The following is a 72089-nucleotide window of genomic DNA, read 5'->3' on the forward strand; positions in this document are numbered from 1 at the left end:
TTTAATTAAATTCTTAAAGAACACCCTAAGTTTGTTTCTGAAGCTTATCTCAGTAATCTGTCTTTGGATGAAGATCAGATGCCTCATGACCTGCAACCAGGACTGGAAAAAAACATAATTGAAGGGATTTTTTAAAATCAGGTACTCTTAACTAGCTCATGCACAATGAAACTGAAGGGAAATTAACTCTTAGATTAATCCCCACTTCCAAAGGCCCCTACACTGGACTGGTCTATAGAGAAGACCAGCTCTACAGAAGATCTCTATAGAGATCTCAGCTGACCTGATCTCACCTTAAAATGATGCTCAAACAGAGGAGAAACTACACTACACCAGGATGAGAAGATGATGACATTGGAGGTAGACAGCTTGCCCAAGATGCTGGACCTGATTCATATGATCATTTATAATGTTTTCTTGACTTCTTAGACCTTTGTATATAAATCAAATGCTTTTCTATCATAGGCCTGATCCTATGCTAGTTTTAGAAATCAATCCAGTTGTTGGGTTTGTGGCCAATTGCCTGTGTCTAGTTCTGGTTTCCCTTGGTGAATTTCTCTACTGCAAGGTTCTAACTGGTTGGCCTTGGGAAAATTTATTTAAAAAAATTAAAGTCATATTCAGGTCACTATTGATATTACTAAATGGGATCCCCTCACTGGGCCAATTAATAATGCCTCCTCTGACTCTGGCCATAAAATTGAGCTTTCTTCTATTACTCAATCTCAATCAGAGCAACAAGCAAAGTTTCAGCCAAGGAGGAAAAACCTCCCACAATTATGGGATGGATTTATATAGATAACACCAGGCTATGGTAATTTAGGTTTAAAGTCTCCTCTATGTTGGAAACAATTTAAATCATACTAAGAATAATCAGTCTAGTAACACTAGAAACTGGGCTATGTGCCTTATAGACAGCGCCAATATATAATTTCCCTGGAAGATAAAGATTCGTACAGAGTAGACTAAGTCAGATGACCTAGGATATACTGGGCTACATCTAGTGGCAGCTCTTAACTTAAGTCTTACTTGTCACTTTACTAATACTGCTGGCTGAGGCGCGGTCCTCAGATGGTGGAGGAATCTGACGGGGAGACCACTTTCTCCCCCACAAATTCATCGAAAGAACATTTGAACACTGAGGAAATTCCACAGAACAATCTCTGAACGCTGGCAGAGGACATCAGGCACCCAGAAAGGCAGCCCATTGTCTTCGAAAGGAGGTAGAAAAAAAATACAAAAGATAAAAAGAGAGACAAAAGAGTTAGGGATGGAGACCCGTCCTGGGAAGGGAGTCTTAAAAGAGGAGAGGTTTCCAAACACCAGGAAACTCTCTCACCAGCGGGTCTGTGGGGAGTTTTGGAATCTCAGAGGGAGATTCTGGGATTCGTAACTGGGAGGAAAAACAAACAAACAAATAAATAAATCCCACAGATTACGAGCCTAATGGCAACTCCCAGCAGAGAAGTAGCCCAGACGCTTGCGTCTGCCACCAGCAAGCGGGGGCTGAACAGGGAGGCGCAGGCTGCATTGCATGGGGTAAGAACCGAGCCTGAATGCCCTGAGGGAGCTAACGTGAGATAGCAACCCAAACTGTAGGATAGCCAGAGAGAGAGAGGAAAAAGAGAGAGAACTACTCCGCCAAAGGCCCTAACCTAAGGCACTGCCAGGCCCGCTCACGGAACAAACGACTGAGCCAATACCAGAGGAGAGCTAGCTGGCTGCGGACTGGCCCATCCCCCGCCGGAGGCAGGGAGGCAGGCGGGGGTCAGCCAGAGCTAGAAAGGGGCAATCTCGGCCCCAGAGAGGGCATCCCCTACCAAACTGCGAGCAGGCGCCCAGTTGCTAACCAAGACTTCCTGGGATTCTGGGCGGTTGACATCAGCTGGGAGGGTCGCAGCCAGAGATCAGCTTCCCAGAAGAGACACACGGCACACCTGAGATGGTGCACCTGCGCCCGCTGCACACCCAGGAAACTGAGCGGCTGGGACCGGGGAGATGATAAGATGCACCCCCTACCTGGGGAGACTGTGCTCACCAAGCACCTGGTCACCTGAGCTGCTCGGACCTGGGAAGGGCACAAAACGCAGGCGCAACCGAGTCTGCGCCTTTGTGGAGTACCCAAGAACCTGAACCTGAGAAGCTTAGACCTGGGAAGTGCACGTAACCCAGGGCCCGCTTTAGACAGTTCCCCTGCAGAGCAATCTGGAGCCTGAGCAGTGTAGACGGGGAAAGCGCATGCACCATGAGCGGGGACAAACCCAGTGTGGCCCAGACACTGTGAGCACTCCCCACACACACCAGTGATATTTGCTTGCAGTGTTCCTCCCTCCCCGCAGCACAACTGAACAAGTGAGCCTAAATAAGTGACCACCTTTGCCCCCTTGTGTCAGGGCAGAAATTAGACACTGAAGAGACTTGCAAACAGAGGAAGCCAAAATAAACAGAGGGAACCGCTTTGGAAGTGACAGGTGCAACAGATTAAAACCTGTAGTTAGCACCAACTACATTGGAAGGGGCCTATAGGCCTTGAGAAGTATAAGCTGGAACAAGGAACTATCTGAACCTGAACTGACCCCACACTGCCCACAACAGCTCCAGAGAAATTCCTAGATATATTTTTACTATTATCATTTTTTAAATTAAAAAAAAAATTTTAATTTTAAGTCCTCTATTACTCCTTTAATTTTCATTTTTATAACCTACCTTGCAAAAAGACCCTATATTTAAAGAAAACTTCATATATATATTTTTTATAATTTTTGTGATTTTGTTTTGTTTTTTTAATATTGTATTTTTGAGAGTCTAACCTCTACTCTAGATTTTTAATCTTTGGTTTTTGGTATTCCTTATCAATTTTGTGCCTTTAAGAATCCAAACTTCAGTACCCATTTTTACTTAGGAGTATGACTACTGGCTTGATTACTCTCTCCCCCTTTTGACTCTCCTTTTTCTCCCCCAGGTCATTTCTATCTTCTCCCTCCCACTTCTCTTCTCTATCCAACTCTATGAATCTCTTTGGGTGTTCCAGACTGTGGAGAGCACATAGGGAAGTGATTACTGGCTAGCTTGCTCTCTCCCCTTTTGATTCCCCCTCTTCTCCTCCTGGTCACCTCTATCTCCCTCCTCCCTCTTCTCTTCTCCATGTAACTCTGTGAATGTCTCTGGGTGTCCCTCACTGTGGAGAATCTTTTCACCATTAACCCAGATGTTTTATCATCAGTGCTGTATGGATGGAGAAGTCTTGAGGCTACTGTAAGAATAAGACTGAAAACCAGAGGCAGGAGGGTTAAGCCCAAAACCTGAGAACACCAGAGAACTCCTGACTCCAGGGAACATTAATCGATAAGAGCTCATCCAAAGGCCTCCATACCTACACTGAAACCAAGCAACCCCCCCTCCCCCCAAGAGCCAACAAGTTCCAGAGCAAGACATACCATGCAAAAATTCTCCAGCAACTCAGGATCATAGCCCTGAGCTTCAAAGTACAGGCTGCCCAAAGTCACACCACACCCACAGACATTTCAAAACTCACTACTGGACACTTCATTGCACTCCAGAGAAGAAATTCAGCTCCACCCACCAGAACACCGACACAAGCTTCCCTGTGTATACTGTGTACATATACACCATGGAATATTACTCAGCCACTAAAAAGAATATATTTGAATCAGTTCTAATGAGGTGGATGAAACTGGAGCCTGTTATACAGAGTGAAGCAAGTCAGAAAGAAAAACACCAATACAGTATACTAACGCACATATATGGAATTTAGAAAGATGGTAATGATAACCCTATATGCGAGACAGCAGAAGAGACACAGATGTATAGAACATTCTTTTGGACTCTGTGGGAGAAGGCGAAGGTGGGATGATCTGAGAGAATATTATTGAAACATGTATATTATCATATGTGAAACAGATTGCCAGTCCAGGTTTGATGCATGAGACAGGGTGCTCATGACTGGTGCACTGGGATGACCCTGAGGGATGGGAGGTGGGAGGGAGGGTCAGAATGGGGAACACATGTACACCCATGGCTGATTCATGTCAGTGTATGGCAAAGCCACTACAATATTGTAAAGTAATTAGCCTCCAACTAAAATAAATAAATTAAGAAAAAATACTGCTATCTATGTTTTTTGTATTTCACCTGTTTTACAAAATTGCTGTTTCTTACACTGCCAAATATGTGACTGAGGCCTCTGATAAAATAATATATAGTTCCATGTGAGATCAGTGATGGTAACAGTGTAACTAGATATGGGAAGAAGCAACAAGAGGGAATGTTTTCCTGGACCAAGAGCTAGTAAGACAGGTGGTTCAGAGAATTTTGGATACTGTTTTATGGCCTAGTTCAGTAACAGCACATTGAGAGACCTGTCAACAAAATCTTTGCCAAACCTGAGAATGGACATTCTCAGCACCATGGGATAAAATGGTCATGAAATGCTCCCCTCAAAATCACAGTCAAGTTTATGAACAAAAAGGGGCTCTGCCAACTGAAAACTGACGCTTGCCATCTATATCTACAGAGATTAAATCATGGCCTGTGCAACTGCTGACCTTCAACTCCCCTGAAAGGAATTCAGGGTGAAAATCAGGAATGAGGCATTCTGTGCTCTGAGAACAGGTCTTCAGATAATTAGATCTTTTCAGGAGAAGATTTAATGAGTCCCAATTCTTGCATCTTCTCATACCTAGAGAAACACTGACATCATTAATGGTGACATCTGTTTTGACTATTAAGGAAAATTTTACATTAAAAGTCAAAATAGAGTAGCTATGGTTCAGACACCCTGGGAAATAACCAGATGTCACTATGGGTGTAATTTCAGATTAGACGTTGTATTACTAAACACTTGAGTTTTCTGAGTCGTGTCAGGCTTAGATGCCACCATTCTCAAAACAATGTCTGCTAGAAGCTAGTAACTGCAACCTTCTTTTATAAAACTAGGCAACTGACTACCTGGCTACAAGTCTCCCTGAAGTGACAGGTCCAGACTGGGTCTCAGGCCTATTCTTCTAAAAAGAAATGAAATTTATTTTGCCTATTAAAATTCCAGTTATCCCTCCTCCAGCTACTTCTAACTGGGTCTGTTACAACAAAATGGCAGACCAAGGGATTGAGATTTTAATCATACAAAGCTCAGATCTAGGACTTGGAACTTAGGAATACTTCCAATCCAGTGTCTATTCTCCAAGCTGAGGCAGTTCTATGCCCCATTTTGACAGGAAGTTATCACAGTCATAGTTGCCCTGTTCCCTAAATTAAAACTGAGCAGGACTCTGTGGGGCTCTGGAGTACAGATCTGCTGTGTGTTCTCCATTTCTTATCTGTAGGATATAGGCTTCATTCAGCCTCCTTGACCTTCCCTGAGTTCCAAAGGGTGGATTCAAACAATTGGGAATCAGGGAAGGGAGGGGATACATAAACAGGAGAAACAATCAGATGGTGGCACAGCCTCCTGACAGGGGCCTGGTTCCTACTCAGAGAAACATGCATAGCAATGTCTGTGAGTTCTTCTACAGAACCGGAGCCCCCACCCAGGTGGAGGACGGTAACTTCAGACTAAACACAAGAGTCCTGGAGCACAGCTCTGTTGCTTCACCACCAACCAATCAAAAAAAAAAAAAAAAAAAGTCACAAACCCTGCAGCCCTCACCCCAAATACTGCCTCCTCTTTTTGGGGACAAGTGATGAACATCCTGTTAGGTCTCCTGTTTGGCTGCTTTCTATTTCATCTCTGAGAGGAGCCAACAGTTTCAAACTCAAGTTCTGTTATTACAAGGGTGAAAGCTGGTTTCAGATGTGGAACAGTCCAACTTAGATCAGGTAGAGAGAGACTTCTGCTCTGCTAGGCAGGTCTACGGCCAGGCACAGCAGGAAGAAGTTACAGAAGAGACCTCTGCCCCAATTCCCAAGAAGTATCTTGAGTATGAAGTCTCTCAGGGGGGATTTGTTAGAGGAAGCTGATTGAAACCTCCCACCCTGACCAGGCACCAAAGCAACCATTTGCATGAGTTGTTTTACAACAGGGGGTCCTGGTAAGACACACAGAACTAATAAGCCTCCACCAACCAGAAGAGTTCGGAAAAGGTCAAAAGGAGACACCACGTGTCCGACCACCTCCCAGAATCCTTCTCTCTGCATCTATCTTGGCTGAACAAGGCCTGCACCACCAGGAAGGACTCTGATTCAGAATGATTGGCTAAGGACAACCCGGAAACTAATCCCATCACCATAAAACCCAAGACTGCAAGCCACTGTGGCAGAGCAGTTCTCCTGGGTTCCCTCACCCTCCTGCTCTCCACCTGGGAGCCCTTCCCAATAAAATCTCTTGCTTTGTCAGCACATGCGTCTCCTTGGACAACTCATTTCTGAGTGTTAGACAAGAGCCCAGTTTTAGGCCCTGGAAGGGGTCCCCCTTCCTGCAACAATGCCACAATTGAAAAAAAGATCCTGCAGGCTGCAGTGAAGATTGAAAATCCCACAACTAAGACCATAACTTGGACCACATGCCACAACTAAGACAAATAAATAACTGCAGCCAAATAAATAAAATATTAAAAAAAAAATTCCAAAGCCAGAGAAAATGCTAAAGGCTTCAAGAAGCAAAAAGAAAAACAATAATAAAAAAGGAAATTTAAAAAGACATTGTGAAAACAAGAATCGTGCATTAAACTTTTCAACAGTAATATTGGTTAGAAGATAACACTGGAGTTATACTTTCAAAATTTGGAAGAAGGAAAAAACATTTAAACCTAGAATCTTATCCAGCTAAACTGTAAATGCAAGGACAAAATAAATATTACAGAAAGTTTACCACATATCCTCTTTGAAATAACTATCATAGGCCTTACTCCAGGTGAAAGATCTAAGAGCCCAGGAGCAGGCAGTGAGAAATGTGTGAAAGACTAAAGCACTGAGTACTTTATTATTGTTTAAATCAGCAATTAGCACAAACAAACCCATTTGATCAGTATGAATCTGGAATTTAAACACTAAATGGTACAAATAGGAGTTTGTGGTTGTATAGGTCAAAGTGTGTTAAGAACCAATTAACAGGACTTCCCTGGTGGTCCAGTGGAATCTGCCTGCCAGTCCCTGGTCTGGGAAGATCCCACATGCCTCGAGGCAAGTGAGCCCGTGCATCACAACTACTGAGCCCTTGAGCTCTGGAGTCCCTGAGCCCCAACTACTGAAGCCCACACACCTAGAGCCCGTGTTCCACAGCAAGAGAAGCCAAGAAATGAAAAGCCCATGCACCACAGTGAGACAGTAGCCCCCACTTGCCCCAACTAGACAAAGTCTGCGCATAGCAATGAAGACCCAGTGCAGTCAAAAATAGATAAATCAATAAAAATTAGTTTTTAAAAAAGAACAAGTTAAGATTACTGGTTTGCTTGTGGTAAAGACTGAGATACTGATAAACTTTAGGTAAATGCCCTTGATTCAGTACCTTAGGGGTAATTACCAGAAAAATACAGGGAGGGAACACAGCCCCACCCATCAAGAGAAAATGGGATTAAAGATTTACTGAGCATGGCCTTGCCTGCCAGCCTGCCAGGGCGAGACTCAGTCTTCCCCACAGCCAGTCCCTCCCATTAGGGAGCTTCCAAGAGCCTCTTATCCTCATCCATCAGAGGGGAGAAAGAATGAAAACCGCAATCACAGAAAACTAACAAAACTGATCACCTGGATCACAGCCTTTTCTACTTCAATGAAACAATGAGTCATGTCGCGTAGGGCCACCCAAGACAAGACAGGTCATGGTAGAGAGTTCTGACAAAACGTGGCCCACTGGAGAAGGGAATGACAAACCACTTCCGTATTCTTGCCTTGAGATCACCATGAACAGTATGAAAAGGCAAAAAGATATGACACTGAAAGATGAACTTCCCAGGTCAGTAGGTGCCCAATACACTACTGGAGAAGAGCTGAGAAAAAGCTTCAGAAGGAATGAAGAGGCTGAGCCAAAGCAGAAACAATGCCTAGCTGTGAATGTGTCTAGTGGTGAAAGTAAAGTCTGATGATGTAAAGAACAATATTGCATAGCAACCTGGAATGTCAGGTCCATGAATCAGGGTAAATTGGAAGTGGTCAAACAGGAGATGGCAAGAGTGAACATTGACATTTTAGGAATCAGTGAACTAAAATGGACGGAATGGGTGAATTTAATTCAGATGATCTTTATATCTACTACAGTGAGCAAGAATCCCTTAGAAGAAATGGAGTAGCCCGCATAGTCAACAAAAAAGTTGGAAATGCAATCTCAAAAATGATAGAATGATCTCTGTTCCAAAGGCAAACCATTCAGTAAAACAGTAATCCAAGTCTATGCTTACAGTACTAATGCCAAAGAAGCTGAAGTTGAACAGTTCTATGAAGACCTACAAGACCTTCTAGAACTAACACCAAAAAAAGATGTTTTTTTTCACCATAAGGGACTGGAACATAAAAGTAGGAAGTTGAAAGATACCAGGAGTAACAGGCAAGTTTGGCCTTGGAGTACACAATGAAGCAGAGCAAAGGCTAACAGAGTTTTGCACTGGTCATAGCAAACACCCTCTTCCAACAACACAAGAGAAGACTCCACACATGGACATCTCCAGATGATCAATACTGAAATCAGACCGATTAAATTCTTTGCAGCCAAAGATGGAGAAGCTCTATACAGTCAGCAAAAACAAGACCGGGAGCTGACTGTGGCTCAGATCATGAACTCCTTATTGCCAAACTCAGACTTAAATGGAAGAAAGTAGGGAATACCACTAGACCATTCAGGTATGACCTAAATCAAATTCCTTATGATTATACAGTGGGAGTGAGAAATAGATTCAAGGGATTAGATCTGGTAGACACAGTGCCTCAAGAACTATGGATGGAGGTTTGTAACAGTGTACAGGAGACAGTGATCAAAACTATCCCAGAAAATGCAAAAAGGCAAAATGATTGTCTGAGGAGGCCTTACAAATAGCTAAGAAAAGAAGTGAAAGGCAAAGGAGAAAAGGAAAGATATATCCATCTGAATGCAGAGTTCCAAACAATAACAAGTAGAGAAAAGAAAGCCTTCCTCAATGGTCAATGCAAAGAAATAGAAGAAAAAAATAGAATGGGAAAGACTAGAGATCTCTTCAAGAGAATTAGAGATACCAAGGAAACATCTCACAAAAAGATGGGCACAAAAAAGGACAAAAACACTATGGACCTAACAGAAGCAGAAGACATTAAGAAGAGGTGGCAAGAATACACAGAAGAACTATACAAAAAAGATCTTAATGACCCAGACAACCACGATGGTGTGTCACCTAGTGCCAGATATCATGGAGTGTGAAGTCAAATGGGCCTTAGGAAGCATCTCTATGAACAAAGCTAGCGGAGGTGATGGAATTCCAGTTGAGCTATTTCAAATCATAAAAGATGATCCTGTGAAAGTGCTGCACTCAATATGTCAGCAAATTTGGAAAACTCAGTAGAAGCCACAGGACTGGAAAAGGTCAGTTTTCATTCCAATCCCAAAGAAGGGCAATGCCAAAGAACATTGAAACTATCACACAGTTGCACTCATTTCACATGCTAGTAAAGTAATGCTGGAAATTCTTCAAGCTAGGCTTCAATAGTACAGGAACTGAGAACGTCCTAATGTTCACGCTGGATTTAGAAAAGGCAGAGAAACCAGAAATCAAATTGCCAACATCTGTTTGATCATGGAAAAAGAAAGAGAACTCCAGAAAAAACATCTACTTCTGCTTCATTGACTATGTTAAAGCCTTTGACAGTGGGGATCACCACAAACTGTGGAAAATTCTTAAAGAAATGGGAATACCAGACCACCTGACTTGCCTCCTGAGAAGCCTGTATGCAGGTCAAGAAGCAACAGTTAGAACAGGACATGAAACAACAGACTGGTTCCAAACGGGGAAAGGAGTACATCAAGGCTGTATATTGTCACCTTGTTTATTTAACTTGTATTCAGAGTACATCATTGAAAATGCTGGGCTGGATGAAGCACAAGCTGGAATCAAGATTGCCAGGAGAAATATCAATAACCTCAGAAATGAAAATGACAACACCCTTATTCCAAAAAACAAAAAGGAACTAAAGAGAGTCTTGATGAAGGTGAAAGTGGAGATTGAAAAACCGGGCTTAAAATTTAATATTCAAAAAATGAACATCATGGCATTTGGTCCCATCATGTCATGGCAAATAGATGGGGAAACAATGGAAACAGACTTTATTTTCTTTGGTTCCAAGATCACTCCAGATGGTGACTTCAGTCATGAAGTTAAAAGACACTTGCTCCTTGGAAGAAAAGCTATGACCAACCTAGACAGTACATTAAAAAGCAGAGACATCACTTTGCCGACAAAGGCCTGTCTACTCAAAGCTATGGTTTTTCCAGTAGTCATGTATGAATGTGAGGTTGGACTATAAAGAAAGCTGAGCACCAAAGAATTGATGCTTTTGAACTGTGGTGTTGGAGAAGACTCTTGAGAGTCTGTTGGACTTCAAGAAGATCCAACCTGTCCATCCTAAAGGAGATCAGTCTTGGGTGTTCACTGGAAGGACTGATGCTGAAGCTGAAGCTCCAATACTTTTGGCCACCTGATGGGAAGAACTGACTCATTGGAAAGACCCCAATACTGGGAAAGATTGAAGACAGGAAGAGAAAGGGACGACAGGCACAAGATGGTTGGATGGCATCACCGACTCAATGGATATGAGTTTGAGCAAGCCAGGGGATGCTGAAGGACAGGGAAGCCTGGTGTGCTGCAGTCCTATGGGGGTCACAGGGAGTCAGACAGGACTGGCGATTTGACACAATGTATATTCTGACTCTAATGCAGTGAAATTAGAAGGGAAAATCATTCACAATATTCACAAGGTTGTCCTCCTTCTCTGTTTTTGGTTATAGCAAACTATATTACTGGATGAATCCTTCTGTTGAAAAAATCTAAATATACTGAATATACGGTTTTTAAAGATTTCTTTAAATTAATGAAGAGTTGACAAGGTTGTAAGAAATTACTAGGCAAAGCCTGAAGGGCACAAAGGAAGGTAAAGAGGCAAGCTCATACAGGGTCCTCTTTTGACCTGAAGGCCAGTCGCAGTAAATTTGAACTTTCATTTTTTTTTTTTTTTAAGATAGAAAGATTTTCTTTATTAATGACCCCAACCGTATTTCTTTAGATACAGGAGTTTTGAACTCAAATACTTAGAGAAAACAAGTTAAGATTGCATTATCCTGCAACTCATTACCAGTAACATATTGCAAAGCAAAACAGCTTGGAAAAGAGGGGAGGGAAAGGGGAGTGAGGGAGGGAAGATAAAGAAAAGGAATTAAGTTGATCAAGTGGAATTCTTTTTTTTTTTTTTTTAATTCTTGGGAACCATGAAGTCCTTGCAAGCACAGCTCGTTTTTGCAGATTATTTTCCAAACGTGTACAAAATGGAACCAAAACGGAGAATCCCTTGAGAACCTGAAGAGGTGCAACATTAAAAGCTACGATTATCCAGTAGCAAGTGTTCCAGCCTTCAGTTGCCAGCCGCTTCCTCTTCCTGTTCCCAAGAGTTAGCGGGATGAAAACGTCTTCCCCGTGATTGTTTTCATTTCCTTTTTCTCGGCATCTGGGCGTGCTCGGTTCAGCACCTTGAGGAAGTCCGATGTTTTTGCCCGCATACGTGTGTGAATATAGGCCTTAGAGCACTTGATGTGGTAGTGCAGGTAGTCCCGGAACGTGTGGATCAGGTTGATGGTGTTGTCTCGAGCACGGGCGCTGGTGTGGCGAGGGAACAGCACGAAGGTAATGTAGCCGATGTTGTCACCCACGGCGGCATCGGTATCTTTCAGCTCTAGGGGAGGTTCCCTGTGGCTGAAGAGGACCTGTGGGGCTGTGTGGCTGGCTCTGCGTCCTTCTTTGAACTCCTGCATGAACGCCTTTCCAATGACCACATCGTCGTCATCCTTAAACACTGTGCTGAAGACTACTGTGACTCTGTCCTTTTTTGACTCAACATACATGGTCTCATCATCCCTATAATGGATAACTGCCCTGTTCTCCCCTTCCTTGCCCTCTTCTTGGAACTGGAAGTATTTCTCAAAGACAGAGGCAAAACAGTTTCGTTTCAACATGCCAGCCTGATGCACGATGGAACCCTTGGATGCAGGCAGATTTTCAAGGTCGTATAGCAAAGAGACATTGTATCCTGATTCTGGATTTACCAAGTAACTTCCGTACACCCTCTTTAATAACTCATCAGCACCATGTGCCTGAAGTTCCTTGTAGAATTTCAAAGAAATACTGACCATCACTTTTGTTTTGTCTCCATTAGGATTTGAAATATGATAGAGGACTCCATCGAAATCTGCAAATGTTACTTCTACAGCTTCTGGTTTGTTTCCGGCGGCCGCCTTCTCGAACTTGAGCGCGAGCGTCTCCTCGGTGATGCGGTTGTTCACCTCCAGCAGGATCGTGGCGGCGGCTGGCCCCTGAAGCCTGAATCCGCCTGCCGAGCCGCCGCTGCCGCCTCACCGACCTGAACTTTCATTTTGATAACTTCATTTGAATGAGAAGATCAGAAAAAAAGCTCAGTGTCAGACAAGGTGAGGAATCTAATGCTAGACTTTTCTCGATAAGCTGGGATCTCAAAGACTCTGAGACTGGGGTTAACAGGAAACAAATCGGCACATATACATATAATAGTGTACGTTTCCATAATTGCAACAGACGGAGGGACCTTAAGTCTTGAACTTGCCTCAGGGTGGCACCTTACAGTGATACAATTAATGTTCCTAGGTATCCGTTAGAAGCCAATTTAAATTTTCTCTGGAAAAAAGTAACTTTATTCTAGATCTCAGAATTTTCTGTAATATTTTTTAAGTACAATGGCTACAAGGCAGACAAGAATAACCAATAAATAGAACACCACAAACAAGAACTGGAAAAAACAGCAGACAAAAGAAACAGATCTATAAACCTTCAGATACCAGAATTGTCAGTCATAGACTATAAAACAACTATGTTTAAATAAATAAGACAAATCTGGAGGGAAAAGTTTGCAAGGAAGAAGAACCTAAAAACTGATAGATTATATCCAAAAGAAACCAAAGCCTCTAGCACTCAAAACTACAATGAACCAAATTAAGAACTCAGTGGATAGGTAAAAGAGCAGATTACAAACAGTTGAAGAGAGAATTGGTATAAGGAAGAAAATATACAAAATGCAGCCCTGGGAGATAAAATGATAGAATATATAAAAGAGAGGGTAATATAGTTAATGGACAGAATAGAAGGTCTAACAATCAACTGGAGTCTCAGATGAAAGGAGAGACTGATCAATATTTTCAAAGATAGCAACCAAGCCATGTATAGAATTTATGAAAGACACCTTTTTATATATTCAAGAAATCCAAACAACCAACAGGAAAACTTACAGCTGATTTTTACAGCAACAATGGAAGCTAAAAGGAAGTAGAGTGGCATCTCTGTTATGCTGAAAAATAATAGTCAAACTAGATTTGGCAACAATATTTTTAAGAATAAAGGCAAAATAGTCATTTTGTGACAAAAATGAAAGCATTTATCAAAATACACTCACAGTAAAGAAAATTCAAAGCATCTATAGACGAATAAAATGAAGAATATGTAGGTAAACCTATATAAACAATGAATGATATAAAACAGCAGTATTAATGTCTTGCAAGGTTTAAAAATTATGTATTTTTCCTGTAATGGTGAACCTGGTGATTGCAATCTACGCACTTTCTGAGAACAACTAGAAAAACTGGCATCAGAGAGCCTGGGAAGAATCGTAGCACCAAGGCCCAGGAGAAGAAATACAGATAGGAAGCCTGCTATTAGGATCATCTATTAATTACTGAAGAATCAGCTGATTAGGCCAAAAGCTGAAATGAGCTTTTCATAGACTCATAAGGTTAGCAGCATAAAGACTGAAGTTCAAGACTAACTGAGTGGTAAATGGGACTAGTAACACCCCCAGCTTCAGGTGGCATCCCCAAATGCTACACTTGAGGAATAAGTGAACTAAAATACAAAAGCCAGCTTCAAATCACCAAACAACTAGACTGAGTTAAAATAATCTGAGATCACTTGTACCCCTGGACTCTTGCCTGCAAGGGTAAATCTTCTTTGGAAGAAAAACAGCAACAGTCTGGCCTCAAAATTTTCTACAATTTTTCAGAGTCAATGCAAGCACTCAATCTAAAAAACTAGGCATACTAGAAAACATGCTGAAATAACAGACAATAGAAAAAGATGCACAAAGATACAGATACTATCAGATACGGTACTGTTTTAAAAATAACACAACATTTTCAAGGAACTACAAACAAGATTTAGAATTTTGACAGAGAACAAAAAACTATACAAAATAGCTGAATAGAAATTCTAGAACTGAGAAGTACAATGGTGAAGCAATGGATTGCTTTCAAGGCAAATTACAGACAGCTTAAGAAAGGATTGATGAATATGATGAATAGATATATACCACAAGGAAATGTCCAAACTGAAGGACAGAGAGAAGAATGGTAAGTAGAGAAAACAATGTAAAAGACAGAACTTGCAGTGGGACAGTCTGATATTCACGGAATTGGTATTCCAAAAAGGAGAAAGAAAATGGGACAGAAATGTTTGAAGAGATGATGACTGATAATTTTTCAAAAACAGTAACAAGCTACAGGTTCAAAAGAATGATAAACAAAGAAGAATAAACATAGAGGAAAAATACTAAGGAATATAACCGTAAAGCTGCTAAAACAAGTAGAAAGAGGAAAAAATCTTAAAAACAGATTACCTGCCCTACCTACTGTCACACACAGGGGGGTTCCCTTGTGGCTCAGAAGGTGGAAGAGACCATCTGAAATGCAGGCAACCCAGGTTCAGTCTCTGGGTCGGGAAGATCCCCTAGAGAAAGGAATTGCAACCAACTACATTCTTACCTGGAGAATCCCATGGAGAGAGGAGCCTAGTGGGCTACAGTCCATGGGGTCGCAAAGAGTCGGACATGACTGAGTGGTTAACCCTTTCACTTTCACTGCCACACACACACAGAAAACAATATAATTCATAGCTGAATTTTAAAAATTTTTAATAATTTTAAAATTTAATAATTTAAAAATTTAATTAAAAAAAGCCAGAAGACAATGAAACGATAGCTTTGAAGGGCTGGAAAAAAATTCCATAACCAATTAAAAATAAACATTAAACAAGGACATTTTCAGATAAAGCTGAGAGAACCAGTCACCAAAAGACCCATTCTAAATGTGGAAGAAAAATGATGCCATATGGAGGCTTGGGGATGTAGGAGAAAATGGGGAGAACAAAGACTGAAGATCATGGCATCCAGTCCCATCACTTCACGGCAAATAGATTGGAAAAAGCAGAAACAGTGACAGACTTTATTTCCTTGGGCTTCAAAATCACTGTGGACAGTGACCGCAGCCATGAAATTAAAAGATGCTTGCTCCTTTAAAGAAAAGCTATGACAAGCCTAGACAGCATATTAGAAAGCAGAGACATCACTTTGGTGGAAAAGATCCATATAGTCAAGGTTAAAGTTTTTCCAGTAGTCATGTACAGATGTGATAGTTGGACCATAAAGAAGGCTGAGCACCAAAGAAATGATGCTTTCAAACTGTGGTGTTGGAGAAGACTCTTGACAGTCCCTTAGACAGCAAGGAGATCAAACCAGTCAGTCCTAAAGGAAATCAACCCTGAATACACATTGGAAGGACTGATGCTGAAGCTGAAGTTCCGATACTTTGGCCACCCAATCCAAAGAACTGACTCATTGGAAAAGATCCTGATGCTGGGAAAGATTGAGGGCAGGAGGAGAAGAGGGAGACAGTATGAGATGGTTGCACGGTATCATCAATTCAATGGACATGAGTCTGAGCAAACTCTGGGAGAGAGTAATGAAGGACAGCAGGCTGTGTGCTGCAGTCCATTGGGCAGCAGGGAGTCGGACATGACTGAGAGACTGAACAACAACAAATTAAATAAATTGTAAATAAAATTGACTGCATTTACATAACTTCTTTTCAATAGAAAAGTGATATCTTCTGGAGAAGGAAATGGCAACCCACTCCAGTGTTCTTGCCTGGGAAATCCCATGGACAGAGAAGCCTGGTGTGCTGCAGTCCATGGGGTTGCAAAAGAGTCAGACAGGACTTAGTGATTAAACAACAACAAATTCATCACAGCACTGTTCACAACAACCAAGACACGGGTACAATCTAAATGGACATTGACAGATGAATGGATTAAAAATGTGGTATATATATATACAGTGGAATACTATTTATCTTTACAAAGAAGGAAATTCTGCAATATATAACAACATGGATGAACCTTGAGGGCACCATGTAAAGTGAAATAAGCCAGTCACAGAAAGACAAATACAGCATGATTCCACTTATAGGAGATACCTAAAATAGTCAAATTCATAGAATCAAAGAGTGGGACACTGGTTGCCAGGGGTTGGGGGAGGGGGAAATGAGTTACTAATCAACAGGGGTAAAGTTTCAGCTGAGCAAGATGAATAAGCTCTAGAGATCTGCTAAACACTACCTACAGAAAACAATAATATATTATGCACTTAAAATTTGTTGGGGGGTGTGTAGATCTTGTTAGGTGTTTTTACCACAATAAAAGAAATAAAAAAAAAACTGGTGGTAAAAAAAGGTCACTTAGCCTAAGTAAAATATTTTTAATGGATCACATCTTAATTATGTAAATAGATACTAATGTTGATAAAAAATCTATTCTGTTATTAAACATTTTCAACTAACTTCCATAAAAAAGTGCTGTCTTCCTATATTATATTCACACATCTATGTATATACATATACATAATGCTTACCTATATATGCATATACATGCATATGTATACACACATATATGCATGTAACTATGTTGAGTGTCTTTTAGTGTAACTCTTGCTCACTCTATTGAGTTGTCCTTCTCTCAATAATGGAAATAATTAAAAGAAACATCAGGAGGAAGATCTCAAAATGTTTAGAAATGAATGAAGGCTTATTAAGAGAAAAGGGGAGGAAGATGTAAATAATAATATATGGGACAAAAAAGTTAAAATAGTCAAAAGGATAACAGATTTTTTTAATTATGAAAGAATACCATAAATGAACTAATGAACTTGAAAAATTAATGAAATGAAAATATTGAAGATAAAATTTTAAAATTGGCCAAGTGAAAGAAAACTTGAATAGATCAATAAGTACTAAGAAAATTTAATCAACTATTTTTTTAAAAACTTTAAAAACTGGCTAAAGCCCATAATTTCCAATTACTGGGAAAGCTATTCAATTAATTTTATAACACTAGTATTCTCTTCATACAAAATATAATAAGGATGGGAGAAGCAAAGGAAATTATGGGCAATTATATATATAACATTGATGCAAAAATACTAAACAAGGTATCAAATAATAGAACCCAGTGTGCTATAAATAATAATAACAAGGATAAGAAGAGCAACAAAACATCTTGATCAAGTAGAGTTCATGCCAGGAAGGTAAAGTCTAAGGAGGGAAGGCATATGACCAACTCAGTCTGTCCAGTTGCTCAGTCATGTCTAACTCTTTGTGACCCCATGGACTGCAGCACGCCAGGCTTCCCTGTCCATCACCAGCTCCTGGAGCCTGTTCAAACTCATGTCCATTGAATTGGTGATGCCATCCAGCCATCTCATCCTCTGGCATCTCAATGAGTCCAGTTGCTCAGTCGTGTCTGATGCTTTGTGACCCCATGGACTGCAGCACGCCAGGCTTCCCTGTCCATCACCAACTCCCAGAGCCTGCTCAAACTCATGTCCATTGAATCGGTGATGTCATCCAACCATCTCATCCTCTGTCATCTCCTTTTCCTCCTGTCTTCAATCTTGCCCAGCATCAGGGTCTTTTCCAATGAGTCAGTTTTTCACATCAGGTGGCCAAGTTACTGGAGTTTCAGCTTCAGCATCAGTCCTTCCAATGAACATTCAGGACTCATTTCCTTTAGGATGGACTGGTTGGATCTCCTTGCAGTCCAAGGGAGTCTCAAAAGTCTTCTCCAACACCACAGTTCAAAAGCATCAATTCTTTAGTGCTCAGCTTTCTTTATGGTCCAATCTTGCATCCATACATAACTACTGGAAAAACCATAGATTTTACTAGATGGACCTTTGTCAGCAAAGTAATGTCTTTGTTTTTTAATATGCTGTCTAGGTTGGTCATAGCTTTTCTCTCCAGGAATAGATGCAGAAAAATAATCTCATTACATTCAAAATCTATATATGTTAAAAAGCTCTTAACAAAACTAGAAATGGGAAGGAAGACCCTTACTTTGATAAAATTATCAAAAAACCTTTAGCAAGAATCATATTAATGGAAAAACTTAAAAAGCGTTCCCTTTACATTCAGGAACAAGATGAAGATTCTCCTTATCACTGGAACAGAACACTGCAGGTCCTGGCCAATAAAAGTTCAAAAGTACATAACTAAAAAGAAATAAGAAATAGGGTAGAAAATGAGCATATAAAAATTTGTGGCATTCCACTTTCCAACAAGTAGAAGGTAAGATATCACAGTAGTAACAAAAAAACCCAAAAACTAAGAAGACTACATAAATCAACAATGAATACATAAAGAAAGTCTAGAAAATTCTCTAAAAGTTAAACATAAGACTACAAAATTTTATTAAATTTACAAGATCTGAATAATTGGAGGTATATATTAATACTACATTTATTACTGGAATCATGACTCAGGCAGAAGTGAGAAGGAAAAAGTGTTATTCTAAACTGAAAACATAATGTAGAGTGAAAAAATAAGTGAATTTGTACAATTTATGTAAAATTTATAAACCAAAGACTAAAGTATGTATTTTTAAGGATATGTACTGCTTATTTCCACATACATACACAAGAACATATATACATTCCTGGTATGAACTCTATTTCTTGATCATGATGTGTTTTTACATACGTCCATATATTCTACTTGAAGGATGAACATTAAAGACCCACAGAGGCTTATTTCTCCCTGCACAAGTGCCTTCAGGGGTGACCTAGTCTGGGCCTGAAAAACTTAATCTCTCTAAATACCTAGCTTAGTTTACCTCGAGTTGAAAGAGATGTTGTTGGCACACTCACAAAGTTAGAATGATAGTAAAAATCCTCCCAATGCATTTTCAGTGTAATATCATACCTCTACTTGGGTTTATTAATGCACTCCACGTGATGGCTAATGGATACTGGGCACGCTGGGGCTCAGTCTCCTATTTGAGATGATGTCCCACTCAGTAATTCGATGACCAGAAATAGGACTCAGCCATGAGAAGGAATCTGATTTCATTTCTGGGATGGAAAGAAGCAAAGTAACAGAAACATTCCAACTCAGGTTGTGTTTTGTTTTCAAAGTGGGCATTTTGACAAGGTATCTGGGTCACCTGGCAACTCTGAGGCATGGCTCAATTTGCAATCTCCCTGCCCTGTCCACACACAGAACAGACCTTTCCTGCACTCTGAGGGGTTCTCTCCTCTCCTGGAGGCCTAAATCATCTGCTCTTCCCACAGAATTAGAATCACTGCTTTCCAGTTCTTGACCACTTGTCTTTGGAAAGATTCAGTTCAGTTCATTCGTGTCTGACTCTTTGCGACCCCATGAATCGCTAGGAGTCATGAAGACATGGTTGTGATCTTGCAGCCTGTCTTTGAGCTTTTAAATGCTCTGAGCATTAGATCCTGGGACACCGCAAAAGCCCCTTGCCTTGATGGGTGTGCTCCACGTTCTTAATCTCTTCAGGCAGGCTGATGTGTGTGACAGAGGGTAAGATTGGTTCTCAGCGACGGTAAACATAGCCACACCAAGGGCCAGAATCCATCAACAGCTGTAAGACATGGCCAGAAGCATTTCCTTCCCCAGTTTACCTTCCTGAATATCACAGATCACAACTTCTAGACCATTTTTAAGAGCAGGTGAATCTATGGTAATAAATAGTGATGCTATTTATATTACAGAGTCATCCTACACAAGAGAAGGAAATAATCTGCTTTTCTGCTGATTCTACTATATTTGTCTACCTTATGATGTCAACTTTCTTTATTGTCCTTTTGCATTCAGCTTACCTCTAAGCAGAGTCTGAGCTAAATTCAGGATTTAAAAGAAGTAAGGGACCTCTAAAGAAAAAAATACTCAATTCACTCCTTGATATCAAAGGGAAAATAGTGGACAGCAGGATTCGAGGACCACTGTTTTGTTTGAGTCTGGAAAACAATGCACTTTGTTCTCTGTGAGGATTTGAATATAATGGTGCCATGGTGATGCTTGGCAGCTTTCTTAGTGAATTTTTTGTCTTACAGTGTGATATTCTGTCTGAATGTTGTCAGTTTAAAATATTTTTATCTTACTGAAAAATAGCTTAACATTTTTTTTTTGCCAAATATACCCTCATTATGTGATATTTATGGGAGCAGCAGGGATGAGTGAGAGCTCCAGGCATTCTGATGTTGGGTCACTGTATTTTGTTGTGATTTTGTCTAGATCTCACCACACACCAGGCCAGTGGTTTTCAAAATGTGATTCCTGGGCCAACAGCATCAGGATCACATGAGAACCTGTGAAAATTCAAATTATCAGGCGCTACACCAGACCAACTGAATTGGAAACTCTGGAGTTTGTGTCCAGTAATCTCTTTAAAGAGAAACTTCAGGTAATCCTGATGCTTGCTTCAGTCTGAAAGCCATCACCATAGGTCAATTATACCCTCAATATGCAGCATCCATGGTAGCACCAGGGAGGGCTAAAGGAATCACATTTTCTTAAGCCAGGCAATTGCATTTTTTTTTTTTTTTTTAAATCAAATGTCCTGGGGCTTAGAGGGCAGGTCCACAGCTTGAGGTTACAGTTTCTTTAGAAGAAATGAACAGTCCTACTTTGAGAACTCTAGAAAAGAAGCAAATCCTGGGATAGGTAATAGGCATTTAGGAGCATACCTTAGTTCTTAGGTTTGTGGGATTATTCCCCCCTCTCTAGCCTGGTGGTTACGTGGGCCTTGGGAAGAGGGGGTCTGTTCCTCCTAGGACAGAGTGGCCAAGCGGAGACGAGTGCCTCCCCAGCAGATGGGATGTTGTGGGCTCACGTCCAGCAGAAGATTGACTGGAGTCCTGGAAAAGGCATTGTCCATGCAGCAGCGGGATCTTGTGAGACAGTGTCAGCAGAAGGTGGCATGCAGGCCTGTTAAGGAGCCTGTTTGACAGTTTTGGGGCCACTGTCAGATAAAACCCAAGAAAATAGTGTAGAGGCTAAAGGCAGGATGGATGCTGCAGGCAACGTCATGTTGGTAAAACAAATGAAGATTACCCGACTGGCTGAAGATACCTGGACATGCATTCATCCCTGGACACAAATTCACACCTGCTGCATGGCCACGATACCACAAACTCCTTTACTTCTTATCTGCTGACCTCTGATTCTAACACTGCCTGCCTGCTTTTCTTACACCTCACAATATGCATAGCTTTTCCCCTTAGTCCTGGCTATAAATCAATGAGATTTGAAAGGCAGGAAATATAATTTCTCAGTTAATTCAAAGGTGTTGTAAAAACATGTCTTTAATACAGATTATTCCTCTATATTTCCTACAATATTATATACCAGCACCTGAGAAGTAATCAGAAAGTAAAGAAAACAGAAACCCCAGATAGGCATGTTGAGAGAGCTAGCTATCCTTGGCCTTTTGCCAGTAAGAATTTGAGTAAGTGAGGCAAATTTTGGTTAGAGTCCAGTCAACCTCTTAGGCCTCTGACTTTTGCTTGAGAGTCTGAAATTTATGTTTAAAAATTTTTAGAAGGAAATATTTTCTCCTCTATCTTGAAATGAGGCCTTTGTGAAATTTTATTGAGAATCCTAAGGAGTCAAGAAAAACAAACATGGATGGGAACATAGCATTTATTACTTGCTCATCACATGCTTTCTATTTTCTCTAAACGTCATAAACTCCCATTTTCTTTCTGATCCCAACAGACTCTTCCTACGCATGTCTTATGGGTTTGAAATCCAGGCTGCCCAGAGAAACATCTTGCCTAATATATTTCCGGATTTGTGCCCCCTGAATCCAGTCATTTCAATAACTTCAGCATTTGTTCAGGGGATGGCCACATTCTACAGGGAGAAATTGCCATATAAGTACCAAGAATAATTCCTAGTAAAGTTTCCAAACTTTATAGGAAAGTTTTTTTTTATAGTAACAAATTTAGTTTTCTTTATGTAACCAGAAATGATTACATTGGTTAATAGATCTTTTTGAGTTGTCTCTATGTAAAATTTGGACAACTTCTTTATTTCTACATGAAGCAGAAATTGTACCACCAGAAGAGTTTAGTGGCAAATATACTGGATTGTCAGTAAAGTGGCCATGTTATTTCTCCAGACTACCATTTCTTCATCCATAAAATGAAGGAAGTAGACTCTGATCTTTAGCAATATTTAATAGTAATTAGTCAACTCCAAAAAAATTTTTCATGCTGTAAAATTCAATTTGATCTGTTCTGTTGCATCACCTCACATTGTCTAGTTGTTTCTATGCACAGAATACTAATAAGTGTTATTGGATGACTATCAGACCATGTTTCCAAAACTGTGTCCTGGCATTACTTTCCTGAGACACCCATGCCTGACTTTGTATGACTCCACTCTTTCAGCAATGCACTTCTGGAACAAGCAGTACTCAGGCTGGTGAAGGATGAGGCTGGACAACATCCTGAAATCAAATAGACTCATCTAAATAGCCTAGTCCTACTGGCAAACCAGCCCAGTTCCATATTTCTCAAACTGAAATAAAAACCCACTTCATTTCCTTCTCCAACTTGAAGTCCTGAGACCAAGATCATGTAGATGAATAATAAGACAAAATGAAATTTTAATGAAAACTTGTTTTTAATAATTGCGTCTTTCATGCCAGATGTTCAGATACTTTTAAATATCTTTTTAAAAAATTTACTGTATTAACAACCCAGTGAAGTAAGTATTATTCTTCCCATTTTACAGATGAAGACAAGGTCTCAGAGAAATTTGGTGACTTGTCAAAGGTCACACATAAAGAAAGGCAGAATCAACTAGAATCCAGGCCAGTTTGAATGCTCTCCCTACTATATCACCCTGTCTCTCATGTTTTAGGTACTGACTAATAAACATGTGACGGCACAGATATATGAGTAAAAAGTAGTATATTCCACATAAATATGGCCCTTCTCTTCAGTACACCTAGATGTGGCCCACAGAGTTGCCAAAGATTACTTAGCGGTCTCTAATTTCACCTCTTCTCTCTCCAGCTTATGTTTCTTGCTGGCAGAATAGTAGGATCTAGGAATAGAATCTCCTCAGTTGGGTGAATTTAAGCTGTTCCTCAGTGATGGTCACCACTTAACATTACCACAACAAAAAACATACCTCTTGAGTTGCTAGACAATTGTTTCACCTAAATCCTAATGAGAGAATATGTTTTAATGAACTATTAGCCCCTCTTTTTGAGACAAAGAATACAGTTACTTAAAAACATTTTTTGAATTGGTCTCATTTCTTGGCAATTTAGGATAAGGCTGATTGCTTTAAGATACTTTATTTGGACTATGATTAGGATTTGCTCAGAAAAGAATTAATCTGCATCCAAGAGATAAAGACCTTATGACTGTCAAATTCAGGATCATCCATGAGTATAGAAGATGGGTGATAAGGAGAGAGGCTAGAAAAATGTAAAATTACCAATGTTCAAGAGCCAGACCACAATTAGGAACAGAAGTGTCAGCAGAGATAGAACAGGATGGACAGGTACTGGACAACCAGGATAAGAACCAGGATGAGAACTTCCAGATGATGGCACCGATGGTTGGAAATGTAGGAAGGAGCTCTTCCTAGGGTAGGAACTACGACAATTCAGCAAAACTGAAAACATTTTGTAAGACTGAGAGTGTATTTGGAAATATATGAACTGGCAACCTCCAGTGACAGAATTTTCAGATATCCTTGATCTCAGTGTCATTTGGCGCCTCAGAACAGACAACACAGAGGAATATAAAGTCAGTTAGATGTAAGCATAAAAATACAACTAAATCCTAGTATGATGTATCTACAGCTTTAATTATTATGCTATCTCATATTACATAACTTATAAATAAGAAAAATACACTCTTAAATTTTTATGCTGTGTTAGTTTGAGGTGTACAGCAAAGTGATTCATATATATATATATATATATATATATATATATAGTCACACACATATATGTGTAGATATATTCTTTTCTAGATTCTTTCTATTATAGGCTATTATAAGATTTTGAATATAGTTCCTAGTGCTTCAGTAGGTATGTGCCTGCTCAGTCACTCAGTCATATCTGACTCTTTGCGACCCCATGGACTGTAACTCACCAGGATTCTCTGCCCATGGGACTGTCCCAGCAAGAATACTGGAGTGAATTGTCATTTCCTCCTCCTGGGATCTTCCCAACTCAAGGAAGGTGGATTCTTTACCACTGAACCACCTGGGAAGCCCATACAATAGGTTCAGTTCTGTTCAGTTCAGTTGCTCAGTCGTGTCCGACTCTTTGTGACCCCATGGACTGCAGCACACCAGGCCTCCCTGTCCATCACCAACTCCCGGAGCTTGCTCAAACTCATGCCCATTGAGCCAGTGATGCCATCCAACCATCTTATCCTCTGTCATCCCCTTTGCCACCTGCCCTCAATCTTTCCCAGCATCAGGGTCTTTTCCAACGAGTCAGTTCTTCACATCAGGTGGTCAAAGTATTGGAGCTTCAGCTTCAGCATCTGTCCGTCCAATGAATATTCAGGACTGATCTCCTTTAGGATGGACTGATTGGATCTCCTTGCAGTCCAAGGGACTCTCAAGAGTCTTCTCCAACACCACAATCCAAAAGCATCAATTCTTCAGTGCTCAGCTTCCTTTATGGTCCAACTCTCACATCCATACAAGACTACTGGAAAAACCATAGCTTTGACTATACAGACCTTTGTTGGCAAAGTAATATCTCTGCTTTTTAATATGCTGTCTACATTTGTCATAGCTCTTCCTCCAAAGAGCAAGTGTCTTTTAATTCCATGGCTGCTGTCACCATCTGCAGTGATTTTGGAGCCCAAGAAAATAGTCTGTCACTGTTTCTACTGTTTCCCCATCTATTTGCCATGAAGTGATGGGACTGAATACCATGATCTTAGTTTTTTGAACATTGAGTTTTAAGCCAGCTTTTTCACTCTCTTCTTTGACTTTCATCAAGAGGCTCTTAAGTTCCTCTTCACTTTCTGCCACAAGGGTAGTGTCATCTGCATATCAGAGGTTATTGATATTTCTCCCAGCAATCTTGATTCCAGCTTGTGCTTCATCCAGCCCAGCATTTCTCATGATGTATTTACTCTGCATATAAGTTAAATAAGCAGGGTGACAATATACAGCCTTGACATACTCCTTTTCCTATTTGGAACCAGTCTGTTGTTCCATGTGTGGTTCTAACTGTTGCTTTTTGACCCACAGATTTCTCAGGAGGCAGAGAGAGGAGGTACTTATTGTTATTTATTTTATACATAGTCATGTGTATATTTTAATCCCAAACTCCTAATTATCCCCCCTTTTCCCCTTTGGTAACCATAAGTTTGTTCTCTATGTCTGTTTTATAAACAAGTTCATTTGTATCATTTTTTTTTTAGATTCCACATGTAAGCAATATCATATGATATTTGTCTTTCTCTGTCTGACTTACTTCACTTAGTTTGAGAACCTCTAGGTCCGTTCAGGTTGGGGCAAATGAAGAAACATAATATACTCTTGTCTCTTTTGCCATGGTTTAAAAAGTTTATAAATTAGGCGCTAATCTTGTCACATGCTCCATTGTTCCCACTTATGCTTCTTGTATTTGTTTTTTGTCATTTCATTCTCATCCTCATTCACTCATTGTTCAAGTACTTATTTCTGGCACTTTCTCTGTGCCAGGAAATCTGCTAGATGCTAGAGGAAGAGATGAGTAAGAGAAGGGCCCCACTGCCAAGGAATTCTACTCAGCAGGATAACTGGATTCACAATCACATAACCCCAGTACAGGGTGACAATGCGAGGGCAGAGATACACCTGCAGTTTGCCAGGATTTCAGAGACAGGAGTAGCATGGGAACATTACTAGGAAGCCTTGACGGTCCACTAAGAATGGAGACAGTGAATATGCAGTGGAATCAACTCACTCTGCTGCTACAGCAAAATCACACACACACACACACACACACACAAAGCAAAGAAACCAAGTGGATTTATGGTAGACCTAAACTGAGTGACTTCACTGAGCGACTTCGCTTTCACTTTTCACTTTCATGCACTGGAGAAGGAAATGGCAACCCACTCCAGTGTTCTTGCCTGGAGAATCCCAGGGATGGCGGAGCCTGGTGGGCTGCCGTCTATGGGGTCACATAGAGTCGGACACGACTGGAGTGACTTAGGAGCAGCAGAGATTTGTAAGGGTTGTTGGATAGGAAAAAAAAAAAAAAGGATCAAGAGATATGGAGTATTAATACTTTTCATGAAAGAGCTCAGTCTAAAGCAGCTAGGCAAGAGAGTAAGCTAAAACAGTTTAGGTGAGTTTGCAGATAAAAAGAAAAGGAGGAGGATCAAAGAAACCAGAGGTCTCAATGAGATTTTAAGGGCCAGGAGAGAGGAAGACAGTGAATTAGGCATTTTGGTTTAATAAACCAATCAGCCCACAATCAGGGTATTCGTATAAGTTTTATTGCTCAAACAGTGAGAGGAAGTGAAAGAAATTATTAATCATTACTCCAGGCAGCAGATGTAGACTGGAATGTCTCTAGGATATCGTTGTTCAATCAATAATCCACATAGTAGAGAGACACTGTGCTAGTTACTAGGGATAAGGTAGAAAACTAGGCAGAAATCACACCTGTCATCATGGAGTTTATAGTCATTTAGGAATGACAAACATTGAACAAGACATCATTACAGTGATGAATGTTGCTAAAAAGGGAAACGAAGGAGCCATGAGAATTTATTACAGAGGAAACCAACATCTTCTCGCAGGTCAGCAAAAGATCCCCTTTGCTGAGACTGCAAAGATGAGTAGGAGTTTGCAGGTGGAGAGTGAGGCATGCGTACCCAGGCAGAGGGAAGAACATTTACTAAAGGTTTTCAGATGGAAAAGAATATTATATTTGATTTCTAAATTCATTGGCTTTATAAAAATCCTTATCATTTATTCATGTTGTTTTTTTCCCTTATGTTTTATACTCCTTCCTTCATGGCTTTGAACTTTAAAACATATATTGGCAACATTTTATTCTGGTTATTCTTCTCTTTCATGCTCTGGCTCCTCTTTCTTTCATCTGCTGACTCTCACAGATAGTGGCTTGTTTTAACGTATGATTTGTCATTTGTGACTGTCATTAGAAGAGAGTTCCCTCTGGGGAAATAGTCTACAGGGTGCTGCTCTTCTCAACTTGAGCAAAACAGTCACGTCTCTGTTCAGGTTGATTTCCCAGCTTCAGGTCCCTTCACACAAGGAATGTGATTTTAGACTCTCCATCTGCATGTGGCACAGATCTGGGGTTTTGATTTCTTATAGGTGAGGTTTTCTCATTTGTGATCCTGGGATATTATAAACCTTCTTGTTGTTTATGCGGGCTGTTGGGAAGTATTTCCTAAGTTTCAGTTCAAAGTCGCCACAATCCTTTGTCAAAGTGGATTAATGATCTAAATGTAAGACCGTAAAACTCTTAGAAGAGAACACAGGTGGAGCATTCATTGATGTAAATCACAGCAATGTTGTTTGGACTGCTCTCCCAAGGCAAAAGAAATAAAAGCAAAAATAAACAAATGGGACCTAATTAAACTTAAAAGCTTTTTCACAACAAAGGAAACCACTGACAAAAGGAAAAGACATGTTATGGAATGGAAGAAAATATTTGTACATGACATAACCAACAAAAGTCTAATACCAAAATGATATAAACAGTCCCTATAACTCAGTATGAAAAAATCCAAACAACCAATCAAAAAATGGGCAGAAAACCTGAATAAACATTTTCCCAAAGATGACTTACAGATGGCCAACAGGCACATAGAAAGAAGCTCAACATCACTAATAATTAAAGAAATGCAAATCAAAATCAAATGAGATATCACTTCACATCTATCAGAATGGTTATCGTCAAAAGGTGTCCAAATAACAAATGTTCGCAAAGATGTAGAGAAAAGGGAACATTTTTTTTTTTACCTCACCAGACAGCATGTGGGATTCTCTCTGACCATAGGTCAAATTCATGCCCCCTGCAATGTAATTACAGAGTCTTAACCGCTGGACTGCCAAGGAAGTCTGTGAAAAGGGAACCTTTGTACACTGTTGGTAGGAATGCAAATTGGCACAGCCACTGTGGAAAACAGAATGGAGAACTGAAAAACCAAAAACAGAACTACCATCAGTTCAGTTCAGTCACTCAGTCATGTCTGACTCTTTGTGAACCCATGGACTGCAGCACGCCAGGCCTCCCTGTCCATCACCAGTTCCCGGAGTTTAATCAAACTCATGTCCATTGAGTCGGTGATGCCATCCAAAGATCTCATTCTCTGTCATCCCCTTCTCCTCCCACCTTCAATCTTTCCCAGCATCAGGGTCTTTTCCAATGAGTCAGGTTTTCATATCAGGTGGCCAAAGTATTGGACTTTCAGCTTCAACATCAGTCTTTCCAATGAACAATCGGGACTCATTTCCTTTAGGATGGACTGGTTAGATCTCCTTGCAGTCCAAGGGACTCTCAAGAGTCTTCTCCAACACCACAGTTCAGAAGCATCAATTCTTCAGCACTCAGCTTTCTTTATAATCCAACTCTCACTTCCATACACGACTACTGGAAAAACCATAGCTTTGACTAGACAGACCTTTGTTGGCAAAGTAATGTCTCTGCTTTTTAATATGCTGTCTATGTTGGTCATAACTTTTCTTCCAAGGAGCAAGTGTCTTTGAATTTTATGGCTGCAGTCACCATCTGCAGCGATTTCTGTCTGCATCTGCAGACAGAAAATAGCCTGTCACTGTTTCCACTGTCTCCCCATCTATTGCCATGAAGTGATGGGACCAGATGCCATGATCTTAGTTTTCTGAACGTTGAGTTTTAAGCTAACTTCTCACTCTCATTGACTTTCATCAAGAGGCTCTTAAGTTTCTCTTCGCTTTCTGCCATAAGGGTGGTATCACCTGCATATCTGAGGTTATTGATATTTCTCCCGGCAGTCTTGATTCCAGCTTGTGCTTCAACCAGTCCAGGATTTCCCATGATGTACTCTACATATAAGTTAAATAAGCAGGGTGACAATATACAGCCTTGACATACTCCTTTTCCTATTTGGAAGCAGTCTGTTGTTCCATGTCCAGTTCTAACTGTTGCTTCTTGACTTGCATACAGATTTCTCAGGGGGCAGGTCAGGTGGTCTGGTATTCCCATCTCTTTCAGAATTTTCCACAGTTTATTGTGATCCACACAGTCAAGGCTTTGGCATAGTCAATAAAGCAGAAATAGATGTTTTTCTGGAATTCTCTTGCTTTTTTGATGATCCAATGGATGTTGGCAATTTGATCTCTGGTTCCTCTGCCTTTTCTAAATCCAGCTTGAACATCTAGAATTTCACAGTTCACATACTGCTGAAGCCTGCCTTGGAGAATTTTGAGCATTACTTTACTAGCGTGTGAGATGAGTGCAATTGTGCGGTAGTTTGAGCATTCTTTGGGATTGCCTTTCTTAGGGATTGGAATGAAAACTGACCTATTCCAGTCCTGTGGCCACTGCTGAGTTTTCCAAATTTGCTGGCATATTGAGTGTAGCACTTTCACAGCATCATCTTTTATGATTTGAAATAGCTCAACTGGAATATCATCACCTCCACTAGCTTTGCTCATAGTGATGCTTCCTAAGGCCCACTTGACTTCACATTCCAGGAAGCCTGGGCTCTAGGTGAGTGATCACACCATCGTGGTTATCTGGGTCATTAAGATTTTTTCTGTATAGTTCTCCTGTGTATTCTTGCCACCTCTTCTTAATGTCTTCTGCTTTTGTTAGTTCCATACTGTTTTTGTCCTTTATTGTGTCCATTTTTGTGTAAAATGTTCCCTTGATAGCTCTTATTTTCTTGAAGAGATCTCTAGTCTTTCCCATTCTGTTGTTTTTCCTCTATTTCTTTGCATTGATCACTGAGGAAGGCTTTCTTATCTCTCCTTGCTATTCTTTGGAACTCTGTATTCAAATGGGTATGTCTTTCCTTTTCTCCTTTGCCTTTCACTTCTCTTCTTTTCACAGCTATTTGTAAGGCTTCCTCAGACAGCCATTTTGCCTTGTTACATTTCTTTTTCTTGGGAATGGTCTTGATCACTGCCTCCTGTACAATGTCACAAACCTCCATCCATAGTTCTTCAGGCACTCTATTAGATCTAATCCCTTGAATCTATATCTTACTTCCACTGTATAATTGTAAGGGATTTGATTTAGGTCATACCTGAATGGTCTAGTGGTTTTCCCTACTTTTTTCCATTTAAGTCTAAATTTGGCAATAAGGAGTCCATGATCTGAGCCACACTCAGCTCCTGGTCTTGTTTTTGCTGACTGTATAGAGCTTCTCCATCTCTGGCTGCAAAGAATATAATCAATCTGATTTTGGTATTGACCATCTAGTGATGTCCATGTGTGGAGTCTTCTCTTGGGTTGTTGGAAGAGGGTGTTTGCTATGACCAGTGCGTTCTCCTGGCAAAACTCTATTAGTCTTTGCCCTGCTTCATTTTGTACTCCAAGGTCAAATTTCAAGAACTACGATAAGATCCAGCAATTTCACTCCTTGATACATATCTGAAACAATGAACACACTAATTCAAAAGATACACACACCCCAATTTTCATAGCAGCACTATTTACTATAGATAAGATATGGGAGCAACCTAAATGTCCACCAACAGACAAATGAATACAAAAAGATGTATATATATGTGTGTGTATGTGTGTATACCTAATGAAATGTTACTCACCCATGGAAAAGAATGAAATTCTGTAATTTGCAGTAACATTGAAGGACCTAGATAACATTATTCTTAGTTAAATAAATCAGACAAAGACAATTACTGTATGTTATCACTTATATGTGGAATCAAAAAACACAAATGAATGTACAGCAAAACAGATACAGAAAACTCGTGCTTACCAGAGAGGAGAGGTAACGGAAGAAAAGTATATTAACTTAAGGGTGTGGAATTAAGAGATACAAACCACTGTGTATAAAACACATAAGCAACAGGATACATTGTAGCACAGGGAATTATAGCCATTATCTTGTAATAACTTTTTTTTAATATATTTATTTTATTTGGCTGCACTGGGTCTTATTTGTGGCATGTGGGATCTAGTTCCTTGACCAGGGATTGAACCCGGGCCCCCTGCATTGGGAGCACAGATTCTTAGCCATTGGACCACCAAGGAAGTCCCTTGTAATAACTTTTAATGGCATATAATTTGTAAAAATACTGAATCACTATGTTGTATACTTGAAACTAATAAGTCAAATATACTTCAATAAAAGACATAAACAAGTAAGCAAGTTTAAAAAGAGTATAGACTGAAAAGAGAAGAGGGTTTGTGAGTCACCTTGAGGAATTCCATCACCTAATGGTTAGGTAGAGGTAAAGAAAAGCCAAGAAAAGAACAGCTGGAAGGGAATGTTATATCAAGGGTGAGTTTTTTCTCCTTAAGATGGAATGGATTGAGGATATTTGATGATAGGAAGCACATCAAGGAGAAGGCTGAAGTCACTATACAGAGGAAAGACAACTGCCAACATAAAGTTCCTGAGAATCTGGAAGAGGATAGTGATTAAGGGCAGAGGTAGAAGGACTGTTCTTTGATGGGGACACAATACTGAAACAGGGGGGAAGAAGGCAGAATGGGGACAGATGCGGACAGCTTTGTAAAGCTGATTTTTGAAAAGCCATGGTAGTTCTCTGATAGTGTGTTACTTTCTGTGTAAAGCTGATGGTGAGTTCACCTGTTCCATGTAATAGGGTAGGCAGAAGGACAGAGGCTTGAGGAAGTTTAAGACTGAACTGACTGTAAAGACACACGGGGATTTCCAGGGACTGTTGACAGCTCAGAAATTTGCTTTTTTAAATGATTTATTTCTATTAGTGTTCTTCAGCCTGGGTACAAGTATAGAGAAGATGGGTAGCTGGATTCATCCAGCATGGGCTTTGTCAGCTTGGGGCTCTGACAGGTGCTACAAAAGGACAATGAGGCAAGGTAAATTAGAATACTGACAGGAAACTGGTGAAAATGATGGCTTATAATATACTGGATAAAGGAGGAAACTAAATTCAGGAAGGAGATGATGAGATGAAGAGAGTAGAGTGGTGCTAGGGTATGAATGTTTGTATCCTGTCAAAATTCGCATGTTGAAATTCTAACCTCCAAAGATGATGGTATTAGGAAGAAGCGTTTTGGGGGTGAGGGGTATGCTTAAGTCTTAAGGATGGGATCCTCATGGATAGAATTAGTGCCCTTGTATAATACAAGAAACTCTAGAGAGTTCCCTAGCTCCCTTTTTTCCACCTTGTGAGCACATAGAGATGAGGTGTTGGCTATGAACCCAGGAAAAGGCTCTCCCCCAACTATGCTGACACCTTAATCTCAGACTTTTAGCCTGTAGAACTGTAGGAAATAAATTTTTGTTTATAGGCTACCCAGTCTGTGGTATTTTGTTACAGTAACCCTAACAGACCAAGATGAATGGTCAATGAACTGAAAGTTGTTAAGTGAAGTAGCGGTAGATCCAAGTGAGCAAGCCAAAAAGCTCAGTGTCTATAAACTAAGAACGTGAAGTTTCTAGAAGTGGTTTCAAAGGTGGAACTTTTCAGTGATGAGTTCTAGAGTTTGAATCTGGGAATAGTGGCTGTACTAGTCAGGAAAATATAAGCTATTCTGCTTTAAAAGATTGATTCCAATCTCAGATAAAATCTCAAATAAAACAAAGCTTTATTTATCACTCAAGCTGTTTTATTTTGGCATGCTGCCATTTCAACACATAGCCTTCAGGTTTCTATGGCAGGGGATGAAAAGACTGTACTGAATTCTTAGATGCTTTGTTCTGGAAGCAAAACATGTCACTTCGGCTCACAGTCCTTTGTCCAGAAGTAGTCATATGGCCCCATCTATTTGCCATGGGGCAGGAATTTAAAAGAGCACATGGATATTTAGTGAGGAATAAATGTCTCTCCACAGCAGTTGAGATGGATGAAGTAGATGATTAAAAATAAAGTGATTACAGAATGTCATTTTTGACTAGCTGCTGGAGTGTGGTAAAAAGGAAAACTGAATGAGGTGCTGTGGCCTTCAGTGAAAGGGCGGGCAGTTGGTAAATGTTGGTAAATGACAGCAATGAGAAGAGAGCTGGATGGTGAGTCTTAAGAGTGGAATTTCCAAAAAAAAAAAAAGAGTGGAATTTCCTCCTGGGTGGAGAAGAAAGTTCCCAGGAGAAAATGATAATGAAATTTATCACCTGGGCAACAGGAATCCAGCCACTCCATTAGATTGCCTGGGAACCTGGACTATTGCTCAATAAAGTCTTGTAGAGAGATTAGAACCTCCATTCAGCTGATCTTCAGAAACACAGAATGCTGTTGTGTGGTAGGAAATTATTTCTGAATAAAAATTGATGTTTTCCCTTGTATTTCTTTCTCCCTATTGTGTTTGCCCCTATAAAGAGTTGGTTGTGCTCACTGCCTCAAGGTAAGAGTTGTGGCAAGGTGGAAAGCAGAGGGTCTGAAACATGCTCCTAAGTTCTAGTATACCAATAGGCCAGTCTATGATAAGGATGTGATAGCCAGAACAACAGCTCCCCTAGAGACGTCCATGTCCTAATCTCTGGAACCCATGAATGTGGTAGGCTAGTCAGCAAGCGGGAAATAAGATTGCAGATGAAGATACTAAACATCTAACATTAAATTAAGGAGACTTAAATGTAACACAAGGATCTCTGAATATGGAAGAGGGAGGCAAAAGAGTCAGTGTCAGGCTTCTGCAGCATGAAAGACCTGACTGACCAGCAATGGCTTTGGAGATGGAAGGGGGCCATGAACCAAGGAATGTGGGCCAGTTTTAGAAGGAAAAGGAAAAGAAAAGCATTCTCCCCTAAAGCCCCCAGAGGGCACAAAGCTCTGCCAACAGCCTCATTTTAGCCCAGTGAGACCCGCTTCAGACTTGTGAACTCTAAGATAAATTAGTGCCGTAATATCTTACAGCTGCAGTAGGAGACTCATACAAAGGGCACAGGCAGTTTTGAGAGCTGGAAGTTTAAAGAGGGAATTACCTGGGAGGAGGAGAGGTCAAGCAGTACCCAAGCAGAAGCAGAAACCCAGCATGGAGATTAGTTAACAGCAGAGAGAAAGGCCCAGGACGCTGCTCCCCACGGAGCACAGAGGCAGGCGGCAGGCTCCCTGAAGTAGGGTTATGACCCGAGCTTCAAACCTGGCAACGTGCGGGGAGACAGCAAGACCCCCACAGAAAATGGCTGTGTGTTGGCAGGCACCTTAATTAGCCTCAGGAAGAGTCTGTTTTATTTTGGCCACTAGTATTTTGTCCTCTTTTCCAGTGCTATACCCATAATGTTGTTTTTGTTTAGTGTGGTGATTCTGTAACGTGGTAACGTGGCTAGCCTGAACTAGAGTTCTTGGTTTTCCTTTCCTGTGGGTTGGGGTGGGCCCCAAGAGAGATTTTTGTGTGTGTGTGTGTGGAGGGGGGTGGGCATGGGGCTGCACATGGAACCTTAGTTCCCCGCCAGGGATAGAACCCCTGCCCCCTGCAGTGGAAGCTGGAGTCTTAACCACTGGCCACCGGGGGAGTGCCCCCAAGAGGGGTTCCTGTGGGGGATGCAGAGGGCAGAAAGCAAAGAGCAGCTCAGCTGTGGGGCCACTGAACTGCCGGCTCACCTCGATGGCGCGAGCCCACGGATGCTGCCGAGACCGCCTCACCTTCCGCTGGAGCTTCCTCCTTCTTCTCCAAATCCTGCGCCAGGGGTGGGTGTTTAGCTCCCTGAGGAAAGCCCTGTCTTTGTATGAGTTTCCTACTGCAGGATAACCCACCCCACCAAGAGCAGCTGCATTTAGAACCGACACAGGTGCGTCTCGTCAGCTCCATCTCAAACTGTGGCTTCTGGCTGGCTCTTGCTTCCTCCTGCATTCTCTCTTTCTTTCCCATCTGCCTGCTGTGGACTTCAAACTCCCAGTTTAGATGTGAATATAACAGCCTTTCAGGGTCTGCTTAACCAGCTCCCCCATTACGCAAAATCAAATTACTGTAATAAATACCTTGAATATGATATGTGTGTGTTTGTGTGTGTTAGTCACTCAGTCGTGTCTGACTCTTTGTGACCCCAGGGGCTGTAGCCTGCCATGCTCCTCTGTCCGTGGGATTCTCCAGGCAAGAGTCCTGGAGTGGGTTGCCATTTCCTTCTCCATGAATATAAGAGAATGTCTATGACAGAAGGCCAACAGGCACACAAAAATATGCTTAACATTGCTAATTATTAGAGAAATTCAAATCAAAACTCAGTGAGGAATTACCTCACAGCAGTCAGAATGATCAGTAGTAAACACTGGGGAAGGGATGGAGAAAGAGGAACTCTCCTATACTGTTGGTGGGAATGTAAATTATGTAGCGACTATGGAAAGCACTATAGAGGTTCCCCAAAAAAACTAAAAATAGAGTTGCTATATGATCCAGCAATCCCACTCTTGGGCATATGTCCAGAAAAGATGAAAACTCTAAATTGAAAAGATACACTCACCCCAATGTCCGTAGCAACACTATTTACAAAAGCCAAGACATGGAAACAACCAAGTGTCCATCAACAGATGAATGCAAAAAAAGTGGTACATCTATACAGTTGAATATTATTCAGCCATAAAATGAATGCATTATTGGCACTTGCAGCAATATGGATGAACCTAGAGATGATCATACTGAAGGAAGTAAGTCAGACAAAGACAACTATTATATCACTTATACATGGAATCTGAAAAATAATGCAAATTAATTTACCCACAAAAGAGAAAGTCTCACAGACATAGAAAACAAACTTATGGTTATCAAAGGGGAAAGGAGTGGGGGATAAATTAGGAATATGGGATCAATAGATATACACTACTATATATAAAATAAAACAAGGATTTACTGTATAGAACGAGGAACTATGTTCAATATTGTATAATAACTTATAATGGAAAACAACCAAAAAAAGAAGGAAATGTAACTGAATCACTTTGCTGTACATCTGAAATTAACACAATATTGCAAAGCAACTATACTTTAAGATAATGTGTATGTATACAGGAGGCAGGAGGAGAAGGGGATGACAGAGGATGAGATGGTTGGATGGCATCACCGATTCAACAGACATGAGTTTCAGCAGGCTCCGGGAGTTGGTGATGGACAGAAAGGTCTGGCGTGCTGCAGTCCATGGGGTCACAAAGAGCTGGACACGACTGAGCCACTGAACTGAACTGATGTGTATACATGTCCCGCTCCTCTGAACCCTTGGTCTCCATGATATTTGTTTTTGATATAACCAAAAATTCTTTTCAATTTCTGTGATTTGTAGGAGTCATATTTAGTGCCGCTCATGGATTATTATTCTGGTTATTTACTCTTTTAAATTATCCCTCACTTTTTCTGAATACTATTTTTCTTGGATCAGTAGAACATGAACAACTCATTCAGATAAAGTAATCATTTGTTTCCTAATGTTAAGCAGCAGCAGCAGAGGAGAGGTGAGGGGAGGCATTTTAAAGATAGCTTTAAGTAGGAAACAAATGATTACTTTATCTGAATGAGTTGTTCATGTTCTACTGATCCAAGAAAAATAGTATTCGGAAAAAGTGAGGGATAATTTAAAAGAGTAAATGACCAGAATAATAATCCATGAGCGGCACTAAATATGACTCCTACAAATCAGAGAAATTGAAAAGAATTTTTGGTTATATCAAAAACAAATATCATGGAGACCAAGGGTTCAGAGGAGCGGGACATGTATACACCTCTCCTCTAACACCCTCCAAAAAGCCTTGAAAGAATCATTCAAAATACACAGCAGATATACTGCTAATAAGGAACCAGTGATCCATGAATAAATTATGAATAGTGACAGAAGGAAAGGCAATGTTTGTGATTCAGCTCAATAGACTTTGCTGGCAGGAAAACATCCTGTAATCAATCCTTTGATTGCTGGAAAACATAGTTCAAAATAAAAAATGAAGTAATCCTGCACATACAGCCAGAAACATAAGAACAAACACTGCAAGCTTGTAATTCCCCTCCCTGGGCCTGCTTTGAGACAACACTTAGGCAGCCTGGAAAGAGTGGGAGATCTGATATTCAGATAGTTTTGGGTTGAAACCATGGTTCTGGCACTCTGCAGCTCTGTGAGTTTAAGCCAATGACTTAACTTTCAGAAGCCCAATTTTCTTATCTACAAAATGGCAGTAATAGTACCAAACTCATAGGATTGTGGAAAAGATTAAAAATAATATGTAAAACTTCTAGCACATAAAAGGCTATTGTTAAACACCCCCAAAGCAGTTGCATCCCCTTTGTTAACACCTTTAAAAATATATGTCTCTGAAAATGATGTCCTAGAAAACCCCTATAGGTGAGTGCATATATGTCTACCAATTGCTTAGGCCCATTCATCTTACTTTCCAGCTCTAACACCCACTGAGGTCAAACTAAAGTAGTGCAGGAGCTCACCCTGTTCATGGCCGTGAGAAGACGGAAGTTCTTGGCAGGAGTGTGGAACCTTAGAGAAAGCAAGGCCCTTGTCCTCATTCAGGGAGCTGCTACGTCAGTAGCTGCAGTGAGTGCCTGGTCACGAGACAGGGGAGGACGGAAAGAGGGCAGGCCATTCCCGGCCCAACCCGGAGTTGAGTGCGTGAGAAGACTGCCTTCCTCTCCCACCACCTCCAGCTGTGCCCCACCTTCTTCCATCAGTTCCTGTGGTCAGGTTACCAAGCCAGGGAATTCCCGAAGTGAAAACACACCAACAGCTGTGTTTGAAATCTATATATAACATTTTAACAATTACGCACAGAGTCAAATTTAACACCAAGACTATGGGAAACTATTCCACGAAAGACTGAATGAACATGAAGAGATCACATGACCCTCAAATAGAGTGAAATTATGGATGAAGAAATGAAGACACGAAAACAAAACATTATTGTGTCCCAGACAATAGTTTACAAAACTCTGGGGCCGAGGGTGGTGGTGGTAGTTTAGTCACTACGTCGTGTCCGACTCTTGCAACCCCATGGAGTGTAGCCTGCCAGGCTCCTCTGTCCATGGGATTCTCCTGGCAAGAATACTGGAGTGGGTTGCCATTTCCTTCTCCACGGGATCTTTCTCACCCTGGAATTGAACCTGGGTCTCCTGCATTGCAAGGCTCAAGGGTACATATTTCCCCCGAACTATGCTGTAAGGCATCCGAGAATGTTTATTTTCTGATTCTTGCCACATGTATTATAATTACTTTAGGTTAGTAGTTAATGACTTTTAAAAGCTGTAAACAGTCATCTTTTGCCCTCATATTCATGTTTGCGGTGGCTTCCCTGGTGGTTCCAGAAGGTAAAGGATTGGCCTGCAATGTAGGAGATGCAGGTTCGACCCCTGGGTCAGGAAGATCCCCTGGAGAAAGGAATGGCTACCCACTCCAGTATTCTTGCCTGGAGAATTCCATGGACAGAGGAGCCTGGTGGGCTACAGTCCATGGGGTCGCAAAGAGTCTGACATGACTGAGCACCTTAGCACATGCCTATCTGTACTACTGATAAACTTTTCTATGGTTTGAGGTTTCTGTAGATGCGGGATCCAGAAGAGCATAAACTTCACAAATAGAGAAATAGTCTTGAAAATGAAAAGTGATAACATAGCCTTTCTTCTGTGTTTTCTTCTGCTTCTAGCAGTAAGCCCAATACAAGTGAAATTCTATTCACATAGGTTAGAATTAGGCAATAGAACCAAGGTGGTGGCTTGAGACATAAACAAGTGGAGGAAAGAAGCTGCCCTGCAGAAGCCTAGCAAGGAGGGTGGGTTCTGCTCACTTGGGAAGAACTGCTTCCAAGATGGCTCGCTAATGCGGTTGGCACACTGGTGCTGGCTGCCGACAGGGGACTTCACTTCCTCTCTACAGCCCTCCTTGAGGGATGGCAGCTGGCTACTCCCACAGGAAGCAACCCAGGAGACCCAGGCAGAAGAATTCTTCCTATGACCTTGTCACAGAGATCACAGACTTTTGCCATATGAGTCACCAGGCCACCCTGATTCACTGTGGGAGGCTTTCCTTACTTCAGTTCGGATCAGTTCAGTCGCTCAGTCGTGTCCGACTCTTTGTGAACCCATGGACTGCAGCACGCCAGGCCTCCCTGTCCATCACTGACTCCTGGAGTTTACTCTAACTCGTGTCCGTTGAGTCCTTCCTTATTAACAAATAAAAATAAACCCAGTTATCTGCTAGACTAGGACTTTAAAATAATACTATTGGAAATGGCAGCAGCCCCTGAGATGGGTGATATCAATCTTTCTCCGGGGGGAGGCAGGTATGTATAAGAAGGGAAATGGAAGATGAGCTGAAATGTGTCTACCATTCACTTACATTTATAAGAACTATTTTGGGCTAAGCAGTGTCTTGATGGGGTGCCATATGCATTGTGCCAAAGGACCAGAGATACAGAGCTTCACTGAATAAGTCAGCTCTCTGGTTCCTGGTGCAATGGAGACAATGTCAGGTTTTGCAAAGCACAAGGAGTTTGGGGAAAGGGTTTAGGGCAGACAGAACCTCTTCAGAGTAGTCCTAAATTGAATCATAGCTCTAAAGAGTCCCAAGGTTTAGGATTTAAGACTCAGGACTTAATCCCCAAACTGAGGACTCTGAGGAGTCCCACAACTTTTTGGGAGTAACACTGACGTTGCAGGATGTCTTCCTTTCAGCATCACAGGCACAGTGATCTCCAGCTGTCTGCATGATATGTACAGTCACAATATCTTCAGAACAAAAACATATGGTATAATTTGACAATGGACAGGGTTATTGGAAATTAGAGCTGTCTTTGAAATCCTTACCCAACTCTTGGATATATATAAACTTGTCATTTTATATGAAAAGCAAAGTAGCTATGGGGAAGTATAAGCAATTAACAGAATTCTAGAATTCTCAAGGAAGGATGTGTTCTAGAGGAACTGAAGCCTTTTTTTTTTTTTTTTAGGTGTTCATAGATTAAGAAAGAAAGATTGAATGTTGTTTTGTGTTTTAATATAATGTTATATTTTAAAAGAAATACACACTATTTTAAATTTACCACAATTTTAAGAGGTGAAAAATATGACATAGCTAATTAAATTCTTCTGAAAAACCTCCAAGTCAATGGAGGTGAATGATCACCTGTGACTGGAAAAATAAATAAACAAAATAAAGTAAAAGAAACAGAACAAGAAAATACCCTTCAGGTAACAGCTGGGTGCAGATAGGTCTGTGTGGTCTCAAACAGGACACCCAGACACACGGTAGGGGTGATGCACAGTCAGTTACAGGAAAGAGTCAGACTTAGGGCTTGATGGGACTATAGCGACCCCTGCTGGAGCCTACGTTTTTATTTTTAAACAAGAGCTCAAGTCAGGGCCTATGTAAAGATAATTACGACTTCTACAGAGTAATTGAGTTTGAAAGTTGGGTAGAGGCTTAGAGAGCATTTAGCATCCCCTCATTATTTCATAACAGATGAAACAGGTCTTTAGACCACAGAGTACACAGAACTGGGATTACCAGGGAAAAAAAGACATCTGCCCAGTTTGTGGGCCTGTTTATACAGGTGGAGTTTTGTGTCACAACAAAGAAAAGTATCTGTAACACACAAAATGAAGAGGCCAAGCAACATATCAGGAATTAAACTTATTTTAAAATAAACTCTTTAGACATAAATCACAGCAAGATCCTCTATGACCAACCTCCCAGAATATTGGAAATAAAAACAAAAATAAACAAATGGGACCTAATGAAACTTAAAAGCTTTTGCACAACAAAGGAAACTATAAGCAAGGTGCAAAGACAGCCTTCAGAATAGGAGAAAATAATAGCAAATGAAGAAACAGACAAAGGATTAATCTCAAAAATATACAAGCAACTCCTGAAGCTCAATTCCAGAAAAATAAATGACCCAATCAAAAAATGGGCCAAAGATCTAAACAGACATTTTTCCAAAGAAGACATACAGATGGCTAACAAACAAATGAAAAGATGCTCAACATCACTCATTATCAGAGAAATGCAAATCAAAACCTCAATGAGGTACCATTACGTGCCAGTCAGAATGGCTGCTATCGAAAAGTCTACAAGCAATAAATGCTGGAGAGGGTGTGGAGAAAAGGGAACCCTCTTACACTGTTGGTGGGAATGCAAACTAGTACAGCCACTATGGAGAACAGTGTGGAGATTCCTTTAAAAACTGGAAATAGAACTGCCGTATGACCCAGCAATCCCACTGCTGGGCATACACACCGAGGAAACCAGATCTGAAAGAGACACGTGCACCCCAATGTTCATCACAGCACTGTTTATAATAGCCAGGACATGGAAGCAACCTAGATGCCCATCAGCAGACGAATGGATAAGGAAGCTGTGGTACATATACACCATGGAAAATTACACAGCCGTTAAAAAGAATTCATTTGAACCAGTTCTAATGAGATGGATGAAACTGGAGCCCATTATACAGAGTGAAGTAAGCCAGAAAGATAAAGACCAATACAGTATACTAACGCATTTAGATGGAATTTAGAAAGATGGTAACGATAACCCTATATGCAAAACAGAAAAAGAGACACAGAAATACAGAACAGACTTTTAGACTCTGTGGGAGAAGGCGAGGGTGGGATGTTCTGAGAGAATAGCATTGAAACAAGTATACTATCAAGGGTGAAACAGATCACCAGCCCAGGTTGGATGCATGAGATGGGTGCTCAGGGCTGGTGCACTGGGAAGACCCAGAGAGATGGGATGGAGAGTGAGGCGGGAAGGGGGATGGGGATGGGGAACACATGTAAATCCATGGCTGATTCATGTCAATATATGGCAAAAACCACTACAATATTGTAAAGTAATTAGCCTCCAACTAATAAAAATAAATGAAAAAAAAAGAAACAAAAAAAACTAAATAAACTATTTAGTTGATTTGGTTAGTGAAGACTCAATTTCGCTGAAAAGACAAATTTCTAATCCACACTAACATGACATTGATTTTCCTTTCTTTCCTCTTTGGCCTTTATGAGTTTATACAATGTCATATCAGAATTCAGTGTATTTTCGGAATGTTAATTTCTGTCCTTCACTGAGTTACCTATGTTCCCTACCTCTGCTGTTTTGATCCTTTTAAAATATTTCTTTGGGCTTGAGTATGCTTTTTATGCCCTTCCCCACTGTCCACCTGTAAAAATCTCCTGACACTATATTAAGGAAAAGGACGAAAGGGAAATAACACACATGGGGATTGTTCTTATATCAGGATTTTCTGGAAAGCCTGACTCTAATTCTTCCCTTCCACTCAGGGCCCTGGGGTCACCCGTTCCTGAGTGCTCTGCTTCTTCATCTTTCTCCCTTCACTCAACATCTCTCCTTCTCCAATCCATAGATCAGAGTTCCCAAGACACAGGATGACCCCAGGATTTGTGCACTTCTCCTGTCACTGTACCAGGGAGGCAAGATCCCGGTCCCTGCTTATATTCATAGGTAGCCATGAAAATTTTGGCAAAGCCACTGTTCTTCTTCCATGTTTTTGGTTCTGTGATGTTTAAATGAATACAATATTGGCTATATTTACTTTACAGAGTTTCAGTTCAGTTCTGTCACTCATGGTATTTAGTGAGGTTCAAATAAGATGAAGTATTTGAAAGAGATTTGGAAAACAGAAAGAATTTTGCATAGGATAATTTCTGAGATATTATTTTTATCATTTTCTTTGTAATTTTTTTCCTCTCCAACTATTATTCAAGCAGGTAGCCAGATTCTTTTCTCTCTCTCTCTCTTTTTTTTTTTTTTTTTGCGGGTGGAATTTTTTGCACAGGAGGAACTTAAGCTATCTGAGATTTAAAAATTTCCTCTTATCTTTTATAGAAAAGATTATGCCAGGAACCCTTGAAGAAGGAAGGAAGAGGAGGGACGTAGGCAATGAGAACGAGATGGAAGTCTGTCCCACTTAGACTAGAAAGGTTTTGGAGGTTTATTGCTTTCACACCACGCAGCCTGAGGTTGCCCCTGAGGAAGGTGGCAAGACCTCCAGATAGAAGACTTCATGACAGGGATATGAAAATCTGACTGTCTGCTCTGCTTGCAGAGAGACAGACAGAAATGGAGACCTACATCAGTTCACGGGCAAGTGCTATTTGACCAACGAGGCAGGGGCTTGAAGGAAAGGATTAGCACACTGATTAAAAGGAGGTCTGAAGAAGACCTATGCGGATGGGCCTCTCAGAGTGGGCAGACCGAGGATATTTGTGTCCTACACAGAAAGTTTAGTAAACTTTTAGTAAACCCTAACCCTAAATTTTTACCCCATAAAAATTTTGACTAAGGAACTCCGTTAAAAGAACAAGAATTGAAGACATGGTTTCATGTCCAGAGGGAGAAGCTGCCTTGATAGAATGGTGGAATGATCTATGAACAACACATGTCTATTGCCTCATGTGGGGCTGTGGAGTTGCCCCACAAGCTATACTGAATTCTCTGAGCCAGCAACCAATATATAATGCTATTTCTCCCAGAACCAGAATATATAACACAAAATTATAATGAACAGTGGTCCCTTCATTATAATTGCTAGTGACCCAATCACGTAACTCTCATCTCATCTCAACGTCACACTCATAGCTTCCAAGAGAGGAATACTTCCTCTTGGAAACCCCAGAAGGGTTTCACAGAATAGGACCTGAGACCACCACATAGCCACTTGAGTTCTTCATGCCACTGAACCAGCAAGCAAAGAAGGGCCCTGACTGCTATACTGACTGGGGAACTTGATCATAATTAGAAGATAAGATCAGGGTTAGTACTACACTGCACAGGGAGGGAAGATGGTGTCTAGAAGCCTAGGGGTTTTTTTGGGCAACTCTTAGTACTCCCAGATCCATGTAACATCTCTGAAGGATTAGAGCAACCGTAGCCAAGCAGGAATCATGAATGGTTCAGCTTTTTTCAGGGGTGGAAGTTTAGGCTACTCTAACTGACAATTACAACTAGCGAAAGTATTATCTGAAGACAAAGAGAACAGTTGAAAGGTTGTAGAAGAAGGGAGTTGCGAATACCAACGACAACCCATAAACTGTGTAGAAATAAGGACTGTAATCATCATGTATATTTTCTTTTTTTTTCCTTTTCATTTTCTTCTCTGAGGTCTTCAGTATCTGAATCTAATTATGGAATAGGCTTGTGTCTGGAAGCAAAGAGAAGCAGTGGGTTTGACTTTGAGGAGATGCCTTATCCTCTGACAAATCAGCTATCTTAGATGATACTAAAACAGGTTATCGTGGGACTTCCCCAGTGGTCCAGTGGTTAAGACTCAGCGCTTCCACTTCCACCACTTCCTAGTGGAAGACTTAGTGCTTCCACCAGGTACCTGGCAACCTGTCAATAAATGCTGTACCTTCCTTCACCACATACACACATACACAAAAGACTCAGCAGTTCCAATGCAAGTGTTGCAGGTTTAATCCCTGGTAGCAGAACTAAGATCCCACATGCCACAAGGTAGGGCATATAAATAAATAAATAAAACAGGGTATCAGGCAGAGACGCTAAGATTATCAGACAGAGGAGAAAGGATTGCTTCTGGCAAGGTGGTGCAAGTGGTAAAGAATCACCTGTCGACGCAGGGGACGCAAGAGACGCAAGATCCGTGGGTCTTGAAGATCCCCTGGAGGATGGCAACCCATTTCAGTATTTCTTGCCTGGAAAATTCCATGTAGCCTAGTGGGCTATAGTCCATGGGGTTGCAAGGAGTCAGACACGAATGGGCACACATGTACCTAAGACTCAGTGGGATTTGGGGATTCAAGGCAGTTGGATTCATTAGAAGCTACCCAAGCATTTCCAGTCTCAGGATCCCACTCTCCTAATTAATGCCTCAAAAGCCTGCATTGCAATGCACAAAGCTGCAGAATCAAACTTTGGTTTGTTTTTTGGATACTTCAACCCCACTGGTTCAAGAAATTAGACATTTTTTTAGGTAGTCAAGGAAAGTTTCTGATTCTGACAGTGCCCTGAATTAAAAATGTAAATTTCTGACTTTGTCATTTAGGTAAGCTTTCTAGTGCAATCAGAACCACACCCCACAGCTTGCATAATTTCCAGCTCGATAATTTTACTGTAACAGCCACTGTGTGTGCATGCTAACTCGTTTCTGTAGTGTGTGACTCTGTGTGGCCCCATGGACCAGGGCCCATGAGGCTCCTCTGCCCATGGGATTCTCTAGGCAAGAATGCTGGAGTGGGTTGCCATGCCCTCCTCCAGAGGATCTCCCTGACCCAGGGATCGAACCTCCATTTCTTATGTTTCCTGCATTGCAGGCGGGTTTTTTCACTACTAGTGTCTTGTTTTCCACTCCCAGATCACTACTGATTTCAAATGTGACCTATGTACATGTTAATGTCCACTATATGCTCATATTATGTGCTAGGCTGCTAGGGAAGAAGGGAATATGAAGGAAAGAAATGGGCCCTGACCTCAAATATGTTGTGATCTTATAATTGGTAGCTAAAAGAGTTCTCCTACACTCTGGAAAACAAACAGCATTCTTTGAGCTGCTCCATTCCCTTTATATTTGTTAAGCTGAGTGAGAGAGGAAAGAAGAAGTTTCTTGAGTCCCCCCATAGTTTTCATTGAAACAATGTTATAAATGATGGTCCTTTTTATACACATTCTTCAAAGACTATTGAACCCTAAAAGTTACTGTTTGTATATAAAACAGTCTATTTCTGGCAAAATTATAAATAAGCTCTAAGTGAATAATCAGGAAGCCTAATTACTATCCAGACAATGTTTCTATTATAAAACATACCTCACATCTACTATAAGACATTGAAAATATTCTTACGCGTTCCATCTCACCTAAGCATACAGACCAACTCTGGCATCTGAGGCCAAAGGGGAATCCCCCTGTCCTGGTCACCTCTCAGTGACTCCATGTGGTCTGACAGTCCAGGAATCACCCCTGCTGGCTTGGGGAGCATGTGGCGGTGGGCGTGGGGGGCAGAAAGGGCCTTCTCAGGGCACTACGCGCAGACTGCACCCTCCCCACCAGGCCGCCAGAAGCGGCATTCACTCCATATGTTCCAAGATAGAATCCTTTCCTCAAAGACACCTTTTACTTCTTTCAGAATCAGTACCTGACAAAATAACTTTGCCAAGGTCACTCAGCAAGAGTATCAAACTAAGTTTTCAACCCACGCCAGTATTCTTGCCTGGAGAATTTCATGGACAGAGGACCCTGCCTGGCTACAGTCCATGGTGTCACAAAGAGTCAGACACAACTAAAGTGACTTAGCACTCTCTTCCTCCGAAGACCACCTTCCTTCCTCTATGTACTTTAGTACTTTCTAGAAAATACAGTCACTTTAAAAATAGTCCACATTTTCCGCTGATGTATCCTGATAAATGAAAGCATGCCTTGCCTTAAAGCTTTTTATTCACTTTTGAGAGCTATGGTCTCAAAGCCGACAGCACTTTAAAATCATCTGGGCTGTCCTCCAGACCAACCAACTAAATTAGGCTCTATGCGGGCAGGGCTTTTTTTTTTTTTTTTCCCAAAGTCCCACATATGATTCCAGTATATTCCCAGGGTTGAGAACCACTGGTGTTTGAGTATCAGACCTAGGCTTGAATTTGAGAGCTATAATATGCTGGCTGTTTTAGCAAGGTACCTAGCGTCATATTAAAAAAATTCATGCTGGTTACAGACAATGTATTTGAGCATCTCATACCGTGTCTGGCAAGTAGTAGAAATACAATAAATGTTAGCATTAAAACTGGACAGTGCTATAATGAAAAGAAAGTGGGGTTGTAGTTAGATAGACCTGATTTCAAATTCCAGTGTTAGTATTTTTAGATTTTTGTAAGTTAAATATTCTGTGGCTTTGTTTCTTAGTTTGTGTAACAGTTACAGTAATTCCTATCTCATAGAATTGTGATAATTAAATAAATGTTTGTGAAAAACCTGGCATATTCTTCCTATTGTTCATAATCTATGTTAGTAAAACAGTCATTGAAAACAGTTATAGAATATTCCTTCTATTTAGAAATATTATGTTTTAGATGTGGAAATGTACAGGTTTTTTTGTTTGGTATAACAAATTCAAAGGACAGTGTGGGTTCTATTTATTCTATACTATTCCATACTGTGCTTCAGAATAAAAGCATAAAGATTTGATGATTGAGTATGATAAAGGGGCTTATTGAAGAGAGTACAGGTGGAGCCCACTGGGTCGATGAGCTGGGACGAGAAATGCAGGCATCTGGAGTCTTCCATCCATGCTCTGAGAAGAGAGGCGGCTGGTACCTGACCCAAGTGCAGACCAAAGTGGGCCAGAACGCAGCGGGGAGCCAGGCTAGACGTCACGACTGCCATCATGAAAGTGAGTCCAGAATAGTCTTTAGCCACTTCGGTCTCAGAGCTGTCAGTGCTGCCGTAGGGGGTTGCATCAGGATGGAATGTGTCAGCAGTGTTAAAACAAACATCCCCGCTCCATCTTGAGAGCAAAGTCTATAAATAGGAGACCTGGACGTGGCTCACACCAGACCCTTGTGTAATTATTTGCCTTCACAGGATGTGCCTGGCACAAAGGGCCAAGAAATCTGGAACAGTGCCTGACGTATTCAAGGTACTCAATAAGTGTTCCTTGAATTGAATTGACCTGTGTCCTCTGCCTGGGACACTTTTCTGATGGAGCTGGACGTTAACATTTACTGGGTCCTCCCAACTGCCTGGCCCTGTCCTAGGCACTTTATATAGAGATCATCTCATTCATCTGGCAAACCCTTGCCCATCCTTCAAGATCTAGCTCAAATGTCACCTATTCTGTTAAACCTCTTGATTCCCTGAGGCAGAGCCGTCTGGGCTTTTGCACTGACAGCTCTTTGCTCAGTCTTCAGAAGGGCACTTACCACCTTCTACTTTAACATATCTGTTTACAAGTCTGTCTCCCCCACTGGAATGTGAGGTCATCAGGGGCATCATGTATTTATTACTTTTTTTTTTGTTACTGGTATTTAGCACAGCATCTGAGGCAATTAATTTTCAAAACTCGTTTGCAATTATTCTGACTAAATAATGTCATGTTGAATATATTTATTTTAAAAATGGCATCTTTCTACACATAAAGCCAGCTAACATCTTTATATAACCGGGGAAGGACAACTTTCATATAACTAAGGAAGAGTGAATCCTGCATCGCAGAGTCTGACCTGGTTAAGGGTGAGATCCGAGGCCTAGCTGCACACATCAGCTGTGAGAATGAATACCTCACAGGAAGCGCCTGACGTACTTCCACTGGCACCTACCTACGGACCAAACCGGAGTTCTCAGGATATCTACAGTACCCGGTCACTGTAATACGGGCTGCAACAAAGAGAAACATGAGAGGATTTATACAATAAACACGCTAACACATATACACCCCTCATTTTACACTAAAGCGTTATCACCTGAAAACTTAAACTCCAGTCATAAAATGGAGAAATAACACTTGCTTTACAGATTGAGTGAGGATTAAATGAGATAACACATATGAAGTGTCTGATACAGTGACTAATTTATTGCTACCAAAAAAGGAGTGGTAGCTATTTTATTATCCCGCAACCAGAAAATACTCTATTAACCTTCCAGCTTTCTGATTCCTTTATTGCAGTGAACAGCATGGAGCTGGGAACTTATTAAGAAAATTTCCTTGAGTCCCAGATGTTTGACATGAGTAAGTGGTTGAATGATGGTACCATGTATTGAAAATGAGAGGTCTGAGTGGGGAGGAGAGGATGAGTAACTAGCCACGTTAAATTAGAAATTTGTATTAACTATCCAAAAGGGATTAACGTAGTCTGTTGAATATGAGTCTGGAGAAAACATCAGCAAATATTTGATACTAAAGTCATAGGATTGAATGAAATACCTATGGAGAAACCATACATACATATTAAATGTAACTTTTCTTTTTTTCATGGTTATAAAATCTGTTCTAAAATTTGCTTTTTCTACTTAGCATGTGATATTCATCTTTCTATGTCACTTCGTACACCTAGATTTACCTGGATATACTAAAATCAATTTAGTTTAATTTATTTCTAATTATTGGACAAGTAGGGTATTTTCAATGTTTCAATATCATAAACTCCACAAATATTTTTAATACTTTGTACATGTTGACCTCGGGGGAAAATTCTAGAAAACAGATTTGCAGGTCAAAGTGCCTGGCATATTTAAAATTTTGAAAGAGAATGCCAAAATGCTCTACAGAGTGGATAAAAAGTAAAATTTACACTCCTACTAAGAAGGAAAGAGGGGCCTATTTTCTAATGCTTATTCTACCACTCAAATGAGAAATGGTATTTCACTGATATTTTAATGATATTCTTACTTGTGAGTGATGTTGAACATTTTTTCAGATTTATTAGAAATCTGTATTTCTCTTTTGTTATTTTCCTACTGGGTTGTTAACTTTTTTTCTTATTCTTAAGGGTAACTGAAGGTAAGAGAAATGTAGTCTTTTCACTCTCATAAGTATTTCATCTCCCTCTTTGTAATATTTGTCTTCCCAGGGACTTCTATCCCTGGTCACAGTTGTTATCTGGTACTGTACTTGCCTTCCTGCTGTAAACAATTAGAAAACAGGATAAAGTACAAAAAACCACAACTCTTTCAGAAACTGAATATGGACAGAATAAATATAAATGGGTGCTGAATTTTGTCAAAAGCTTTTTTAGTATCTGTTGAGATGATCCTATGGGTTTATTCTTTAATTTGTTGATGTGATGTATCACATTGATTGATTTGTGGATACCAAAAAATCCTTGCATCCTTGCGATGAACCCCACTTGACCGTAGTGTATAATCTTTTCATGTATTGTTGCATTTGGATTGCTGTTAATAGTATTTTGTTGAGGATTTTTGCATCTATGTTTATCAGTGATATTGGCCTGTAGTTCTCTTTTTTTGTGTATCTTTCTATGGTTTTGGTATCAGGGTGATATTGACCTCATGGAATGAGTAGACACAGACAGAATAAGACAGGTCTCTAAGAGAAGGGAAACGATTGATCCATAGAATTGCCCTGGACAAACATTTTGGATCACAATGCAGAGAAGTGAAAGCCAAGCAGAGTACAATAATCTTGCTAAGCTGGGGAAACAGAGACCAGAAGTGGGGAGGTCAAGGGCACTGGATATTATGGGGTGGAGTGCTGGAGAGGAGGGAGCTATTCAAAGGAAGACTCCAGAAATCTGCATGGGGTCCCCTTGAAACTGAAACAGGCTGCAAGCGAATAGAGTAAAACTTCATGGGCCAGGCAAAGAATAACCAGGGAACTGTAAGTTGAGTACTTCTTCAAGGTCACAGAGGGCTCCAAGTTCTGATTAGCCAGAGAGAAAGACTTGCTGAATATCCAGGACATTAAATGACCTCAGAAAGTTTGTATGTTCCTAGTTAGATTAAACTAGGTCTAAGGCTATGGCACCCCACTCCAGTACTCTTGCCTGGAAAGTCCCATGGATGGAAGAGCCTGGTAGGCTGCAGTCCATGGGGTTGCAAAGAGTCAGACATGACTGAGTGACTTCAGTTTCACTTCTCACTTTCATGCATTGGAGAAGGAAATGGCAACCCACTCCAGTGTTCTTGCCTGGAGAATCCCAGGGATAGGGGAGCCTGATGGGCTGCTGTCTATGGGGTCGCACAGGGTTGGACACAACTGAAGTTACTTAGCAGCAGCAGCAGCATACACATCCTAGCAAGCCTGAAAATCAGCCTCAAAAACATCAAGTTGATCTACAAGTAACTTATCTGTCTAAACCAACTTCAACACTCATTACAGAAAGACAATTTAGACCCTCTATAACACAGCATTTACAATTCCATACACCTAATAAAAAATAGCAAATATACAAATGAGCAAGAAAATGTGACTCAAAGAGAAAAAATAACAGTCAATATAATAGACACAGAGAAAGACACTGATGATGGAATTTGCAGACAAGGATTTTATTTATTTATTTATTTTCTCTCTCTCTCTCTCTTTTTTTTTTTTTTATTAGTTGGAGGCTAATTACTTCACAACATTTCAGTGGGTTTTGTCATACATTGATATGAATCAGCCATAGATTTACACGTATTCCCCATCCCGATCCCCCCTCCCACCTCCCTCTCCACCCGATTCCTCTGGGTCTTCCCAGTGCACCAGGCCCGAGCATTGCAGACAAGGATTTTAAAAGTCGTTATAAACATGCTCAAAGCTTTAAAAGAAAATCATGGACATAATAAGGAAAGAAATGGAAGTTATAAAAAGGAACCAAATGGATTTTGGGGGGTGAAATATAATATCTGATATTAAAATCTCATTTGAGGAGACTAACAGATTAGACATTGCAGAAAAAAAACTCAATGAACCAGAAAAATAGCAAAAAGTTGTCAAAACTGAAGCACACAGAGAAAAAGAGAATGAAAAACAATATTAATTGTGCCTCTGTGACCTGTGGGACAACATCAAATTGTCTAATTAATACACGTGCAATTTCAGTCCCAGAAAGGAATAAGGAAGAAAAAACATTTGAATAATAATGGTTAAACTTTTTCAAAACTGATGAAAGCGCCAAAGCCCCAAATTCAGAAGAGCAAATGAACCACAAGCACAAGAAGAATTAACAGAAAGAAAACCACATCAAGGCACATTATATTAAAACTGCTGAGAACTAGCAACAGTCTTAAAAGCAGTCAAAGAAAAAGGCATGCTAATACAAGAACAGTGATGCGTATTACCACCGATGTCTCTCAGAAGCAATGCAATGTAGAGGACAATGAAATGGCATCTTTAGAATACAGGAAAATAATGGGGACAGAGAATTTTACACCCAGTGAAAATATCCCTCAGAAACAAAAGTGAAAAATGCCTTTTTTTAGACAGACAAAACCTGAGAGACAGTTTCACCAACCATCCTCAAGTAAACTGTATGCTCAAGAATCGCTTTTAGGCTGAAGGAAGATGATTTCACATAGAAACTTTGAGCTCTACCAGTGGTTCTCGACTGTTGATAGTTCTGTCCCCTGGGGAAACATCTGGCAGTGTCTGGAGACATTTTTGGTTAGCATGACTTGGGGGGAAAGTTGTTACTGGCATCTAATAAAGAGAGCCAGGGATGCTGCTAAACATCCCACAGTGTATAGGACAACATCCTACAGCAGTTATCCAGCTTGAAGCTTCAGTTGTGCGGAGTGTGAGAAATCCTGATCTATACAAGAGAATGAGGAGCATTGGAATTAATAAATATACGCATAGGGACTTAATTGTTTAAGGCAAAAATAAAAACAATGTATTAGGAAATTTATAACCCAGGGAGAGATAAAATGTGTGACAGCAACTGCACAATGGATGGGACAGAAGAAATGGAAGCATATTATTAGGAAGTTCTTAGATTATAAATAAAAGCAGTAAAATATTACTGGAAAGTAGACTGTGATAAGTTAGAGATGCATACTAAAACTCTAGAGCAACCACTACATAAATGAAACAGTCAGATGCAGTGAATAAAGCACTAAAAAAATACTCAGTTTGAAAGAAGATGGAAAAAGAAGAAAAATGGGAAAAAAATAACAAGTGGGACAAATAGAAAACAAGTAAAACATGCTAGACTAAAACCAAGTCATACTGAGAGCTGCAGTAAATGTAAGGGCTTCCCCGGTGGTGCAGTGGTAAAGAATCTCTCTGCAACTCAGGAGACACAGAAGACTCAGGTTCGATCCTTGGGTTGGAAGATCCCCTGGAGTAGGAAACACAGACTCCAGTATTCTTGCCTGGAAAATTCCATGGAGAGTGGTGCCTGGTGGTCACAAAGAGTTGGACATGACTGAGCATGCATGCATTAAATATAAATATCTAAATATTCCCAACAGAAGGCTGAGGTTGCAAGATTAAAAAAGCAAGACCAAAGTATATCTGGTCTACAAGAAACCCACTTTATTTTATTTTTTAAATGTTTTTCTTCTTATTATTATTTTTTTTTGGCCACACTGTGTGGCTTATAGGATTTCAATTCACCACCCAGTAATTGAACTCAGGTCATGGGAGTCAAAGTACCAAATCCTAACCACTAGACAATCAGGGAACTCCCAATAAGCCCACTTTAAAAATAAAGACCCAGACAGGTTGGAAGTAAATGGATGGGAAAAGATATACCATGCAAACACTAATAATCTTAAGGAACCTGAAGTTAGGAATTCCCTGGCAGTCCAGTGGCTAAGAAACCTGATGTGTTATATTAATACCAGACAAAGACGATTTAAAGGACAGGAAATATTACCAGATATACACAGGGACATTTCATAACCACAAAAATAACCAATTTAATTCATCACAAAAACGTAACAATTGTAGGCATGTATACATCCAACTGTGTGTGTGTGCGCTTAGTCGCTCAGTTGTGTCTGACTCTTTGCCACCACATGGACTTGTAGCCCACCAGGTTGCACTGTTTATGGAATTTTAAGGGCAAGAAGACTGGAGTTGCATTCCGTTCTCCAGGGTATCTTCCCAACCTAGGGATCGAACCTGAATCTCCTGGATAGGCAGGTGGATTCTTTACTGTTAACCCATCTGGGAAGCCCAGAGCTTCAAAACACTTGAAGCAAAAACTGACAGAACTTCAACATTCCTGTCCTAGTAACTGATAAACTAAATAGATAGAAAATAGGTAAGGCTATGTATAACTTAAACAACCCTACCCGACTAATTGACACCTTGAATCATACACTCAACAACAGGATACACCTTCTTTTCAAGTGTTCCTGAAACATTCACACAGATAGACCATCTGCTGGGCCATAAAACCAGCTGCAGTGAATGTAAAAGGACTGAAATTAAACTAGAAATCAGTAACAAAAATACATCTAGAAAATCTTCAAATATTTGGAAACTAAACAACATACTTGTAAATAATTAAAAGAACAAAGAAATAATCATGAGAAGAATTAGAAAATATTTTGTATTGTGCATGACTTTGTTTTCTTTACCATGCTGAAATTTAAATTTTTTAATCTGGGCACATTTATCAAGCTACAATAGAAAAGATTGATAAATGGGCCAAGTTAATTTTAAATTTCATCATGGCAAAGAAGACCTCAAACTAATTCATGAATGTATACATGGTTCGTCTTTATGATACCCAATCCAAAATTTACATCATGGTATTTAAAAACCACTCACATTTTACTCTCATACTGTTTCATTTTTGAGATTTAAATTTCTGATGAATATGAAAGTGTGCCTGTCTTCATGGAGGTTATAGTCTAGTAGCCAGATCTTTACCTGGCTATATCTGTCCCAGCGCCAATACATAATCCAGCTATTTAACGGCCTAACTTCAAATGACACTTTTTATCTCTTATGTAGTTTTCTTGGGGCTTGCCAGGTGGCGCAGTAGTAAAGAATCTGCCTGCAATGCAGGAGACGCAGGAGATTTGAGTTCCATCCCTGGGTTGGGAAGATCCCCTGGAGTTGGAAATGGCAACCCATTCCAGTATTCTTGCCTGGAAAATTCCATGGAGAGCGGTGCCTGGTGGGCTACCGTCCATGGGGTCATAAAGAGTCAGACATGACTGAGCATGCATGCATTAAATGTAATAATGTACATTATTTTTCTTACATGCTTCTGTCTATTTTTCATTCTCTTTTTTCCTGTTTCACATCTCTTTTTATTTTCCCATAAATACCATGCTATGTTAAACTACCTGTCCTTAAAATGTTTTCATATCCATTAATGCTAGTCCCCTCTCATTCCTCTTCCTTATGAAAATTTACCTACCTATTCAGAAATATTTGTTACATTTATACAATTGATTTATGTTTTAAATGGAACTACTTTCTATTTATAGACTAAAAAGAATGACATTTATAAATCACTGAGTCTTCCTATTCAAGAACAGGGTATGTCTTTCCATTTGAGTTTTAATATTTTCTTCATATGAAGCAGTGTCTTTTTACCCTGGTTGTACACTACAATCACTTTGAAAGTGAAAATGAAAGCCATTCAGTCGTGTCCCACTCTTTGGGACCCCATGGACTATACAGTCCATGGAATTCTCCAGGCCAGGATACTGGAGTGGGTAGCCTTCCCCTTCTCCAGGGGATCTTCCCAACTCAGGGATCGAACCCAGGTCTCCTGTATTATAGTCGGATTCTTTACCAGTTGAGCCACAAGGGAAGCCCAAGAATACTGGTGTAGGCAGTCTATCCCTTCTCCAGTGGATCTTCCCAATCCAGGAATCTAACAGGGGTCTCCTGCATTGTGGACGGGTTCTTTACCAACTGAGCGATAAGGGAAGCAATAATCACTTTCAGTTCAGTTCAGTCGCTCAGTCATGTCCGATTCTTTGCGACCCCATGAATCACAGCACTCCAGGCCTCCCTGTCCATCACCAACTCCCGGAGTTTACTCAAACTTATGTCCATTGAGTCACTTATGCCATTCAGCCATCTCATCCTCTGTCGTCCCCTTCTCCTCCTGCCCCCAATCCCTCCCAGCATCAGGGTCTTTTCCAATGAGTCAACTCTTCGCATCAGGTGGCCAAGGTATTGGAGTTTCAGCTTCAGCATCAGTCCTTCCAATGAACACCCAGGACTGATCTCCTTTAGAATGGACTGGTTGGATCTCCTTGCAGTCCAAGGGACTTTAGACAGTTAAAAAAATACGGATGTTTAGGCCCCAACACCAAAGGCTTGGCTGGTTTTGGTGTCAAGCACAGGAGTTGTATATTAAGAGCCTAACCCTAGTCAGGGTTAAGAACTAGCAAAGCCGGCCTGCATGCTTGTTGACTTCTCCTTAGGTGTTTTTACTTGTTTTGGCTTAGTTTGGGCTGTTATTTTGAATGGTGTCTGTTCTGTTCATTATGTTTTCTAATTGATTACTTTCTGCATAAAGAAAATCCAGGATTTCAGAATGTATTAATTTTGTAACTTGCCACCTTATTGAATTTGCTTAATATACATATTTCAATTATATTTTATAGGCATTAAATTATACTACCTACAAAAATAATGACAACTCTGCCTTTTCTTGTCTTATACTTAAGTCTTATTCCACTACCTTGTCTATTTGTGTTGGCTAATAATTTCAGAAAAGTAACAAGTAATAGTTATGGTATCTTTGACATGTTTCTGATTTTAATGAGACTATGTATAGTGTTTCACCATTAAGCATAATGCTGGTTTATCACTTCAAGGAAATATCCATCTTAAGGGTTTTTTTTAAATAAGGAATTGTCCTAACTAAAGGGTTCCTATTTAAATTCTATCAAGTGTTTCACAGGAATAAATTAAGATGATCATATCTTTTCTCCCTCTTTCTACCTAATAATATGTTGAAAAATATGAATAAATTTCAGATGTTGAACCATGTTTGTGCTGCTGGAAAGACTTGGCTTCGTTACAGTATATTGTTCTTTTCTGTGTACTGCATAAATCTATTTGCTAATAGTTGATTTAAAAATTTGGGTTAATTTTTTTTTTCTTGCTTTCACTGACAGGTGTTAGCAGTATTGTGGTAGCTTAAATTTTTTTGTAAGCTTTCTGTATTATTTTTATTCTTTACTTTCCAAAAATTCTAGAAGAGTGGCTTTCAGATTATTTCGATTGTGACCCAGAGTAAGAAATATAACTTTAAAAGGGGACTTGACATAAATACATGCATTGTAACAAAAGTTTCAAATAATAATACTTGTCCCATGAGTTTGACTTTATACTATTCTATTTCAGCATAAAGAAATGCTCATCTAAAAACACTATTTTGAAAAATACTCTATGTTATTTAAGGATTTGGAAGAACCATCTATAAACTGGTGTTTTTTTTTTTTCAGAAAGTAGCTCTCTGGTAATTATTCCATTTTCTTCCTTGCTTGTGTTTTTTTTTTTTCTAGACAATCTATATATTCTTAATGTCACATAGGTCTTAAAATTTATTTGCATAATAATTTTGCAGTATGCTCTAATTCTTTAACTCTTTCACAGAGTCTGTAAGTCACTTCTCGATGTCCTTTCTGATTTAGAATATCAGTGCCTTCTTTGGAATTTCTAATATTGACTGACTCAGCCTAGTATATTCATTTATTTTTCTCCTTAAGGAAACAGGCTATAGATTTATATGATCAATTCTACTGCCTTGCTGTTTCTCATTTTACCTTTTTATTTCTTTTCTGTTTTTTAGGGTTTAATTTGTAGTCTATTTTATAGTTCATTTTCTATTTTTTTTAACTTAAATAGTATGCTATTTTCTTGTGTTTGTGTTTGAAACCATGACCATCTACTGAACACAGAAGTTGTATTCTACAGCTTTGGGTGTATAATGTTTTAATTAATGTTTTGTATGCATTCTGGAGTATCAGTTTTCTTTCTTTCTTTCTTCTTCTTTTTTTTTTTTTTTAACCAAGGTTGCATTAAATAGTTTTCATATTTCCAAGTAGTGGAGATGTTCATTTTTATTTTGATCATTCATTTTTTTGTTGAATTGCATGGTTTTCAGAGAATGTGGTCTGGATTACTTCTAATTTTTGGAATTAACTGAGAGATCTGTGTGTGTGTGTGTGTGTGAGAGAGAGAGAGATCTGTGTGTGTGTGTGTGTGTGTGTGCACACACGTGCAGGCCAACATAGAGTCAATTTTGTAAATGTTTCATGAGCTTTTATTTATTTATTTATTTTTCTTCATTTTAGCAGTTTTTAATGAAAGCTGTAGACAAGATGAGAGATGTGTGTGTGTGTGTGTGTGTGAGATCTGTATGTGTGTGTGTGTGTGCGTGTGTGCATGCACACGTGTGCAGGCCAACATAGAGTCAATTTTGTAAATGTTTCATGAGCTTTTATTTATTTTTCTTCATTTTAGCAGTTTTTAATGAAAGCTGTAGACAAGATGACTTTATTCCTGCATCTTCTCAATTGTGTCTTCCTTATATGTGCCCTTTTCCTTTCCTACTTGGCGAGATTTGGCTTTACGTTGGAGGGTCTTTTTGCGGTCTTTGTCCAGTTTTAGCCTGGTGATAACCACCGTGCTGGGGTGAATGCCCGCCTGGACAGCTGTGTCATCAGCCTTCTCGCGCTGCACTGCTTCAGTGTAGATGTGTATTTCTTCCCGTAAACCTGGACCACTTTGCCATTTGCTGCCCTTTGTGCCCTCGTACAACCCGAACTTCATCATCCTTTCGGATGGGCGTGGATCGAACGCTGTACTTCTGTCTTAGCTCTTTAGAAAGAGGACAAGATATAATTTTCCTGCGAATGTGGGAAGGCACATTGAAATGCCTTTTTCAATTCTTACTTCGGTCAGAAGTCACAAAGGGATTGAACTTCATTTTGGCCGCTGGAGCTTCAGCGATGGCCACAGAAGGGAAGAGTCATGAGCTTTTAAAAATAAGATTGATTTTCAGTTAACAGGATATCTGTTGCATCTATTATTTTATCAACCAAATCTACTTCATCAACTTCATTGACTTCACTGTTCAAAATTACTAACTATTGATGTCTTGATCCAGGAAGTGAATTAAAGCAAGGCTACGCTATTTTGTTTATGATTATGTTTCTTTGTAGTTCTGCAGTTTTTCTTTATGTACTTTTACTATTATTTATCCTGTTAAGATTTATGAAAGGTATATCCTTTCTGTAGATCCTTTACCATCATAAAATTTCCCCCTTCATCTTGTATTGTACTTTCTGCCTTAAATGTCATCCTGTCTGACTAATATCATGACCCTAACTTTCTTTTTTGCTAGCATTTGCCTGGCAGATCTTTTCCCATTTTTTTCTCTCTAGTTTTCTAGTCATTTTGCTTTAGATCTTCCTCTGTGTATATCATGTATACCCATCCCTCACTTTACAAAAGTTAAATTTATACATTTTCAATTTTAAAAAGATTCCTAGCACAAATTAGTATTAGTAATAGGCATACTGTTAGGTACTACTGGTATTTTTATTAGACAGTGATAGTGACTTTAACATTTATCAAGCACTTACTTGACAACAGGCACTGTTCTTGGTACTTACATTATTATCTCATGTAGTCCTCACAACTTGACTAACATTTCCATTTTGCAGATGAGGAAACGAAGGTTTCCTAATTTCCCCAAAGTCTGAGAGCTCATCGGTGCTAACTGGCAAATGCGTTCCTTTATTCACAGGTTTTGGAGAGGGGAGGCTTTGTAATCTTATTTCTAGTCACCTTCTGACACTCTGCTCAGCACTGTAAGTGTCCCAGGTACCTACCATTCCACCAAGAAGCTGCTGGTCTGTCCCATGGTCCATACTCCATTCCACAACTTTGCACTTGCTCAAGTACTGTTTTATAACTATAACCCACTTCTCTTTAGGTGTAGGGCAATGGTGTACATAAGTATACTCAATGCCAGCCACAACCAGTGAGTGTTAAATAAATTTGTTGAGATGAAATTCTAAGTAGGGTCTTTACCACATTTCATCAAGTATTTAAATTTCACCTGTTCTCTCATCGGATTTGTCCTCTGAGTCTGAGTGAAGATGAAAAATGTTAGTAGATTTATTCATTTATTTATGATTTATTAATTTTAAATTAAGGTAGAATATTTTATTGTATTACAGTGGATTTACATTCTTTGTCTCAATAATGGACATGTTAAAATGTCCATTATTTAACACAGATTTTGAGTCTTAATAGTAATGCCTTATTTATGGGTTTTATTCAATACATTTCTGTATGTTACAAAAAAAAGAGTAGATACATAAAACTGAGTTCAAAGTTTAACCTGAAGTCCCTATGACCTTAGAAAAATTAATAGTACAGGTGATGTAGTTCTTAGAGTTCCCAGCAGGGGCCAGAATGTTCATATTAATGAACATTCATGTTAAATGACAATGTTTTTACTGTAATTCAAGATTGTATCTATTTTTAAACCAATAAGAAAGTCAAATAGAACTTTTTATAGTTAAAATTACTAGAAACTTCTGACTTATTCATTTAAAATTTTAAGAATGTAAATATAAATTCAAAATATCAAAAAAATGAGTTTGACAGAAGTAGTAATGTTCTGTAACAAAAGGCTAACTAACCCCAATATTGAGCAAATGGGAAGCCTAAGTAGTTTTAGTCAGTAGACACTAAAACCCCTACACTAATTGCCAAACTCAGGTCACTGGGTCTTTTGGTTGCCAAGCCAGACCATGGACCGGGTCCAAGAACAAAGGGCACCATTCTGGCATTGACCCAGGAAATGGAGCACTGACCTTATTTGTTAATTTTAGAATATTAAAAAAAATTCTTAACTCAATATAAAAAAGTACTGGTGCTTCAAAAGTATTTCAATTCAAATTGCCTTTGCAAATCAAATGAACTTTTAAAATTTAATTCTAATTTAAGTCATGTAACCTCTCTCAGGGCCTCAGTTTCTCCATCTGTTCATGAGTAGATCAGATATGATAATCTTAAAGTTCTGATGTTCCTAAAGTTCAATTTTTTCTCTTAGACAAAAGGCATCATTTTTTTTTTCTGTCTCTAGTTCTTGGCATGGTCTGTAGCACAAACCAGGTGCTCAGGAAATGTTAAATGAACAAATAAATTAATAAATAATTTTAGAGAGTTCCTCTCTAGGAATTTACAGAAGAATTTGGAAACAGAATGCCTCTGAAAGCCAATCTTCCGTGAATTATGAAAAACAACGCTTTAGGCAGTTTCAAGGAAATGAGAAAACATTTTCTGAATACTCTTGAAAAAAACTGAATTCTTCTATGGCTATCACCACATCCAAAACACTACCTGAGTAAAGAGGGAGTTATTTTTTTTTTAAGGGTTTAAAACATTAAATTTAAATTTAAAATTAAATTTTTATATGCAGAAACATACTCTGTATTGAGTCTATGGTTACCAAAGATCCCCCCAAAACAAAACCCCAAGAATTGCAAGATTTTCTCTTGGGAAGTGTTTGTTTACTGGAAGGCTTATTAACTCAATAATAAGGGAGAGTAAAGACTTCAAAACTAAAGATCTGTTTTTATCAGTTCAATCCATACTGTCATCTGCTCTGGAAACCCTGAGCTTGTTCTAAAGTAAACTAAACTATCATGAAGAAAATCAGCCATCAAAAATAATAAAAATGAACCTCTTACACTCAGTTTTTTCTTATCTGTAAATTTAAAAAATGTAACTTCATTAAGTCTGGGGACCAATGTGTAGCTGCAGGCAGGAATTTTGTGCCTTCTTAATCCAGAGAGGTGGGTGATGGTGTGGGTTTAGACCAGAAGTAAGGATGTGGGTGCAGGAAATGTGACAGCCCAACTAGAGACTGCTATAACTTAGGTCAGAGACTCTGAGACTCCCCACAGGCTGTCTCACTGTGTGTGCCTTCAACACAGACAAGAAGAAAGTTCAAGTCAGTTCAGTTCAGTTCAGTTCAGTTCAGTCGCTCAGTCGTGTCCGACTCATTGCAACCCCATGAACCGCAGCATGCCAGGCCTCCCTGTCCATCACCAAGTCCCAGAGTTCACCCAAACCCATGTCCATTGAGTCAGTGATGCCATCCAACCATCTCATCCTCTGTCGTCCCCTTCTCCTCCTGCCCTCAATCTTCCCCAGCATCAGGGTCTTTTCAAATGAGTCAGCTCTTCACATCAGGTGGCCAAAGTATTGGAGTTTCAGCTTCAACATCAAGTCCAGTAAAAAGGACTAAATTAGTGAATCACAAGACTTTTGCCAAACAACAGTCAATGATTTGGGCAAAGGACTTAAGTAGCTATGCTTATTTGCTATTAGTAGATTAAAGAAATTTTTGAGCCTGGTTCTCAATGCTTGAATAATAGGATTCCTTTCCAAGGAAAAACAATTTTTTTGAGAACTCATAGATAAAAGTAAAATCTATCACTTTAGATGTCACTTGAAGCCAATTTGATTATAGTAAAATAACTCAGCTGTAAACATTTTTTAATAACACTGTAGACGCTGTATTTTTATACACTGTATAAAATGAAGATACTGAAGATGTAAAATGGTTACCTGGATGATCCAGAATATGAAATATGCATCAAAAACTAAGTTTTAAAAATGGTACAAATTAACTTACTTACAAAATGGAAATAGAGTCACAGATGTAGAAAACATACTTATGGTTACCTAGGGGGATGGGAGGAGAGTAAACTGGGAGATATGAATTGACACATACACACTACTATATATACAATAGGTAACTAATAAGAACCCACTCAGAACCCTATTCAATACTCTGTAATGACATATATGGGAATAGAATCCAAAAAGAGTGGATATATGTATATATATAAAGTGATTTACACTCCTTGCCTTGCCTAAACACAGAGACACACACACACACACACACCCCTTGCCTAAACACACACAGACACACACACAGTCACACACACACAGACACACATACACAGTCACACACACACACACAGTCACACACACACAGTCACACACAGACACACACACACAGTCACACACACACACAGTCATACACACACACACACACAGTCACAGACACACACACACAGTCACACACACACAGATACACACACAGACACACACACAGTCACACACACACAGTCACACACACAGATACACACACAGACACACAGTCACACACACAGTCACACACACAGATACACACACAGACACACACAGTCATACACACACACAGTCACACACACACACACAGATACACACACAGACACACACACAGTCACACACACACAGTCACACACACACAGATACACACACAGACACACACACAGTCACACACACACAGTCACACACACAGATACACACACAGACACACACACAGTCACACACACACAGTCACACACACAGATACACACACAGACACACACACAGTCATACACACACACAGTCACAGACACACACACAGATACACACACAGACACACACACAGTCACACACACACAGTCACACACACACAGTCACACACACACAGATACACACACAGACACACACACAGTCACACACACACAGTCACACACACAGATACACACACAGACACACACAGTCATACACACACAGTCACACACACACACAGATACACACACAGACACACACACAGTCACACACACAGATACACACACAGACACACACAGTCACACACACACACAGATACACACACAGACACACAGTCATACACACACACAGTCACACACACACACAGACACACACACAGACATACACACAGACGCACACACAGTCACACACACAGTCACACACACACACAGACACACACACACAGAGTCACACACACACACAGACACCACACAGACACACACACACAGTCACACACACACAGTCACACACACACACACACACCCCTTGCCTTGCCTAAACACACACAGACACACACAGACACACAGACAGACACACACACCCCTTGCGTTGCCTAAACACACACAGACACACACACAGTCACACACACACACAGACATACACACAGAGTCACACACACAGAGTCACACACACAGACACACACACAGTCACACACACACAGACACAGACACAGTCACACATACATACACACACACACAGTCATACACATACACACAGACACACACACACACACACACACCCTGCCTTGTCTAAACACACACAGACACACACACACAGTCATACACACACAGACACACACACAGACACACACACCCTGCCTTGACTAAACACACACAGACACACACAGTCACACACACAGTCACACACACACACAGACACACACACAGACACACACACAGTCACACACACAGTCACACACACACAGACACACACACAGTCACACACACACACAGAGACACACACACAGACACACACACAGACACCACATACACATACACAGTCACACACACACAGACACACACATATAGTCATACACACACACAGACACACACACACAGAGTCACACACACACACAGACACCACACAGACACACACACACACACACACACCCCTTTTGAGATTTCTTTCCTCCTCTTTGGCTACTTTTGACTCAGTGTGACCGAGACAGGACCCGTGTTGGGTAAGGGCTTCGGCAGTCTTCAGTAGTGTCAGAGCAAGCACGCTCACTCCCTAGCAAGGCCTTATCACTAGCTACAGAGTCTGTCTGTGCGGTCATAGACCATTGAGTGCAAAACTCCCGTGGAATGTCTGAGACCCATGCACGCTCTCACAGAACTGCGAGAGGAGGCAAAGACACAGGACCCACCAGTCCTGGGACTGCACCAGGGTGAGCAAGAGGGAACCCGATAGAAATGCTGCGAGCCACAGAGCAAACAAAAACACAACCAGAGCCACTCAGAAAGTCTGTAAATATAAACATAATGACACATTATGAATATGAAAGTAAAAATATACCTGCTGAAAAATCAGAAAGTTGAACTTTTTTGTATTCAAGGGGACAGTCATTCATTTATCGGTTCAGTTATCAATAAACACATTCGGGAACTGTAAAAATCTAATACACACATATAATTTTAACACCAGGTCTTTGAGTCTAGTTTCTTTTTTCAATGGAAAAGAAGAGGAAACCAAATTATAACTTAATTCTTATTCTTTGTATTAAAAATTTGTAATTAATAAGCTGGAGTTTCCATTTCAGAAAGGAAGAAGAGAAATCACATTTTGCAGCTTTCCTGAATTAATACTATTTCTAAAAGACAGTGAAATGCAGAAGTTTTGTTAACTGGGATATTATTATGACATGTTGCCATAATATGAATGTTATCATTTCAAGACTGACCTGAAAACCAAAATAAAGAGAACTCTCAAGACCAGATTTCAGTCTACCCCCTTGAACCGACAAACGTTGGCCAAACGTCCTCTAGAGAAACTGTAAGTTAGCAGTTGGTAAGTATAAAACAATAAAGTGTATATTTCTTTTCTTTTTTTTTTAATTTTTTTCATTTATTTTTATTAGTTGGAGGCTAATTACTTTACAACATTGCAGTGGGTTTTGTCATACATTGACATGAATCAGCCATGGATTTACATGTATTCCCCATCCCGATCCCCCCTCCCACCTCCCTCTCCACCCGATTCCTCTGGGTCGTCCCAGTGCACCAGGCCCGAGCACTTGTCTCATGCATCCAGCCTGGGCTGGTGATCTGTTTCACTATAGATAATATACATGTTTCGATGCTATTCTCTTGAAACATCCCACCCTCGCCTTCTCCCACAGAGTCCAAAAGTCTGTTCTGTACATCTGTGTCTCTTTTTCTGTTTTGCATATAGGGTTATCATTACCATCTTTCTAAATTCCATATATATGTGTTAGTATGCTGTAATGTTCTTTATCTTTCTGGCTTACTTCACTCTGTATAATGGGCTCCAGTTTCATCCATCTCATTAGAACTGGTTCAAATGAATTCTTTTTAATGGCTGAGTAATATTCCATGGTGTATATGTACCACAGCTTCCTTATCCATTCATCTGCTGATGGGCATCTAGGTTGCTTCCATGTCCTGGCTATTATAAACAGTGCTGCGATGAACATTGGGGTGCACGTGTCTCTTTCAGATCTGGTTTCCTCGGTGTGTATGCCCAGGAGTGGGATTGCTGGGTCATATGGCAGTTCTATTTCCAGTTTTTTAAGGAATCTCCACACTGTTCTCCATAGTGGCTGTACTAGTTTGCATTCCCACCAACAGTGTAAGAGTGTTCCCTTTTCTCCACACCCTCTCCAGCATTTATTGCTTGTAGACTTTTGGATAGCAGCCATCCTTAAAGTGTATATTTCTGCTCTTGGCAATAATTATGTATCAGTTAAAAAGTATACATTGTCTAATGATGTCTCATTAAAACAAAGTTACAAATATTAAGATGAAGGGACTTAAAATTAGATGGGAAAATATTCAATTGAAGCAGTATAAAATTCATTAATGTGGGGCAAAGTGTGGTCTGCAGATCCCTGAAGTGAAGACCCTTTTAGATGATCTGTGGAGTAAGAACTGTTTTCATAACAAAGCTAAGATTTCCTTGCTGCTCTCATTTCTCTTACATGTATCGTCGAGTTTTCCAGAGGTTCCAAGCTATGTGATATCATCATTACTCTGTCAGCAAATAGAATATATGTTTGCATATGTCTATATTCTAACATTTCTCATTTTTAATTTATAATACATTAAATATTGATAGATATGATCCACACAAACAAAAACTTTTGAGGATCCTAAATAACTTTTCAAAGTAATCTTGAGACCAAAAGGTTTGAGAAATACTATTTTAGGGGGTACACCTCAAGTGAAAGAGCACACCTCATCAAATTTCCATTCTATACTGAAGAATCTAGAAGACTGAACCTACAATTGAAGATTGTAGGTTTTATGAAGACAGTGAGTGTTTCTGTCTGTTTTCTCCTCAGAATCTAGCACGATGCCAGGCACATAATTTGTTGTTGTTCAGCTGCTAAGTCATCTCTGACTTTTTGCGACCCCATGAACTGCAGCACGCCAGGTTTCTCTGTCCTTCACTATCCTGGATTTGCTCCAACTCCTGTCCATTGAGTCACTGGTACCATCCAACTATCTCATCCTCTATAAGACACATAATAGGCATTAGAATATTTCATAAAACAATAAGTGAATTAATACAGTGGACACTCAAACAGCACAGGGGTTAGAAGTGCCAACTCTTGTCCAAGTTGAAAATCCACATATAATTTTACAGTCAGCCTTGGATACATGTATATCCAAGGTTCGGCATCTGAGGATTCAACCAACCTCAGATAGTGCAGTACTGCAGGACATATTTAGTGAAAAATGTGCATATAAGTGGACCCATGCAGGTCAAACCTGTGTGGTCCAAGGGTCCACAGTACACACACACATGCATTCTAAATGAAAGCTTTGCCATCTGACTTAGTCAAGGTCACATAAAATGTCAGCAAGAAACCCAGAACTATATTCCAGAGCTCTATTTCTATACTGTTACTCTCTAACTCAAGGGTACTTTTGTTTTTGTTCCTTTTTGTTCTGTAATCTATTGAGAGCATGGATAATCAGATATTGCCACGGTAGGATGGCACCTTCTCATCCTGTTATGTGAACTGAGCACTATACAGTCTTTTTCTGGCTTCAAGTGTAATCAGAACAGTGTTATACCAAAGGGCTATCATCACAAGGAAATGGCAAGAGTGATCAGATAAAATGCATCTTTCTCTCTTTTCCCACAACAGAGTTGAATTTTTCATGATTCATCCTTATTCTGAGTCTGCTCCTTTCTTTGGCCACATCATTAAACCTCTGGCAAACTTTTACGTTAATAACAGTTGGGAGCTTCCAGAATGCCAACATTCTGGAAGTAAAACCATTAATGTTTTTTGGGAAATACGCTTTATACTCTCAAAGTTGTTTTGAAACGCACACCCCTCCCCTCCGCCACATGGTGTTCGTAAGAGATGAGAGGAGTTTGCTTGCTACCTTGCTTATGGTTACACAGATGTAAGGCCCACGAGTACAAAGAAGAACAGGGGCAGGAAAAGTACAGGTCTTGTGCAGAGGAGCACTGGACTCCTGTGAGCAGAAATTGCTTTGGCTAAGACAAAGCCAGCAAGGTGGCTGGCACGCCCTCCCAGTCAACTAGAAGGAATTTTCTATGCACTCATTGAAGCAACAAAGTCCTGCCCAAAGTTAGGCCCCCGGGCTGCCAGACGGCAGTGAAGCTTCCTACTGCTGGTGAAGCTTGCTGCTCCGAAGTCACAGGAAGGTTGCAATCACCGACACTGGAGAAGGAAAATATGTTCTTGAAACTTCTTGTATACCTCTTAATTCATTCAATACTGACCTCTGGAGATCCTGATTGGATAGGGCTGACTCTCATTATTCACAGTAGTTATGTTCTACCCAATCACTGCCAACATGAGTAAGTGATCACTGAACCACTGCCCCTAGGGGAACTACAAGGTTAGATTCCCATCAGCCTCTGGTCATATTTTTGTTAGCCAATCACTAAATAACCTTGTTTTGTGTGCATTTCTGTTTTAAAATATCTTATTTAATACATACTGCTGATTCTTCAACATTGGATTCACAGCCAGAAGCCCTATAACTAAAACCTGAATGAAGCTTACATAACACACATTGTTTTTTTCTATGAGGAAAAATTTTTCCTTCAGTCCTATCACAGCCTTCTTGTTTAAAAATTGTGTGCAAATATGACCCAGCAATACCACTTCTGGGCATACACACCGAGGAAACCAGATCTGAAAGAGACACGTGCACCCCAATGTTCATCGCAGCACTGTTTATAATAGCCAGGACATGGAAGCAACCTAGATGCCCATCAGCAGACGAATGGATAAGGAAGCTGTGGTACATATACACATGGAATATTACTCAGCCATTAAAAAGAATTCATTTGAATCAGTTCTAATGAGATGGATGAAACGGGAGCCCATTATACAGAGTGAAGTAAGCCAGAAAGATAAAGAACATTACAGCATACTAACACATATGTATGGAATTTAGAAAGATGGTAACGATAACCCTATATGCAAAACAGAAAAAGAGACACAGAAATACAGAACAGACTTTTGAACTCAGTGGGAGAAGGTGAGGGTGGGATGTTTCGTAAGAACAGCATGTATACTATCTATGGTGAAACAGATCACCAGCCCAGGTGGGATGCATGAGACAAGTGCTCGGGCCTGGTGCACTGGGAAGACCCGGAGGGATCGGGTAGAGAGGGAGGTGGGAGGGGGGATCGGGATGGGGAATACATGTAAATCCATGGCTGATTCATGTCAATGTATGACAAAACCCACTTCAATATTATAAAGTAATTAGCCTCCAACTAATAAAATAAATGAAAAAAATAAATAAATAAAAATTGTGGGCAAAATATACATAACATGAAACTGACTATTTAACCATTTTTAACTGTACAGTTCAGTGGCATTAAGTACACTTACCTTGCTGTGCAACTATGATGAACATCCATCTCCAGAACTTTTTGATCTTCCCAAATTGAAAACTCTGAATCTGTTGAACAGTAGCTTTCCCCCATCACACCGCACCCTTCCTCCAGCCCCCTGGCAATACCATTCTTCTTTCCATGACAGTCATCCTGTGCCTAGGAGCACAGCGCTTCAACACTATGCTTGGGGGGCACTGTAAGCAACAGGATCACCCCCCACCCCCACCAAATGCACACAAAAATATAAAAAGCATGGTGGTATATCGATTGCAAAAAGGGGACTTACTAAGTATGAGGGCTGAAACAAGGCAGAGAATTGACTTGGTTGACCTCAACTGGGATTCTGTGTGTTGCAAGCCTCAAATTTTTCATTGTTCTGTGCATGTGCACAAATGCTTATAAAAGCGCTGTGAGTATTGATTATGGAGTTAACATAAATCTCAGCAAGAGATAAATGTGCAAACATCGGATCCATGAATAACGAGCACTGACTATATGGAAATGATAATCTTTGTTTCCTTTATTCCAGGCAGTAAGGAGAAGGCGCTCACAGGGCTGCCTTACAACACTTTACTAGAGAGCTAGCCTATGTTGGTAACTGGCAACATGAACTGAACTAGTTCTAGTTCATGTGGAGGATAAATTTAACTATAATCTCAAACCCCTCTGTGTGAAACAAAGATTAAGTACTCAAGTACCAGTTATCAATCACTTACTATATGACAGGCACTGTACTCAACAATTTACATGTATTATTGAATTACATGCCCCCAACACTCTATGAGGAAACTGAATGTTAGAGAAGTATCTCATTCATTATTACACAGTGGCAAATTGAGATCTGAACTCAGGTCTATCCAATTCCAGGAACTGAGATCTCAATTGCTACACAATTCTAATCAAGTTAAAAGGAAAAAAAAAAGATTTGATTTGCTCAGAAGTGCATAGGGACATATGTTACAATTATAGCATTACAAAGATTTATATGTTGAAAAATAAATTTACCAAACAAATAAAACTTTATAAGCCTGATCTAATACTGCTCCACAACAAAGACTATGTGAAATCCTTCAGGGCATCTGGTTTGTGTCTGGTTTTCCTTAATCTTTAATGATGGGCAAATCTAATGCATTATGTAAGGCCATTTTTTCTCAAGAGATGTAGATACCTCTTAAGAATTTGATGAAAATGCATTAACTTTTCAGGCTACTGAGTTGCATTTTAGTGCACTGAGGCAGTAAATTAGTGTACAATGTGCGAAAGTAGTGACCTAAAAAATAAATATTTGATATGAACCACTGCACTCTCTTGGGAAAAAAAGTAATGGATTAACTCTCTTAGGAGTCCTTAGCTTCCCCAAAAGTAGTAGGAAAAATAAATCTCCTGTGGCCTGGAAACAGCTTCTGTTTCTTGCTAGCGATATTTGTTTAGCTTTTTAATAGTGCATTTGATTAGACCTTGTGGCTCCCAAAGCTAAGGTTGAGAGTTTGATCCCTACAGGGGCCACTTACATTTAGAGAAGAAAAAGCCCCATTCTCTGCTCCCAAACCTTGCCCCAAATCCCTGCCAGGTGTCTGTCCTCCGGTCAATGAGAAACTGACAAAGGAAGCACTAGGAAGTACCCCAGTACTAGGAAGTATAAAAATGTACTAGCGCAGTACTGAAAGTAGAAAAATGGGCACCCTTTGTTACGGTGTTCCTTTCCTTCTCTGCGTTCACAATGTTCAGATATAATTTACAGAGAGTAGGTAACTACATTTTTTCTTTTACCACTGGAAAGTGGAGGAAAACTTTGTTACCCATCATAAAATTCACTATCTTCTTATTCTATGTCATTCTAAGTTATTCTAAGTTCAAATAGCTGACAATATCCCCTTTGTAATAAACAATGAAAAAACACATCCTCTGAGCAATATTAATCTGCAGCTTTAGGATAGGAAGTACCTTAATAGTAGTCAATCGAAACTGAAATACAATTTTCATATGAATAAAAGGTATTATTTAAAAGTAATTCCACGAGCAATTTAACATTAAAGTAGGATTTCTCATTATGTGCTAAGAATTTATTCAGGGAAACAAGTTTCTCAAATTATAGCAGAAAATCTTTTACTAGTATCATGATCTTTTCATTTAAGTCTTCCTAAATAAATCTGTATTTTCTAATTATACAAGACTAAAAATAATTTAATATAACAAATAAAATTCTTTTCACTTCAAATGCTTACTTAAATAATATAAAATCATTTTATTTTCTGAGGGAAGAACATATCAACTTTTTAAGCATGAAGTGTAAATTAAGATTTATTCACTTAAATTATAATTTTAAAGTTTCACATATAAAGATGAATAAGATCTAAGTGTATATGTTATTGTTAATATAGTTTTTAATTTTTTGAATGTCACATACAGCCTTTATTATTCATAGATTTATTCCTTTTAAGAAGTAGTCAAATGAATCAGCTCACCCTTGACTGTAACAAAATACTGTTTGGTGACTTGTGACAGACAGGGTTTTAACCTCTGACAGCGAGATTCATTGTGGAGCAAGAGCCAATCACAGATCCCGACGACACTTGTCTCATCAAAGTTGGAATATAAAAAGCCACTTGGAATACAGTATAAAAGATTCACTGGTGTGGCAAGTTGTCTCTCAGCCTGGGCAGGCATTAACGTTTGGCTTGGCGTTACTCAAAAGCAAAAGAAAAGTAAACGGAAGAAGGAAGAACAAGGGAAAAGATTGTCTTGATTTTAAAACCATGCAAA

At 40.0% G+C, this 72089-nt stretch overlaps 2 protein-coding genes and 1 pseudogene across 2 annotated transcripts in view; 1 reads left to right on the forward strand and 2 right to left on the reverse strand.

Annotated features, from left to right (window-relative positions):
* Positions 1 to 11352: 11352 nt before the first annotated feature.
* LOC133050751 (actin-related protein 2/3 complex subunit 2-like) lies at positions 11353 to 35291 on the reverse strand. The gene is made up of 2 exons (XM_061135003.1): positions 35042 to 35291; positions 11353 to 12531 (listed from the first exon to the last, which is right to left on the reverse strand). Exons 1-2 carry the CDS (start codon positions 35289 to 35291, stop codon positions 11576 to 11578), a joined length of 1206 nt encoding a protein of 401 aa, XP_060990986.1. The 3' UTR covers positions 11353 to 11575.
* Positions 35292 to 58283: 22992 nt separating this feature from the next.
* Positions 58284 to 58737, reverse strand: LOC133051077 (large ribosomal subunit protein uL24-like; annotated as a pseudogene).
* Positions 58738 to 71955: 13218 nt separating this feature from the next.
* Positions 71956 to 72089, forward strand: part of MSTN (myostatin) — a 5833-nt gene continuing 5699 nt past the window's right edge. Inside the window, exon 1 of the mRNA XM_061135030.1 lies at positions 71956 to 72089. This exon is cut by the window's right edge and continues 366 nt beyond it. Within this exon, the coding sequence (XP_060991013.1) occupies positions 72083 to 72089 (7 nt within the window). The 5' untranslated portion in view covers positions 71956 to 72082.

This window comes from Dama dama, chromosome 33 (assembly GCF_033118175.1).
Source record: "Dama dama isolate Ldn47 chromosome 33, ASM3311817v1, whole genome shotgun sequence".
NCBI classification, from domain to species: Eukaryota; Metazoa; Chordata; class Mammalia; order Artiodactyla; family Cervidae; genus Dama; species Dama dama.

Bases quoted from the DNA above. Each gene is read 5' to 3' on its own strand.
- LOC133050751 (XM_061135003.1), bottom strand. From the start codon at position 35,291: ATGCAGGAGGAAGCAAGAGCCAGCCAGAAGCCACAGTTTGAGATGGAG. The intron at 12,532-35,041 runs GTGAGCCGGCAG...CAGGTCGGTGAG, and splicing joins CGTGGGCTCGCGCCATCGAG to GCGGCAGCGGCGGCTCGGCA.